Source organism: Lycium barbarum, chromosome 12, assembly GCF_019175385.1.
Source record: "Lycium barbarum isolate Lr01 chromosome 12, ASM1917538v2, whole genome shotgun sequence".
Classification (NCBI taxonomy): Eukaryota; Viridiplantae; Streptophyta; class Magnoliopsida; order Solanales; family Solanaceae; genus Lycium; species Lycium barbarum.
This window is the reverse complement of record NC_083348.1, coordinates 38,826,496-38,898,584: the sequence shown is the minus strand read 5'-3', so window position 1 is coordinate 38,898,584 and position 72,089 is coordinate 38,826,496. Positions and strand designations below refer to the sequence as shown.

General features: G+C 38.5%; 3 protein-coding genes and 1 long non-coding RNA gene across 8 annotated transcripts; 3 read left to right on the top strand and 1 right to left on the bottom strand.

Annotated features, from left to right (window-relative positions):
- Nucleotides 1–26,904: 26,904 nt before the first annotated feature.
- LOC132623824 (uncharacterized) lies at nt 26,905–31,028 on the bottom strand. Of its 5 annotated transcripts, none has more exons than XR_009576437.1 (5): nt 30,408–30,880; nt 29,598–29,682; nt 28,039–28,117; nt 27,528–27,666; nt 26,905–27,268 (listed from the first exon to the last, which is right to left on the bottom strand). XR_009576437.1 is itself a non-coding variant. In XM_060338639.1 (5 exons), exons 1-5 carry the CDS (start codon nt 30,896–30,898, stop codon nt 27,176–27,178), a joined length of 375 nt encoding a protein of 124 aa, XP_060194622.1. In that variant the 5' UTR covers nt 30,899–31,028; the 3' UTR covers nt 26,905–27,175. The 5 variants fall into 5 exon arrangements, 4 of the variants coding, with proteins under 4 accessions (XP_060194622.1, XP_060194621.1, XP_060194623.1 ...); XM_060338639.1 differs by lacking the exon at nt 30,408–30,880 and adding an exon at nt 30,896–31,028 and having other exon boundaries at nt 28,063–28,117; XM_060338638.1 differs by having other exon boundaries at nt 28,063–28,117; nt 29,598–29,695; nt 30,408–30,879.
- Nucleotides 31,029–40,983: 9,955 nt separating this feature from the next.
- Nucleotides 40,984–45,849, top strand: LOC132623312 (protein GET1-like). The gene is made up of 7 exons (XM_060338049.1): nt 40,984–41,352; nt 41,798–41,877; nt 42,594–42,664; nt 44,394–44,464; nt 44,545–44,626; nt 44,851–44,900; nt 45,609–45,849. The coding sequence occupies exons 1-7, from the start codon at nt 41,245–41,247 to the stop codon at nt 45,678–45,680; spliced, it is 534 nt and encodes a 177-aa protein (XP_060194032.1). The 5' UTR covers nt 40,984–41,244; the 3' UTR covers nt 45,681–45,849.
- A 2,326-nt stretch (nt 45,850–48,175) lies between these two features.
- LOC132623343 (uncharacterized) lies at nt 48,176–57,730 on the top strand. The gene is made up of 2 exons (XM_060338085.1): nt 48,176–48,329; nt 56,659–57,730. The coding sequence occupies exons 1-2, from the start codon at nt 48,313–48,315 to the stop codon at nt 57,440–57,442; spliced, it is 801 nt and encodes a 266-aa protein (XP_060194068.1). The 5' UTR covers nt 48,176–48,312; the 3' UTR covers nt 57,443–57,730.
- Nucleotides 48,336–54,501, top strand: LOC132623344 (uncharacterized). Its single transcript, XR_009576205.1, has 2 exons — nt 48,336–49,786; nt 49,943–54,501. It is a non-coding gene; the product is annotated as an uncharacterized LOC132623344 (long non-coding RNA).
- Nucleotides 57,731–72,089: the final 14,359 nt, after the last annotated feature.

Sequence of the window (72,089 nt, the reverse complement as noted above, 5' to 3'; positions counted from 1 at the left end):
CATCATACATCCACCTAGCAAAAGCATCTACAACACGGTCTCTCATTTTCTTCCTGCAAGAATATAGAGTAGAAGCTTCACCTTTTCCCTTTTCATTTTGAGAGGAATAAAGATTGAGAGGACCTTTCACATTGCTAGCGGTGGATGATCCACTTCCACTAGTTGAAATCTTTCTTTGACATTTTGCGAGAGGCGGCCTCATTGACATATCAACATCATCCTCATCCATTTGAGTATCTTCATCAACAAGATTAACCATAGATGCTCCATAGCTCATTGGATTTTTTAACTCATTTTTTTTCGCAGCATACTCTCTCATTTCTTCCTTAACAGAATCCGGAACACTTGGACATACTTTGACATCTCTATAACCACCAATTAGATGTTTCTTGTAACGATGTATTCCACCGTTATATATAGCTTTACAAAAGATACATTGGACTTTTGTGTTACTGCCCATTGCAACTCCATACGCCCAAGCTGGATCTTTTTTTTTTTTGGCTTGATGCCATTGAATCAAAAAACAGAATTTACTACAAGCACAACAAAATAATAAATTTCAGAATAGTCTACAGAGATGAAAAAAACAGAGCAGAAAAAAAATTGAAGAACAAAGACAAAAACAAGGCAGAACAGTGAAAGAAATTACAAAACAGAGATAAAAAAATTGCAGCCCAGTCGAAGAACTGAAAAAAAAAAATAGAAAAGAAGAAGAGAAAAAAGAGCAACCCAATGAAGAACTGAAAAAATAAAAGAAAAGAAGAGAAACTGGCAGTCGTAGCAGCAAGTAAAAGAGAGAAAATAAGAAGAGGAAGAGAAGAGAAGGAAGAGAAGAGAAGAGAAAACTAACCTTGAGACTTGAAAGAGGCGTAAAGAGTTGAGGAGAAGTAGCTGTAAGAGTCCCAATGCCTCGCTTCAGAGCAGAAAAGCATAAGGGTTGCGCTGCGCCTCGCTTCTCGCTTTAAGCGCAGAAGCGCTTGCATTTCACAACCTTGGTGTGCACAATAGGTGCCGTACCCAGCCGACTATAGCGCGGCTCGGTGTGAGAAAATACATACATATATATAAAGCATACATGAGAGCCCAAATAAAAGCTATAACTTAATCGCAGTGACATAAGGTCAGTAAACCTCTGATTATCATTATGGAACTATCATCATCATCACATCTCACCTTGAAGGAACAATAACCATAAGATGAGATCAACATCAATGAATAAAATCAATAACCATATGATAAAGATCAATAATCATGAGACAAATGTCAACAATATCATAAGAACATCAAGAACCATGAGCTACTAGTATTTCTAGGAATAAGGACATTACGGATATCATTTGTGTGGGTTTGTATCAATCAGATCATGCCGTAGAAAGAAAGGAGCAGCCTAACATACCTTGCCGTCTTACTTAAACACTCAACGTCTATTCTCCCGAGCTTGCAAATCTACATTCAAGATGATTCACACTAAGGTTAAGTCATCGAAACGTTTATAAGATCAAACTAAACTATTAAGTAAGCTAACGAAATTTGGGCAGCATTTTCCCTGTATCACCTACTTCCATCAAACTCCAAAACAACTCCCAAACATCAACAATATCATACCCAAGAAATTACATTCGAACTAGGCTCAAATCCATCCAAAACTTCTTTTCAAATTCAATCCATAGCCATCAACTACAACACAACACTTTATGACTTTTCTCCATGACTCCTTTTACTTATAAGACTTGTTTAACCTTCAAATCAACTCAACATAAGAAACAAGATGAAGAACATACCTTATTCTTGAAGATCTTTAGCGACACCAACTTACTCCAAAGCTTATTCACCACAACTTCATCTAGAAGCAATAACCAACACTTTCTATGAACTAGTTGAGGATTTATGGCTTGCTCTTCTCTTGATTTAATTTGGGGTGTTTATGGATGTTTGAGAGAGATTATAAGGTCACTAGGGATTTATTTTAGTGAATAAATGAGGCCTAGGTCGTGAAAATCAATTTATAGGCCAAAAACAAAATTTTCCACCAACTTTAAATTTTCTGAAAATTTCGAGCAGAGTACAGCAAAAAAGTACTGGACGTACTTCAAAGTACGTCCAATACTTCTAGCCCGTACTTGAAAATTCAAAATTTCCAACTTTCTGGAAAATTCGGGAAAAGTACGTACATTGCACATTTTTGTACGGGCCGTACTTTATTCCGTACTTCTCAGAATTGCGATCTGTCAGTTGCATTGGAAAGAAGACTCGCTGAACTTGAATTTACATAGGTTATGCATTTCATAACTCCTCATATTCTAGGATATATATCTCTCTCAAATTTGACCAAAAATTTCTGTTCAAAATTCTGCCAAGTTTTCCCAAAATATCGACAAACTTAATTCCTTCAATTTGCTTGATCCCGGAACCTTTAGAACTTGCTGAATACTTGTTAAAAGTATTCCTTAACCTTATAAGAGTCCCATAACCTTTTAGAGCTTATGTTAGTTTACCTACGACACAAATGACGTGAAAATTTTTGAGGTATAACATCCTTCCCTCCTTAGGAACATTCGTCCTCGAATATTAGCTCTTAGGGGTCTTTCAAAAAATAATCCGGAAGGGTTTCCTCTACAACTGCACCACTACCAATCTGTTACAACAACCCAAAATACACAACGCCACACTGGGCCACAACAAGCAATAACAATAATGATCTCACACGACCAGTAATCATAAGAAATGAAACAATACGCACCTGAAAGCAATGGTGTCTCTGTCTGGACTTCCTCTGGAAGTGGAAATAAGTGTGGATACCTGGATCTCACATCTTCTTCAGCTTTCTAAGTCATCTCCTCCATATTCTTATTGTTATATCCCGTGTTTTCGCACATTTGAAAAATTAGAAATAATCTTGACTTGCATGAAATAAAGTCATAATTGATTACATTTAGCTCATGAGTTGTTTGTGAAAGAATATTAATGTGGAAGTGTCGAGGGAGACTAAGGGCAACTTTGGAATTTTGAAAATTAGTTTCGGGAATTATAAAAATTTGATTCACAAGTCTTTGGGCTTGTAAAATGAGAAACAAATTAGGCCCATTATTTTGAAGGGTGGCCGGCCAACTATGGCCCAAACCCATGGCCCTAATTAACTTTCCATGTGTTAAAATTATATGAGTCATACCCTTAAGAAAGTTCAAGAAATTAGAAAGAACAAAGCAAGGCAAAGCAAGAGCAAAAAAACAAAGGGGTTTCGGGTTTGGCCATAGAAATTAGCCACCAAAAATCTTGCTCCAAAATTTTTTCTCTTGTTGAATTCCTACTAATTCAAGGTCCCTTCTCAACTTGGTGTAGTTGTCTTGGAGAAAGGAGCCCTTGGTTCATCAACTTGATCATATAGTCAAGAGAAGAAGATTGAGTAAGAAGGTAAGAATTCATCCTTTATTATTGTGTTATGGAGTCTTGTTTGTGTTGTAGTATGTAGAAATGTGTTGATTGTATAGAGAAATGGAGGTTTGCAAAGTGGGTGTGTGTTATTAGTGTATGGCCGTGTGTATGTATATGTTGTATAGCCATAATGTGTTGAATTTGTGTTATATTCTAGTTGTGATTGTGATGAAATACATATTGGAAATGAAAGTGGAATGAATTGAGTTGGAGTGATAAAAAGAGCACATGGCCGTGTGGTGTGTTGGAGTGGAATGGAAATGAATTAAGTTTGCTTAGTGTATTAGTGTGTTATTGTGATGTTTGCAATGTAAATGAAAGTAAAACAATATGAGTTTGCTTTGAAATGGAATGTAGAAACTTATGTCGCTTAAGTATGATTTTACGACATTATGAAAATGAAGTTATTAGGTTGCAAATTATGATGGGTATTGATGAATTTGGAAGATGGAATCATGTTATGAATATGTAAGTCAAAGATTAGAAGTTTCGAATGCGTTATGACTTTGGCGGAAAGTTTGTATATTATGTATATCGTGTGTATAATGTAAGGAAACGATATGAAATGCTTCTAAACTATGTTGTGGTGATCTAGATTGATAATGAATGTGAAATCATTGAGATTAGTTGGAAAGTTAAGGTTAAAGTGAAGGTTATGTCATTGTATTGAAAAGATGGCTAAATAAGTTATATTGCGTTTATAGTGATTGTTGTTGTTGTTGATGTTTGTTTTTGGGTTGTGGTTGATGGTTTTGAACCGAGTTGAATTCTCGGGGGTGCTATATGTATAGGGGAGGTGCTGCCGAAATTTCGGTAGACAAATACGAGTTAAGTTGCATTCGTAGCATCAATAACTCACAATTGGTAAATGTGACCATTTGCAGATTTTCGACGAAACGGGGAGTGAGCTTGGATAGGCGTGCAAAGCTCAAAAGGTATGTAAAGCTACCCGATCCTTCTTTTGGCATGCCTAAGTGTATTAGAACCGGATTCGGGCCTCGAAAGACTTTCTGCCCATCGGAATCCGCAATTGAAAATCTCGCTTTTTCCTTCAGTAAGATTGAGCCCTTTTGGTTTGTATTCTTGAAAATCATGCAAACTTTCCCTAAACTACTTGGAAAGCCATAGAACGTCCGTAGAACCTTTGTAGGTGACCCCATATGTTTAAAATATGTAATTTGAGCCCACCGCCTTGCTTGTCCCGAGGTGGGCCCACTATTCCCGGTTTTGCCCGTATTGTACTTAAGTCCTATTTTCGAACGGTATTTGACCAAAATGTTTTGACTACCATTCTCATTACCTAACAAGCATGGTTTTAAATATTCCATTAAGTCTGATAAATTGTTTTGACACTCGAAACTCATTTACTATGATCCCTTCCGACTTCATTGGATCGGTTTGTCTTTGATATGCCTCATCGAGTCTATGGAAACATTTATGATATTTTAATTGCATCAGTCTCTCACTACTCCATTCGTGGATGCCCCAATGTTCCCACACTGAGCCCGGGCCAGGATATGTTGTCAAGCGTGATCCTTTGCATTGTTCGCCGTGCCTCGATGTGAGGGGGCAGGTATACGCGTACATGGGTTTGTGGAGTATGCTGTGCCATGTACGCTTGTTCTGATATGATTTACTATGGCCATCTGATATGACATATTATGATGCGGGGTTATGCCCCCTTTTCTGATTCTTCTGTGTTGTGGCACCAGCGTCGGGAGGGTGGCCACGTTCTGTCTGCCGAGTCCCTTGGTAGGGGCCGGATTTGATTTGACATATGTTTCTGTATACATTCTGCATGTTTTGAAAATATTTATCTGATACTTTGGGTCTTCTGTTTACTTTATGTACGTTCTGTACCAGTTATGATTTTGTTTCTGTAATTCAGGCTTTACATATTCAGTACATATTTCGTACTGACCCCCTTTCTTCGGGGGCTGCGTTTTCATGCCGCGCAGGTACCGACGACAGGTTTGCTGATCCGTCCGCTTAGGATCTTATTCTGCTATTTGGAGTGCTCTCTTATCCAGAGCCCATCTTTTGGTATAGTCCGTCACTACTGTATATATATATTCTCGTTCGTGTGTACGGCGAGGCCCTGTCCCGTCATATGATTCTGTCGGTCTGTTTAGAGGTCTGTGGACATGTTTGTGGGTTGGGGTTTTTCTGTACAGATGTGTGCTTATGTTGTGTTTGGGCGATCCCATTCGCCGCGGCGGCCGGTCCGCATATGTTTAAATATTGCTTCGTTGGCCCTGTGTGGTCTTCTGTTGGTATTTTCTGTGCGCAGGGTTATTTTGGAGAGTCTGTAAAACAAAGGAAACTCTGCCGAAATTTTTCTGGAAATTATCTAACTTCGAAATACAGCCTTGTCGGCTTCTGCTATATATTTGAATGCGTGTAGATAAAATTTGAGATAGCTTTTGATAAATGTGTTTGGGTGCCCAGATCGGGCACTAGTCACGGCCTACGGGGTTGGGTCGTGACAAAAGTGGTATCAGAGCGGTTCGTCCTCGGAATGTCTACAGACCGTGTCTAGTAGAGTCTTGTTTATCGGTGTGTTGTGCGCCACTCCTATAAACAGGAGACTACAGGGCATTTAGGATACTACCCTTCTTTCTGTCTTAGATCGTGCGATAGAGCTGTGTTATCATGATGACTCCTCCCTAACGAATTGTTACATTTGCAGTTATGCCTCCAAAAAAGGCGACATCGGCCCAAAAGGCCAAGGCAGCAGCTGTGGGAGAGACTAGTCGGGCCCAGAGGGTTACCAGGGCCCATGCACATATTGCTCCTGATATTTTGCCCCCGGCAGAGGGCTCTTCCACACCGCCACACGTAGAGGAGGTTGGAGCAGCAGCAGCTGCAGGTCGAGGAGCGGCTCTACCGCCAGCTCCCGAGATTCCAGTACCTGAGCCTCCAGCTCCACGGCCAGGGACTGAGGATCAGACTATGAGAGAGGCAGTCCAGCTATTGACAAGACTTGTAGCAGGACAGGTTCAGGGGCACGGACTGGGAGGTGATCGGGCTTACAGGCGTGACAGTTCGAGAGCCCGTGAGTTCTTGACTTGTGGCCCTCCAGAGTTCTTCGGGACAAAGCCCGAGGAGGACCCTGAGGAGTTTATCAGGAAGATGTGGCACACCTTACATTTGATTAATGCTTCTGCGACAGAGTCAGTCACATTGGCTTCGTACCGGTTGTATGATGTAGCGGCTAATTGGTACGAGTCATGGGAGTTATCCAGAGGCGACGGCGCTCCCCCAGCAGTTTGGGATGATTTTTCTCCGGCTTTTCTTAGCCATTTTCTGCCTCCGGAGTTACGGCGGGCCAAGGCTGACAGATTCTTGTTGCTGAGACAGAGGGGTCGCAGTGTTCGAGAGTACAGTATGGAGTTCGACTCATTGGCCCGATACGCACCTGCTGTGGTAGCTACTATGGCTGACAGGATGCACAGGTACATTATGGGGCTGGACCGTTATTTTGTCGACAGCTGTTTGGTATTGGCTGCTCAGCCCGGCATGGATATTGCCCGGATTCAGGCGCACGCCCAAGGCATGGAGGACCGGCATAGGGAGCGTCAGCCTGATAGGAGTCAGGATCAGAGACAGCCCAAGAGGGCCAGATCATCTGGGTATTCTGGAGATTTTCGGGGCAGACAGCCTCAGCAGCCGCAGCAGCCTAGCAGACATCTATCCCAGCCGGCACAGAGCGCACCTCCACAGCCTACAGGTCGCAGATTTGATGGCCCAGGGTATTCAGGAGCAGGTCAGAGCTCCAGGGCTTTAGGTTCGCGGACAGATAGGGGTTCTGGTCAGACGAGGCCACCTAGGCCTCAGTGTTCTTATTGTGGAAGATACCATCCTGGGGAGTGCTACAGAGCCACCGGTGCATGTTTTTCTTGTGGCCGTCAGGGCCATTCTGTGAGAGATTGCCCGTATAAGGGTAGTTCGGGTGGTGCAGCGCAGCCTACCGGATCAGCCGACGGGTCTTCATCTTCATCAGTGGCTATGCGCCCTACGGGGCCAGGTACTTCAGCACCAGCGGGTCGCGGCAGAGACCGTGGTGGAGCTTCTGGTACTAGCGGTCCTTCGAACAGCATTTATGCTTTGTCCAGCCGCCAGGACCAGGAGGCATCGCCTAATGTCGTTACAGGTACATTATTGGTCTTCTCTCGGTCTGTGTATGCATTGATTGATCCAGGTTCGACTTTGTCATATATTTCGCCCCTTGTTGCTAGTAAAATTGGTATAACGTCCGAGCCTATAGAGCCATTTGAGGTAGCTACACCGATCGGGGACTTTATTGTAACGAAACAGGTATATAAAGACTGTTATGTAATTATATGCGGCCGAGATACTAAGGCAGATCTGGTGGAGTTAGATATGATTGAATTTGATGTTATTATGGGAATGGACTGGCTAGCCTCCTGTTATGCTAATGTTGACTGCCAAAATAAGGTAGTTCGTTTCCAGTTTCCTGGGGAGCCAGTTATAGAATGGGCAGGTAATACTGCATCGCCGAAAGGTAAGTTTATTTCATACCTTAAGGCGAAGAAAATGATCAGAAAGGGTTATTTTTATCATCTGGTTCGGGTACAAGACTTGACAGCAGAAACGCCGACTCTTCAGTCAGTTCCCGTGGTTAATGAATTTCCAGATGTATTCCCAGATGAGCTCCCAGGCCTTCCTCCAGAGCGGGAGATAGATTTTACTATTGATTTGCTTCCAGATACTCAGCCGATATCTATTCCCCCGTACAGAATGGCACCGGCAGAATTGAAAGAACTGAAAGAGCAGTTGAAGGATCTGTTAGAAAAAGGCTTCATCAGACCCAGTACTTCGCCTTGGGGATCCCCGATATTATTTGTGCGTAAGAAATATGGGTCGCTGCGTATGTGTATCGATTATCGGCAGCTGAATAAGGTAACTATAAAGAATAAATACCCCCTCCCCAGAATTGATGATTTGTTTGATCAGTTGCAGGGCGCCAAATATTTTTCGAAGATAGACCTTCGGTCAGGCTATCATCAGGTACGGGTACGAGAGGCTGATATTCCTAAGACAGCATTCCGGACCAGATATGGGCATTATGAATTCAGAGTTATGTCTTTTGGGCTGACTAATGCTCCTGCGGTATTCATGGATTTAATGAACCGGGTATTCAGGCCGTTCTTAGACATGTTCGTAATTGTATTTATCGATGATATCCTGGTTTATTCTCGGTCCGAGGCAGAGCACGCAGATCATCTGAGAGCGGTACTTGGGGTACTTCGGCATCGGAAATTATATGCAAAATTTTCTAAATGTGAATTCTGGCTGGCTTCAGTGGCATTCTTGGGACATATTATTGCAGCTGATGGTGTCCGGGTGGACACACAAAAGATTGAAGCCGTGAAGAATTGGCCTAGACCCACGACGCCCACAGAGGTACGTAGTTTTCTGGGATTAGCAGGCTATTACAGAAGATTTGTGGAAAAGTTTGCTTCGATTTCAGCGCCTTTGACAAGCCTAACTCAGAAGGGAGCCAAGTTCCAGTGGACTGATGCTTGTGAACGAAGCTTCCAGTTGATGAAAGAGAAGCTGACTACAGCCCCAGTTCTGACTCTTCCAGAGGGACCCGATGGATATGTTATTTATTGTGACGCTTCTGGCATGGGATTAGGCTGTGTATTGATGCAGCACGGCAGAGTTATAGCTTATGCTTCCCGGCAGCTCAAAAAGCATGAAAAGAATTATCCTACCCACGATCTGGAGCTTGCAGCGGTGATTCATGCTCTGAAGATATGGAGACATTATTTATATGGCGTTCATGTTGATATCTATACAGATCATAAGAGTCTCCAGTATATTTTTAAGCAGAAAGAACTAAATTTGCGGCAGCGGAGGTGGCTGGAGCTCTTGAAAGACTACGATGTGGATATTCTGTATCATCCGGGTAAGGCTAATGTTGTTGCAGATGCACTCAGCCGGAAATATATGGGCAGTTTAGCAGATTTACAGCCAGACAGGAAAGAGATAGTACGTGATATTCATCAGTTGGCTAATCTTGGGGTTCGTCTGGCCGATTTTGGAGGTACGCGGATTTCTGTCCGAGGGGCTTCTGAATCATCCATTAAGGAAGATATTAAGCGACACCAATATGAAGATCTTATTTTAGCTCGGTACAGAGACACAGCCCATGAAAAGGAGAAGACTCCATTCGAGTTTACACCAGACGGAACCTTACTATACAGAGGCAGGTTGTGTGTACCTGATATTGCAGGGTTGCGGCAGCAGGTTATGGACGAGGCACACTATGCTCGCTATTCTGTTCATCCTGGGTCTACGAAGATGTACCATGATCTTAGATGCCTATACTGGTGGGATGGTATGAAACGGGATATCGCAGAGTTCGTCGCTCAGTGCCCAAATTGTCAGCAGGTCAAGATTGAACATCAGAAACCGGGTGGACTGTTGCAGGAAATGGAAATTCTGACGTGGAAGTGGGAGATCATTAATATGGACTTCATTACAGGTTTGCCTCGCACTCCACGGAAGTATGATTCCATCTGGGTTATTGTTGATAGGCTGACTAAATCAGCCCATTTTCTCCCCGTCAGAACTACTTACTCCGCTGAAGATTATGCCAGGCTTTATATTAAAGAAATTGTGCGACTTCATGGAGTTCCTATATCTATTATCACTGACAGAGGTGCTCAGTTCACAGCGAACTTCTGGAGATCTTTTCAGGAAGGATTAGGGACTCAGCTGAGCCTGAGCACAGCTTTCCATCCTCAGAGTGACGGACAGGCCGAGCGCACTATCCAGACGCTTGAAGATATGTTGCGGGCCTGTGTTATTGATTTCAGAGGTAGCTGGGAGGATCACTTGCCATTGATTGAATTTTCTTATAATAACAGCTACCATTCCAGCATCCAGATGGCTCCGTACGAGGCTTTATATGGTAGGAAATGCAGGTCACCTATCGGCTGGTTTGATATTGGCGAGATAGAGTTAATCGGCCCGGATATGATCCAGCAGGCCGTTGATAAGGTGAAACTTATCCGGGAATGACTATTGGCAGCCCAGAGTCGACAGAAATCATACGCTGATAAACGGCGTCGTCATTTGGAATTCCAGGTTGGTGATTGGGTATTTCTGAAGGTATCACCTATGAAAGGCGTAATGCGGTTCGGCAGAAAGGGCAAACTTAGTCCGCGTTATATTGGGCCTTATTTGATTGTGCGGAAAATTGGGAATGTCGCCTATGAGTTAGATCTGCCATCTGATTTGGAAGCGGTACATCCGGTATTCCATGTATCTATGCTCCGCAAATGCATTGGTGATCCCTCCAGAATATTTCTTACGGATGATATTCAGGTGACGGAGCAGTTATCTTATGAGAAGCAGCCCGTAGCTATTTTGGACCGCCAGGTAAGAAAGCTCCGGAACAAAGATGTAGCCTCTGTTAAGGTGCTGTGGCGGAACGATAATAGGGAGGAAATGACCTGGGAGGCCGAAGAGGAGATGAAGAAGAAATACCCTCATTTGTTCCCTATGCCCTCAGGTAATCTCGAATCTTTGTTAAATTCTATTTCAATAACGAATGTGTTGTCTATAAACAGAAACTCCCCCGGAGCCTTTTCAAATCCTATAAGATTAATTTAACATTCGAGGACGAATGTTCTAAAGGGGGGGAGGATGTTATATCCCGTGTTTTCGCACATTTGGAAAATTAGAAATAATCTTGACTTGCATGAAATAAAGTCATAATTGATTACATTTAGCTCATGAGTTGTTTGTGAAAGAATATTAATGTGGAAGTGTCGAGGGAGACTAAGGGCAACTTTGGAATTTTGAAAATTAGTTTCGGGAATTACAAAAATTTGATTCACATGTCTTTGGGCTTGTAAAATGAGAAACAAATTAGGCCCATTATTTTGAAGGGTGGCCGGCCAACTATGGCCCAAACCCATGGCCCTAATTAACTTTCCATGTGTTAAAATTATATGAGTCATACCCTTAAGAAGGTTCAAGAAATTAGAAAGAACAAAGCAAGGCAAAGCAAGAGCAAAAAAACAAAGGGGTTTCGGGTTTGGCCATAGAAATTAGCCACCAAAAATCTTGCTCCAAAATTTTTTCTCTTGTTGAATTCCTACTAATTCAAGGTCCCTTCTCAACTTGGTGTAGTTGTCTTGGAGAAAGGAGCCCTTGGTTCATCAACTTGATCATATAGTCAAGAGAAGAAGATTGAGTAAGAAGGTAAGAATTCATCCTTTATTATTGTGTTATGGAGTCTTGTTTGTGTTGTAGTATGTAGAAATGTGTTGATTGTATAGAGAAATGGAGGTTTGCAAAGTGGGTGTGTGTTATTAGTGTATGGCCGTGTGTATGTATATGTTGTATAGCCATAATGTGTTGAATTTGTGTTATATTCTAGTTGTGATTGTGATGAAATACATATTGGAAATGAAAGTGGAATGAATTGAGTTGGAGTGATAAAAAGAGCACATGGCCGTGTGGTGTGTTGGAGTGGAATGGAAATGAATTAAGTTTGCTTAGTGTATTAGTGTGTTATTGTGATGTTTGCAATGTAAATGAAAGTAAAACAATATGAGTTTGCTTTGAAATGGAATGTAGAAACTTATGTCGCTTAAGTATGATTTTACGACATTATGAAAATGAAGTTATTAGGTTGCAAATTATGATGGGTATTGATGAATTTGGAAGATGGAATCATGTTATGAATATGTAAGTCAAAGATTAGAAGTTTCGAATGCGTTATGACTTTGGCGGAAAGTTTGTATATTATGTATATCGTGTGTATAATTTAAGGAAACGATATGAAATGCTTCTAAACTATGTTGTGGTGATCTAGATTGATAATGAATGTGAAATCATTGAGATTAGTTGGAAAGTTAAGGTTAAAGTGAAGGTTATGTCATTGTATTGAAAAGATGGCTAAATAAGTTATATTGCGTTTATAGTGATTGTTGTTGTTGTTGATGTTTGTTTTTGGGTTGTGGTTGATGGTTTTGAACCGAGTTGAATTCTCGGGGGTGCTATATGTATAGGGGAGGTGCTGCCGAAATTTCGGTAGACAAATACGAGTTAAGTTGCATTCGTAGCATCAATAACTCACAATTGGTAAATGTGACCATTTGCAGATTTTCGACGAAACGGGGAGTGAGCTTGGATAGGCGTGCAAAGCTCAAAAGGTATGTAAAGCTACCCGATCCTTCTTTTGGCATGCCTAAGTGTATTAGAACCGGATTCGGGCCTCGAAAGACTTTCTGCCCATCGGAATCCGCAATTGAAAATCTCGCTTTTTCCTTCAGTAAGATTGAGCCCTTTTGGTTTGTATTCTTGAAAATCATGCAAACTTTCCCTAAACTACTTGGAAAGCCATAGAACGTCCGTAGAACCTTTGTAGGTGACCCCATATGTTTAAAATATGTAATTTGAGCCCACCGCCTTGCTTGTCCCGAGGTGGGCCCACTATTCCCGGTTTTGCCCGTATTGTACTTAAGTCCTATTTTCGAACGGTATTTGACCAAAATGTTTTGACTACCATTCTCATTACCTAACAAGCATGGTTTTAAATATTCCATTAAGTCTGATAAATTGTTTTGACACTCGAAACTCATTTACTATGATCCCTTCCGACTTCATTGGATCGGTTTGTCTTTGATATGCCTCATCGAGTCTATGGAAACATTTATGATATTTTAATTGCATCAGTCTCTCACTACTCCATTCGTGGATGCCCCAATGTTCCCACACTGAGCCCGGGCCAGGATATGTTGTCAAGCGTGATCCTTTGCATTGTTCGCCGTGCCTCGATGTGAGGGGGCAGGTATACGCGTACATGGGTTTGTGGAGTATGCTGTGCCATGTACGCTTGTTCTGATATGATTTACTATGGCCATCTGATATGACATATTATGATGCGGGGTTATGCCCCCTTTTCTGATTCTTCTGTGTTGTGGCACCAGCGTCGGGAGGGTGGCCACGTTCTGTCTGCCGAGTCCCTTGGTAGGGGCCGGATTTGATTTGACATATGTTTCTGTATACATTCTGCATGTTTTGAAAATATTTATCTGATACTTTGGGTCTTCTGTTTACTTTATGTACGTTCTGTACCAGTTATGATTTTGTTTCTGTAATTCAGGCTTTACATATTCAGTACATATTTCGTACTGACCCCCTTTCTTCGGGGGCTGCGTTTTCATGCCGCGCAGGTACCGACGACAGGTTTGCTGATCCGTCCACTTAGGATCTTATTTTGCTATTTGGAGTGCTCTCTTATCCAGAGCCCATCTTTTAGTATAGTCTGTCACTACTGTATATATATATTCTCGTTCGTGGGTACGGCGGGGCCCTTTCCCGTCATATGATTCTGTCGGTCTGTTTAGAGGTCTGTGGACATGTTTGTGGGTTGGGGTTTTTCTGTACAGATGTGTGCTTATGTTGTGTTTGGGCGATCCCATTCGCCGCGGCGGCCGGTCCGCATATGTTTAAATATTGCTTCGTTGGCCCTGTGTGGTCTTCTGTTGGTATTTTCTGTGCGCAGGGTTATTTTGGAGAGTCTGTAAAACAAAGGAAACTCTGCCGAAATTTTTCTGGAAATTATCTAACTTCGAAATACAGCCTTGTCGGCTTCTGCTATATATTTGAATGCGTGTAGATAAAATTTGAGATAGCTTTTGATAAATGTGTTTGGGTGCCCAGATCGGGCACTAGTCACGGCCTACGGGGTTGGGTCGTGACACTTATTCCTCCAAAGGACTTTAACTGAAGCTACATCCTTAGTCCTCAATCTTCGAACCCGCCTATCTAGTATAGCAATGGGAACCTCTTCATACGATAGCTACTCAATGACCTGAACATCATAAACAAGTACGATTCTAGAAGGGTCTTCAATACACTTAGCATCGATACATGAAAAACCGGATGGACTGACTCTAAGTCCGATGGTAGGTCTAATTCATAGGGCACCTGGCCCACTCTACGTGCAATCCTGTAAGGTCCAATGTACCGACGACTAAGTTTACCATTCTTACCAAATCTCATAGCGCCTATCATAGGCGACACCTTAAAAAATACCCAGTCATCAACGTGGAACTCTAAGTCTCGTCAGCAATTATCTGCATAAGACTTCTGACGACTCTGAGCTGCCAACAATCGATTCTGAATAAACTCGACTTTTTCCACTGCTTGCTGAATCAGATCTGGCCCTACTGACTTAGTCTCCCGCACTTCGAACCATCCAATAGGTGACCTATACTTTCGCCCATATAAAGCTTCATACGGGTTATCTGAATACTGGAATGATAATTGTTATTGTACGCAAACTCAATAAGCGGCAAGTGATCATCCTAACTACCTCCAAAGTCTATCACACATGCCCGTAACATATCCTCAAGGGTCCGAATAGTACGCTTAGCCTGCCTGTCTGTCTGGGGGTGAAATGCGGTGCTAAGACTTACCTGAGTCCCTAAACCCTTTTGAAAGGACTTCCAGAAGTTAGTTGTAAACTGCGCACCCCTGTCGGAGATGATAGATATCGAAACACCATGGAGTGGTACTATCTCCTTGATATAAAGCTTCGCATAATCCTCGGTTGAGTAAGTAGTCCTGACACGCAAAAACTAGGTTGATTTTGTAAGTCTATCAATAATCACCCATATGGAATCAAACTTACGCTGAGAACGGGGCAAGCCTGTGATGAAATCCATATTTATTGCTTTCCATTTCCACGTCAGAATCTCGATAGTCTGCAATAATTCACCGGGCTTCTGATGCTCAATCTTCACCTGCTGACAATTTAGACACTGGACTACGAACTCTGCTATGTCTTTCTTCCTTCCATCCCACTAATAAACTTCTTTAATATCATGATACATCTTCGTCGTCCCCGGATGAACAGAATAACAGGAGTAATGAGCCTCTCCCCTAATCTGACAACGTAGCCCATGCAACATCAGGAACACACAGTCTTCCTCGATATCTGAGAACTCCATCTTCAGCAATCTCAAATGGTAACTTTTTCTTCTGATGAGATGTCTCTATAATGAACTAGCATAGGATCCTCGTACTGATGCTCCTTAATCTCAGCTACTAAAGATGAGACCGCTGAGTCCTGAATAGTAACCCTTGTATCTCCCGAGTCCAACAATCGAACTCATAGGCTAGCTACCTGCCGAAGCTCATGAACTAACTCCCTTTTCTCCTGCCAAACATAAGACAAGCTACCCACATATTTGTGGCTAAGGGCATCGGCTACTACGTTTTCCTTCCCAGGATGATTCAAGATATTGTCATCATAATCCTTCAGTAACTCTAACCATTGCCTCTGCCGCAAATTTAACTCCTTTTGCTTAAAGATATGCTGAAGACTCTTATGGTCCGTATAGATATCGACATGGACACCATATAAGTAGTGCCTCTACATCTTCAATGTATGAATCACTGCGGCTAACTCTAGATCATGTGTTGGATAGTTCTTCTCGTGCTTCCGCAACTGCCTTGAAGCATAACTTATAACTTTACTGTGCTGCATCAACACACATCATAACCCAACACCTGAAGCATCACAAAAAATAACATAACCTTCCGATCCATCCGGAAGTGTTAGAACCGGGGCCGAAGTCAATCTGTTCTTCAATTCCTGAAAACTACGCTTACAAGCTTTTGTCGACTGGAACTTAGCTGATTTCTGAGTCAGCTTCGTCAGTGGTGCCGAAATGGAAGAAAACCCCTCTACGAACCTCCTGTAATAACTTGCCAGGCCCAGAAAACTACCAACCTTCGTGGGTGTTGTGGGTCTCGGCCAAGTCTTTACGGCTTCAATCTTCTGTGTATCCACCCTAATACTATCATCTGAAATAATATGCCCCAGAAAAGTCACAAAATTCAACCAGAACTCATATTTGGAGAGTTTTGCATATAACTTCCGGGCCTAAAGAACTCTAAGGACAACACGTAAATGATTTGCATGCTCTGCCTCTGATCGAGAGTATACCAAGATATCGTCGATAAACACAATCACAAACAGATCTAATAATGGTCTAAATACGCTATTCATCAGATCCATAAATACCGCCGGTGCATTCGTCAGCCCAAACAACATTACACGAAACTCGAAATGACCATATCTGGTTCTAAAAGTTGTCTTCAAAATATCTCTCTCTAACCCTCACCTGGTGATACCCTGATCTTAAATCTATCTTTGAGAACCATTTAGCACCCTGCAACTGATCAAATAAATCATCAATTCTTGGAAGTGGATATTTGTTCTTCATCGTCACCTTATTCAGCTACCTATAATCAATGCACATCCGCAAGGAGCCGTCTTTGTTTCTCACAAATAACACTGGTGCTCCCCACGGTGACGTGCTAGGCCTAATAAAACCTTTCTCAAGCAAGTCCTTTAACTGCTCCTTCAATTCTCTCAACTCAGCAGGTGCCATTCTATAAGGAGGAATAGATATTGGCTTAGTATCTGGTAGTACGTCAATGGAAAAATCTATCTCCCGCTCTGGTGAAAGACCTGGAAGCTCATCCAGGAATACATCTGGAAATTCATTAACTACTGGAACAGACTGAAGAGTCGGCGCCTTCGCTTCTGTTCCTGAACTCGGACTAGATGATAAATACAACCTTTAGCAATCATCTTCCTTGCTTTGAGATAGGAAATAAACCTACCTATCAGAGATGTTATATTACCCTTCGACTCTAGAACTGGTTCTCCTAGAAACTGAAATCGTACCATCTTCGTTCTACAAGCATCAGTTTCAACCACAAATGTGATATTAAAGTTAGGCAAAACAAGTACTGGTGCACTGGTCAAAGCTAACTTCAATCTTTGAAAAGCCCCTTCAGCCTTATCACTCCATTTAAACCCTTCCTTTTTTAGAAAATCAATGAGGGGTTTGCTGATCTGGCCATAATTCCTTATAAAACTTCTATAGTACCCAGTAAGACCTAAGAAACCTTTTAATTGCTTAAGGGTAACTGGCACTGGCCATTGCTGAACAGCGTGTATCTTTTTGGGATCAGTTGATACTCCTAAAGCAAAGATAAAATGCCCCAGATACTCCACACAAGACACAACAAATTGACACTTAGATCTTTTTGCAACTAGGTGGTGTTTAGTTAATAACTGAAATACAACTCTCAGATATTCCACATGATCCTCTAATGATTTACTGAATATAAGTATATCATCAAAGAAGACCAGAATAAATTTTCTTAACTGTTCTCTGAATACATGATTCATTAAACTTTGAAAACTAGAGGGTGCATTAGTAAGACCAAAGGGCATTACCAGGTATTCATAATGCCCAGAGTGTGTCCTGAAGGCAGTTTAGTGGATATCCTCAGATGTCATCTTGATTTGATGATAACCTGCTCTCAGATCAATTTTTGAGTATATCTGGCAACCTCCCAGCCCATCTAGCAACTCTTCAATGATAGGGATGAGATGTTTGTCTTTGATGGTGATCTTATTCAACGCTCTATAATCCACAGACGGCCTCCAACTACCATTCTTGTTTCCTACTAACACTACAGGGAAGGCAAAGGGACTGCAACTATGTTGGATTAATCCTTGTTCTAGTAACTCTTTTACCATGCTTTTAATTACATCCTTTTGAACTGGAGAGTACATATAGGGCCTAGTATTAACTGTATTGGCTCCTTCTTTCAGGGGAATGTGGTGATCAAATTGATTTATAGAGGGAGGTAACTCTGTAGGTTCCTAAAAAACAGTAACATAATCTTGCAAAACTGTCTGGATGGCAAGTGGTTCAGGTTCTTGCTGCAGATCTGCTTGTTTTCCTATATGCACTTCCTCTTTAGGTGTTACCTTGATCATGAGTGGTTGAACTGAGTCATCAGGGGACTTTTGCATAGCTGAAGAATCAACAAAAAACATCTTAAGGGTGACGCCTTTAAGAGAGAACAGTTTCCCATCATAGTTAAACTTCATAGTTAGCTGCCTGAAATTGACTATGATATCTCCCAAATCACTGAGCCATTGCAACTCAAGATCATATCACAATTTCCTAGTGGTGACAAGAGAAAGTCAGCCTTGAAAACTGAATTGTGCAATAACCATTCTACCCCTCTACACATCCTTGAGATAGGAATGCATTTCCTATCAGCCAAATTAGCATCTTGATGAGCACAACTTTCTACCTTCCATCCTAATTTAGCAACTAGAGTACTGTCCAGGGAGTTGTGAGTTGATCCAGTATCAACTTAAAAGCTCTGACGATATGTGCTCTGACTTGGGAAATGTGCCCCTTATTTTCTCTCTCTAAAATCTTTTTTTTCCGGTGAGCCTTCTCTCCCCTCATGGGAGGGAAGATACATTTCTCTTCAGGGGACAAATTCTTTGAGATCTACGAAGATTGTGGGGACCAAGACAGGTGGTTTGTTTGGGTGGAGCGAGGCAGAAGGTTTACCAGCCAGATCAAACTAGACGAGGAGAATCTTAGATGGGTTTGCTCACAGTTATACTAAGCTTCATACGGACAAGGGAATCTCTATAGAAGATGGGGAAGGAAAATACAAGCATACATTTATAGGGTATATCAGAATTACAACACTCATGGAAGATTCGTAAGAGTCGAAAAAATAGCAGGGGAGAGGAGAAAGGCGATTATTATTCCAGAAATTGTGTACAATGGGGGATGGGGAGACATAGCAGGGAAGATCCTTCAATATTTGGGTGAAGCAACAAATCACAAATACAAAGTAATCACTGATATTAATAAGAGATCCTTCCTAAAAGCAGCAGAAATCTCTCAATGGCCAACTCAGAGGAGGGCAGGCGACCTTGAAGACCAGGATGAAAGCTTCAATTTCCTTTCCAAATGCTTGATCGGAAGTTTCAATGACCCATTCCACTACGGCCCAAAAGCAAAAATCATCCAGCCTTGGTTTCTTAAGAGATGGCAGGTGACAGCAGGTCTGAGAGTCATACCGATATCACACAATAAATTTTTATTTGAACTGCCTTCAAGACAAGAAGCAGCCAGGATCAAAGCTGGAGATTGGTTCTGGAATGGTCGTCATCTAAATCTTGAGTGGTGGTCAATAGAATCTGAGTATTATCCAGCAAAATCAGAGATTGGGCACAAATAGGTCAAGGCTTTTGGGGTACCGCTAAATGGTTGGAACATGGAATCTTTCTGATGTATCGGAGAGAAGTGCGGAGGTTTCATAGGTGCAGATGCAGACACGAAGGCAAGATCTCATTTTTTCTGGGCACGCATCTGTGTTAAAATCACTATAGAAGAAATCCCAAAGGAGATAGACTTGTATATTGGTGGTTTGAGATATCTGGTGGTGATTGTGGAAGACCAGATTACTCGAATCATCCCTGACAGACGGAGAGAGATGGAGAAGATGGAGGCTGCTACTCCAAACCCTAGAAAGGTCTCGCATGTTTATCCTTTGGACAATAAGAAGAAGCTCAGTTATCTGAGCAACTCTAATTCAAAATCCCTGGGTTTGACAGAGAAGAATAGAGGTCACGTGCCATGGTATAAGGGGAAGGAAAAAGTATGGGCTAATGGGGCTAGCAACATTCTGGGCCACAATTATACTCATTATTTCCAAGGCCCAAAGAATAAGAAGCAAAAGAAGAGAAATAATTATAAAAAGATCTGGAAGGCTACTGGGCCTGGTTTTGATCCTTATCAGAATAGAAGTAGCCCATATTCTCACATTAATTATTTCGACCCTCTTTCAGTCGAAATAGAAGCTGCAGAAACCAGAACAAGGGAGCAGTTGCCTGTGGTTTTTGCATGCGATTCAGAATCAGAAGCAGATGATGAAGCAGAGACAGCAAGACCTTTAATTCTAAGAGCCCTTGCTTTGAATGAGTTCGAATCAGTAAGTTGCTCGGAACTTGATCTCTCCTCTTGCGATGCTCTCTCTCTTCCATGGCACGATGAGAACCATATTGGATCGACGCACATAAGCACTCCGAATGTAATCGATACGTCGAGGTGGGCTAAGACCGTCATGTTTAAAGCGTGCAAGGCTTTTGGGATTCATGCGGCAGGGTTTGAGCACGAAATTCTTGGAATGGTCTTAAGGATGGAACAAAAAAGGCAAGAGCAGATTGAAAAGCAACAACAATCATCACCCTCGGCATTGAGAAAGGGGAAGAAGAAGCAAATATTGGAATTGGGAAGGCTTAAATGGGAGATGAACTCAGATGGGAAGATAACAGGTGATAGGGGCAGGTACTACAAAGCTTCCTCTACATGAAAATAAAAATTCTGAGTTGGAATGTGCGGGGTCTCAATGAGGCAGAGAAAAGAACAACAATCAAGTCATTTATCAACAAATGGAGGGCAGACATAGTTTGCTTACAGGAAACTAAAGTTGAGGAATGGTCATCAAGCTGGATTAATCAATTACGGGTTAACAGATGGATTGAATGGGCTAATTTAAAATCAAATGGAAGAAGTGGGGGGAATCTTAATCCTTTGGGATAAGAGACAGTGGACAGTCAGAGATATTCATAGGGGCAGCTACACCATTTCTTGTCTGATGGAGAGTACACAGGAGGATTTCAGATGGGGATTTACAGGTGTTTATGGGCCTCACAGCAATCCAGAAAGAGAACTACTATGGCATGAATTGGCAACAGTAAGGGGCTTATGGAATGAACAATGGGTAGTTGGAGGAGATTTTAATGTGTGCAGATATGAAAGTGAAAAATACAACTGCCATGGAAGATCCAGTGCAATGATCAACTTTAATGAATTCATTCTTGATCTGGACATTATTGATCTGCCTTTACAAGGAGCAAATTTCACATGGTTCAGGGGTGAGAATTCTTTGCAAGCGTCCAGAATAGATAGGTTTCTAATCTCTCCGGAGTGGAATGATACTTTCAACGCTATAAAACAGCTAGCTATGCCAAGAGTTGTCTCAGATCACAGACCTCTGCTTCTGGAAAGTGGTGATTGGGCTACTAATTGCTCTTACTTCAAGTTTGAAAATATGTGGCTTCAAACAGAAGGTTTCTCTGAAATGATCAAAGGCTGCTGGCAAAACTACAACATCGCAGGTAGTCCAGACTTTGTCCTATCTCAGAAGCTTAGAATTTTGAAGAAAGATATCACTAACTGGAACAGAGAGACCTTTGGAAAACTAGAAACTCAAAGGGAAAGTATGCTGGAGGAATTAACTATCATTGAACAAGCTACTGAAGGTAGACTTATGTCACATGGGGAGAAGGAGAGATCAGCTCACCTAAAGCTAAAACTGGAAGAAATAGCAAAGATTGAAGAGGTATCTTGGAGGCAGAATTCTAGATGTTTGTGGCTTAAAGAAGGAGATAGGAATACCAAATTCTTCCAAAGAGTAGCCAATTCTCACAGGAGGAACAATCAAATTGACAAGCTTATGATTAATGGGGAGATCTGTGAAGACAAGGGAAAATCAAAGCTGAAATTTTATGATTTTACCAAGCTTTGTATAAGGAGGATGAGCAGTGGAGACCCAAAGCCAGCTTTGAAAATCTCAGCAGTATCACTCAGGTAGAAAAGATTTGGCTAGAAAGAAGCTTTGAAGAAGAAGAGGTAAGAGCAGCCATCAACTCTTGTGCTCCAGACAAGAGCCCAGGGCCCGATGGGTACACAATGGCCTTTTATCAGAGTGCTTGGGATTTCATCAAGGATGATATCATGGGAGCTCTCAACCATTTTCATCAGCATTGCCACATGGTCAAATCCAACATTATAGCTCTTATCTGAAAAAGAAAGGGAGCCTTACACCTTAGGGACTTCAGACCTATAAGTCTCATAGGGAGTGTTTATAAGATCTTGGCCAAATTTTTAGCTGAGAGGCTCAAAGCAGTGATCTGGAAGCTGGTGTCAGGGGAGCAAAATGCCTTCCTTAAGAACAGACAGATCACTGATCCCTCTTTGATTGCAAATGAAATGCTAGATGGTAGATTGAAAGCAGGAACACCTGGGATTTTATGCAAACTAGATGTGGAGAAAGCCTTTGACAAAGTGAGCTGGTCCTATCTGTTAGACATGCTGAAGCAAATGGGTTTTGGAGATAGATGGATTAAATGGATCAAATACAGTCTTTCAACTGTAAAATACTCCATTCTGGTGAACAGGGGGCCAGTGGGTTTTTTCTCTCCTAAAAAAGGAATAATACAAGGGGATCCTCTTTCTCCTTTCTTATTCATTCTAGCCATGGAGGGTCTGAGCAAGATGCTGGACAAAGCCAAAGAAAATCACTGGATTGAGGGCTTCAAGGTGGAAAGCAGGCCAAACAATTCTATCTCAATTTCCCACCTTTTATATGTTGATGATACCCTGATCTTTTGTGGGGCAGAGACACTTCAAGTTCTATATCTTAATCTTACTCTCATGCTATTTGAAGTTATTTCTGGACTTCACATTAACATGATGAAGAGCAAGATCTATCCTGTCAATGAAGTTCCAAACTTGAATATCTTGGCAGGGATCTTGGGGTGTGAAATAGGCTCCTTCCCGTCGACTTATCTGGGCCTTCCGTTCGGTGCAAATTACAAAGCAACTGAGGTTTGGAATAGAGTGGTGGAGAAGGTGGAGAAAACCCTGGTAAATTGGAATATGCAATATCTATCTATGGGAGGAAGGCTGACTTTAATCAATAGTGTATTGGACAGCATACCTACTTACATGATGTCCCTCATTCCAATGCCTTGTAAGGTAAAGGAGCAGCTGGATGGCCTAAGAAAGGCATTTCTATGGGAAGGAAACAGTGAAGATCATAAATTCCATCTTGTCAAATGGGATAAGGTCATAATGCCAAAGGAACAAGGAGGTCTGGGAGTCAGAGATCTCAGCAAGCACAACAAAAGCCTTCTTTTGAAATGGTGGTGGAGATATGGCCAAAGAGGCACACTCTTATGGAAGGAAGTGGTGAATGCAAAATATGGCAGGCTAGATGATTGGCGCACCAAAAAGAATACAGCCCCTCATGGTGTTGGCCCTTGGAAACATATCAACAATCTTCAGTATGACTTCTTCAGGGAAGTATCCTTTAAGGTTGGAAATGGTTCTAAAGTCAAGTTCTGGAAAGACAAGTGGGTGGCCAATCAACCCCTCAGAAACTCTCACCACAGAATATTCCTTTTAGCTGTAGAACCTGACTCATCTATCGCTGACAATAGAGATGGCAACATTTGGGATATTCACCTTAGAAGAAACTTGCAAGACTGGGAGTTGGAGGAACTAACTGATCTTTATAGGTTACTGGCAAACTACTCAATGAATCCTCAACTTCCAGACAGCTTAAGGTGGGGGTATTCAGAGAAAGGCATCTTCACAGTAAAAGCAAGCTACAACCAGTTGAATGCAGCAGAGGGAGTGACAACTTCATGGCCTTGGAAGCTGGTTTGGAAGACAAAGCTCCCCTCCAAAGTTAAATGTTTCACCTGGACAGCTCTTTACAATGCTATTTTAACCCAGGACAATCTCATGAAGAGAGACATTACAATGGTGAGCAGGTGTTTTATGTGTCACAACAACATAGAGACTGTAAACCATTTGTTACTGCATTGCCCTGTGGCAGCTGATCTTTGGACTATGTTTTTGGCTATTTCTAGAATTAGTTGGACAACCCCCATCAGTCTAAAGCAAGCAGTTGAAAGTTGGAGTTTGTGGAAAGTGGACAAGTCCATCAAGAAGATCTGGCAGATGATTCCAGCATGTATTTTTTGGTGTATATGGACAGAAAGGAACAAAAGATGTTTTGATGGGATCTCAGCTCCTAACTGCTCTCTTAGGCCCAAGTGTTTGATGAATCTTTTTAGTTGGAGCAATATTTCCCCTGTAAATGATGTCATTCCCCTTTTAGATTTTATCAGCTCACTCTCAGTGGCTTAACAGCCTTGAGTTTTTGCTTCTGGTTCTTAACTCCCGGCTCATACTAGTTTTTTTTTTGGCAGTATTTGGAGTTATAACCATATGATTTGTAATCATTCACGCATCTTCTTGATGCCTTTTTAATACAACAACTTACTTCATAAAAAAAAAAAAAACACATTCAAAGCTCTCTTCTGACAATACCCCAAAAGTCTCAGTGTTTTATACCTCCTTGTTCCTTGAAGAGCATGAATTGAAATTTCACAAGTTTCAGCATGTTCAGTTCCTTGAAATAACTCTTCTTCCACCTCTTCTATTGCTTCTTCTTCTTCCAGTTCTAGTAGATAGAGTTGTGCTTTAGCCTTGCACACATGCCCAGGTTGAAACAATTCATCATATAGGAAACACAAACCCTTAGCTCTCTTTGCAGCCAACTCTGCAGGTGTGAGTCTCCTCCTCTTAAACCTATCATTTAAAGGTTGAACAACACCCCTAGGCAAATGATTCGTAGGCTTAGATAGAGGTTTGGAATAAGTAGAGTTGTTAACTGGGAACCTGTTGCTTCCCTGAGTGGTTTGAGATAATGTGCTCTTTATAGTCTTAGCCTGCTCAAAAAAATTTGACTCTTATAACCTAGCTAAATGGTAAGCTTGGGGAAGAGAGTATGGTTTCAAAATCCTAACAACATCACCCAGCGCAGGCTTCAAATTCTCCAAAAAGATACTGAGAACATAGCTAGGATCTAAATTCAGCCTAGTCATAGCTCTATCAAATGCTTCCTAAAATTCCACTACCCCACCAGTTTGTTTTAACCTGACCAACTCACTCATAGGATCATCAAATTCAGTACCAAACCTATCTGTTAAGGCCCAAACATATTCTTCCCAACTAGGATGAGGCAATTGAGCCTGCATCTTACTCCTCATGTAAGCCCTATGCCATTGCAGAGCCAAATCATCCAAGTGCATAGATGCCACCTTCACCTTTTGATGGCGTGGAATTTCATCCATAAAGAAAAATTGTTCCACCTGGTACCACCAGTATTGGAACCCAGTGCCATTGAACCTAGGAAAGGTGACCTTGTACTGCCTCAAAAGGGATGGGGTTTGGTGATTATAGTGGGTAGGTGTGTTATACATCTGAGGATAAGGAGAAAAAACAACATTAGCAATTGGGTTTGGATTCCTATTAGGCCCCACAGTTTATGGAAAACCATGACTCATGAAATTAGGGGTTTGGGGCTGATTATTTGGGTTCTGAGCAGGGTTGTTTAGAGATCAAGGAATTTTCCCAATGAGTATGGATGTTGGGGCAAAACTATAGGTGGGAGAAGCTTGTGTTAATGGTGTTGACAGAGAATTGAATGGAAAATCAAACTGGGTCGGAGCAGTAGAGTTTTGTGGTATATAAATTGGTGAGCTAGATGGTTGTGATCCTATTGTCCTGTTACTCCAATCACTAGAACTTGACTATTGTAAATGGATCTGATTACCCATACCTGAAATGTTGATAGGCCCTTCCGTTGGGGAATACAGGTCCTGTTTGTCAAATTCCTTCTCCTTCCCTCTGAATGTTGCTTGGTTAGCTGTAATTGTTTCTTTCAGTTCCCGAAAAGCCTTCTCGTTGTTAGATTCCAACTGATTCTGCCTCGCATTGAAGTTTGCTACTTCAATTGTCATGCGATCAAGGCTATTTAGCACCTCCTTGATCTCAACCGCCACTGCAATTCCCACAGAGCAGGAAATTACTCTGATACCACTGATGTAATTCGAGAATTGAAAAACAAGAAAAGGTAAATTAAGCTAAGAAGGAAACTAAATTGGTATTAATTTCATAGATAGTCTGGTTTCTTGCTCAATGAGCTACATCTAACCCTCTTCTTAGCTGAAGAGGGACTAACTTGCAAAACACAAAAATAAAGTAAATGCTCAGGTCAAAACATAATAAACGTAAATATGTAACTAACTTAACAGCAACAGGAAATGTACTAATGCGCAAGCCTCACGTACAACTTTCCCCAATTGCTCTTTATTCTACATTACTCTGGGTCATATCATTTTAGGACTCCTTACACCTTTCATTACGTGATAGCTGCCTCCTGCAATTCAAGCTACCGAAAAGTAGGAAGAATTAATAATCTATTGGTTTAACACAAATTGGTTGTTTAACCGAGAAATCTCTGGGACCAGTTAGGCCGGTTCAATGTCGGGTGTATGATAGATCTGTTTGTCTATGCTTTTCCACGTAAATATTAGAGTTTTTTTCTCCACAGGGTTCAAACTCGTTACATGTGTCTACGTCACACATCAAGCTCAATATTCTTATCACTGGATCAAAGCCCTGGGGATGGTTAATATAAATTACCTCATATCAGAACTGTACTTCAAACGATTGTTGAAGCTGCTGAAAGATGCAATAATTTGATCATCTCAGTCAACAGAAATTACCTTTGCAGAACTGTACTCTGCACTACTGTTGGCAACTATGTATACTAAATTGATTGTGAATTCCTATTGTGCTATTGTTTAAGGTTGACAACATACTGATTACAATTGATGAAACTAATACAGTAATATCTTCTCTTAAAATCACACTCATGTTAGATCTGAAAAAGAACTGGAACTAGAGATTTGGCATCTGCACCCGGTTTATTTACAAGGTAATTGAAAAGGACAACTAAAACTTCTGGAAGAAAGTATCCTGTATGAAAAGTGGTTTCAATGCAATAAGCAGCTCATATGATTAGCCTTTTGCAGGAAGCATGTGTGATGACAATATAGGGGACTATATCATGCCATTTACAACTTTAAATGTAGAGAATACAAATGCTGAACTAGAAATTGAATCAGCTGAGGTTATACTTGTACAATCTATGTAATAGCCTCCGTGCATTCTCCACATTCGATGGCAGCACATAAAGCCTTCCAGATGGGCGCTAACATTTTCATTGGTGGACGCAATTCCTGGAAATTATATTTGAATACAGCAAATTGTGTAAGCAAGAGAAAATAAACCGGAGTAATCTTCTCTACTAAGTCCTTTGTGTTGATTAGAAATCCTCCCCTCAATCTGCTCTATCGTAAATTCCAACAAAAAAGTAAACAAGTTTCGAACCTAGAGACTGGATATCTCATTTTGAAGGGCAACTATTTTTACTACCAAGATACAAGAATACATTGCTAAGGATTTGCCAGAGAAATATATCAGGGATATAAATTTCACCTTGAAAACTAGCATAAGTTCTTCCTCCCCTCGAATAATCAAAGATAGACTCCAATAACAGGTAACTGGTGTGACACATTCTGTCAGCACTGGTTTCAAAATCCTGCTAATATGGACAAACTGGCGAACTGTTTTCCCACTGTATACAAAGGGCTGATTAGAATTCTATTTAGAAGTTTCTCAGATCAGATACAAATTTAAAATGGACAAGGTATCATCAAAATGTATTTAAGCGGTTCTAAGAAATTAATCACTTTCACTTGTATCCAAAAAGAACTTTATCTGTCATCTCTATACTAAATACTTCTGCTTGTTTACGTAACGGTAGCCGCCGATCTCAGGAAAGAGATAAATAAACAAGTGGCTGTATGCACAACAATCTTTAAGGAAGCAGAAACAAACTGATAGATCCATGCAGAATATCTGACAAGTTTTCAGTTAAAAGCATCTTTTAACGGTGTTGAAAATTATTGTTTGACAATTAACTTTAAGCAAATAGCAAAGCATTCACCTCTATAACAGGAGCAGTAAGTACCTTCCATACTGAGTCTCAAGTTGAACTCCAAATGCTGGCAGAATTAGAACAGACTCTGTCATAAGCAAACACAAAATGCGGAATAAAATATATGTCTGATGAAAGAAGCTAAAATCAATAAAGTATCCACAAAATATGTGAGCATTATCTTAAGAGACAGTCCTTAATTTAATACTCCAATAGAGTATTGGAGTTAAGAAGCCGAGATACATGAACTATACTGTGAGACGAATATTCCTAACAGAGTAGAAAGCAAGTTTTATAGGACAATTGTGAGACCAGCAATGTGATACATTGGGAAACATATCCACGAGAAGAGCACGGTAGAAATAAGGTTCTAGATAAATGTGGGGCCATATACGATTGAGTAATGATCACATTAGATACAGAACGCAAATGCACATATAGAAAACAAAACAGAATATTGTTTGAGATAGTTTAGGCATGTCTGCGCCAACCCCAAATGCACTTGTCCATAGGTGCAACACTATGTTGCTTGAAGATGCTAAGAAGGACAAGGTAGACCTAAATCTACATGGAGAGAAGCTGTCACAAAAAAAAACTACAATCCTAGGACTAGTTCAAACTTAACAAACAAGAACACAATTACAGTAACGGATCTACATACGCAATTACAACAAGTAAGGATTAAGGTATAGTTGCTCTTATTGCACTTACATTATGTCCTGGCAGGGGTAAGGGTGATTTGAAAAACCTATAGTTTCAAGAGAACCTGTAATCTGCCTTAGAAGAAAATTATCTTTACCAGATTTGAATAAAATTGTCAAAAATAGAGCAAAATGATTCATAAGCCAACTAAATTGTGACCGAGACGTAGTTAATTCATTAATTGCACATGAACCACAAACGAATCTCCTATCATCTTGGTTCCCAGTAAAATTTCCTTTTAGTATAGATTTTCTGTATTCAAGCAGACATATTGGAAGCTGGAAACAAGCAACAATTTCGTGCACAAACACACTCATACTCACACTCACATATATTTATATTTTCCCCACTCCTTTTGGTGGCTTTGGAAATTAAGATCCGAAATCCTAGTAGAGGGGAAGTATGATTCCCAGATTATCAGACATATGATTCCCATATTGTCAGACATTGATTATTGAACTTTGATCAATGGTTTGCAAGAAATTAGAACATTTTTACTTCAAAAAATACAGCAAATTTAGGCATTTCTGTGATACCATACAACATCAATTTTGTGCACTGCATTTGTTGGGTTTGAACCTGATTAAAGATTAAATTATACCCATTACTATATTGATAACTTTGTCAAAAACTTTTACCTTCTATACTAGATAATACTTCAATTCCTATGGACAAACAATTCTAAAGTCTATGGTTCTATATCCAACGTACTAACTTAAGTTACTGAGAGAGAAGTACATAGAATAGTTAATGTGGTTTGGTCTCAGATTTAGCTCAACAAACAATGGATGTGATTAAATCTGGAAAATGCACCTTATAAGCAAGCGGTACATTAAGTAAATTCACATAAGTTTAAACGTCCTCACCTTTCTTAACTGGCGTCTGTAGAAATAACCTAATGAGCAACGCCATGATAACTAAGCTCCAAATATGAAGAGTATCTAGCTTTCCCTGCAATGAAAGACTGAGCTTCATCAAATTAAACACAATGTTCTTACTACAAATTAAAGTTTTGAGCACAAATACATGTTTGTATGGTTATTTAACGGCCTTTTAAAGCCCACAAACTACACACTATTGTCATTGCTAAAGCTACTGAGGTTGGAAAAACTTATTATCCTTATACCCTCTTCCTTTCTCTTTCCTTCTAATTACAGAGGAAAAAACTCCTAATAGCAATTTGCAAGCCAGATTATAAATTCTTGAGAACTAGCAAGAGAGACAATAAATTGGAAAGGAAAAAAATGCACTTTACAGAAGATACCCATAAAATAAAGGGAAATTTTCAAAAATATACAGCTTTTGAAAATTATTACGACACGTAGTCTATTATACAACATTATACCTGGGGGGAAAGATTTAATTTTACATAATGTGTCAACCTTGTATAATAGTGTAAAAAGGTGTTTATGGGCTAAATCGGGTAACAAACTCAAAAGTAATATTATTTTCAAAAATAGACATAGAGCCTAATTTTCCCTAAAATAAATTGGTACTACTAGGTGAACTAAGACTTACTCTCCATTAGGTCACTGTAGAACTAAGTGTTAAATATAGGGATTTTCTTTTATAGGCCTAAAGAAGTCTAATTTGACGCCAAAGAAGAAGTATTTCGTAATGAAATGAAAATGAACCTTAGAAAAACTATAATATAGCTAAGAATAAATATAGTTTACCTGGTGGAATAAGAGAAAGTATGGATAAGCAAAAAGGAGAAGAGTAAAGAGGCATAAATTGAAACCCTTTGAACAACAATATGGTGAGCATCAATAGCTTGAGGTGGAGCTTTACCCAATTGGTGTAGGTATGTGTATTTTCCTACCCTATTCCCAATGCCTCCCCCATCCCCCACTCTTACTCCCAACTTCCACATTTCTCCTCACAATAACACTCTCAACAGCAACATCCGGATCCATCAAACAAAATACTTTTATGTTGTTTAACTCAATATAACTATTATTAGTAGGCAAGTTGGACAATATGTGAGTGAAGTTTTCATAAAAAAGGAATTTGGAAGTTAGAAATTGTATTTGGACTTTTTCCTTTTAGGTCTTTTTTTTAAACCCCTCCAAGAACATTTTCTTTTTATTTTTAGATTCTTTTGTAACCCCTTCCCCAGGAAGCTCCCGACTCGAACTCACAATCTTTGGCGGAGGGTGCTTACCATGCTTGTCTGTATTTGAACATCAATTTCAATTGAAAAAAAAAGAAATCAAATTGGCAACAAAAAATTATTGTTTCACTTTTCAAATTCTTTATTTCCTTTTTTTTTTTTTGATAATGCAGACACATATTTATATTACAAAACAACTGCTTAGGAGCATGTTGTTCTGGTCCAGCCACAATATCACAAACATTAGAAGCAGTAGGTGAACGGCTCCGGAACCAAAATGCCCCAAAAAAAATATTTTGAACCAAAAACCCCAACAAAAAAAATGTTACCAAAATGCCTTTAGCGCAGTGATTTACTGCGCTAAAGCAGTTAACGGGGACGGCTCCGTTAACTACTATAGCGCAATAAATTACTGCGCTATAGTGTCCCTCCCATTTTTTTTTCGGCCCTTTTGGTTAACCCTTCTTCCATTACACTTTTTAACGTACTTTGACCATAGATTAATCATGCTTCGGGACCCCGAAACTTTAATATTTTATATAGAGCCCTACTTATTTTTGTGCGATTAATAAGGTAGGATCAATACATCAAGGATACACAAAAGTTCGGATGGCCGTTTTAGTGGTTGAAAAGTGCTCGAACGCCATTTTCGTTTGAAGGCTCGGTGACATTAGCTTGAAGTTCTTTACGAATACTTAAACTTGTTCATTAATAATTAATCAAAAGTTAGTCAAAATGGCAGCATTCATACAAAAAAAATAAACTTAATTAAATTGCATCATTCATAACCTTGAGTAGATGAAAATACTTAACATACTAATATTCTTCAAAATAACAGCATAATCATAAATTAAACTTAAAACTAAAATCACAACATTCTTAATCATCATCAGAGTACAAGTCCTCAATATCGTCCTCAGAAAAATATTGGCGGTTTCTTAAGACACATCTTTTTTCAGTAGCAGTTAGTTCTCTACCGGTTGATGATGCTTGTTCTTCGGCCAACTTTAGCATGTAAAATCTACATCGTCTTACCAGCATTCTGTTGTTTTCTTTTCTAATCCTTTGCACGGCAAGCTCACACGTTTCTGGACCTACTTGAGGCATGGTTAAAGAGTACCTTGTTGGGATTGGAGCGTTCTAATTTTCCAAGTCACGAACAAAATGTTCTGATTCGGCAAGCCGATGTGACCATTCTCGGCGTAAACCGCAATAATATTCCCGCGGATCTGAATATTTCACACTGCAGAAATCATCATTACGCTCTATAAGAAGGTGGGGATTTAGCTCATCTAGTTTGAAATCACTGGTATCGCTCAAAAAACTGCTATGATTTGAACTCTCATCATCACTGCTATTTGGTTCTTTTGGAAGGAGTAAATGTCACGACCCAGCTAGGGGCCGTGACGGGTACCCGGGGCTAGCCACCGAGCACCGCTCGTGCTATCACTCATCTTGCTCATTTAATGCTCTCTTATTACTTATATAATCAAAGCATGAGAAAATAATCATATTTCATATGAAAACATAAATACTTTTATATACATGTGCCTCTCGGCCATCAAAATACAATATGCATAGTCCTGAGAAATATGAGACCATACTACCCACACTGCGCATTTACGAGCCTCTACTGACATATTGTGCATCTAGACGGGACAGGACTCCGTCGTGCCTAAAATACACATGTGTACCAAAAGAATGATCATAAGCACCTCCTAACGATGGAGTGCTCTCAATCAGCTGACAACTACTAAGAATCTGGATCGAGCTCACCTCCCTGTCTACCTGTGGGCATGAACACAGCGTCCAAAGAAAACGGACGTCAGTACGAATATTGTACTGAGTATGAGAGGCATAAACAATGAAGAAAGACAATAATAGTATAATGAGAACATCAATATGAAACATCTGGATCTGACTGACATTCATAAGAGAAATAATGCATGCTGTCTTTGTCACACCCTAATCTTGCTAGGGTGTGATGGGCACCCGACCCTTACGTAGGGCCGAGCGAACCCTCTGACTCTCATTACACACATGATCTCTTTGGACTCTTATATCAAATAAAATGAAATACATAGTAAGACTTTCAGAGACTTTCTTTTCATCGTGCTCAAATCAAACAAAATCCGTAATCATAATTTATAACAAAACACAAAATGACACATCGGCTGACGGAGCCGCTTACAAAACTGACATCCTATACCCACGACTCTGTCTGCAAAGTGTCTAACCTCGAACAAGACATCATAGCATAATACTCTGACCCGGCAACACTCCAGGGGCAAATGGAGCTTGCCAACTTCGCTGGAACATCCTCTATAATGGCTTCTATTCATCTGGGTGTACCTGCGCGGCATGAAACGCAGCCCCCGAAGAAAGGGGGTCAGTACGGAATATGTACTGAGCATGTAAGGCAAGAATCACAGTAAAAGAATCATAACTGATATAAGGGGTGCAGAAACATATACAATGTCCAGAATACCAAAACTCTTGCCTTTAAAGCATTGATCATGCATATCATTATCACATAGCGTACCCGGCCCGTTATGGGACTCGGTGGATAAAATCATGTCATCATACTTTCATATCATCATACATGCATATGCATATACATATATATATACCGTACCCGGCCCTCTAGTGAGGGACTCGGTGAATGAAATCATATCGTACCCGGCCCATTCAGGGACTCAGTGGATAAAATCATGCATGTGAACATCATATATCATATACATACCGTACCCGGTCCTCTAGTGAGGGACTCGGTGAATCAAATCATCATATGCCCTCCTGGCCGCCATAACACATCATCATCTCATCATATCATCATATACATATACCGTACCCGGCCCTCTAATGAGGGACTCGATGAACAATGCAGTGGAGTGCGCACGATAACATACCCGGCCCGGGACTCGGTGAAAGATACATTGAGGCATGCACGAGCAGACTAGTGAGAAACCATATGCATATAAAACAAATTTTAAGACTCGATGGATACGTACAAAAATCGACACTTGAGGGTCATAAGCACGTTTCAAGTCAATCCGAGTTAGTATGAAAAAGTTATGGACGTTTTAGTACAGAACCTTCTACGAACGTTTCAGAAGCCATTTTTGGAAAATCAAAGCAACAATCATGTTAGGTACCTTTCAAATATCGTTATGGATCAAATCAAATAGAGCTTTTGGAACCATATGTACGTATCAAAGTATATCAAAGACTCAATGGAATAATCAAACGTGCTATCATTTGAAAATCAAGACATTAGTCATATCAATTATCTCTCGAATGCCATTCGGAAACAAATCAAATAGATCTTCGGACATCATAGATACGCATCAAAACCATATGAAATAGCTTATGGAAGTCAAGAATATTAGCCATCCTAGTGGCTCTAAGAATAGAAATTTCTTTGAAATCATACATATACGTCATCTGCTCGTTTCATAAGGATCATGCCAAAAGAAAGAAAGGGTAAGCCTTACATACCTTGCCCGCTTCCTAAGCTAATCCGAACTTAAGTCTTTGGCTTTCGCAAGATCTACAACAATATTAATAGATACCAACATTAGCTATAGATACTTAGAAGTCCAATCCTAAACTAGCACTTCATTTACAGAAATTTCGGCAGCATTTCCCCTATAAATACAACCAACCCCGAGAATCCAACTCGGCCAAATTATCAACAACAATCCGAGAATTTAACTCGGCCAAATTATCAACAACAATACGAACAACCACACTAACAACTTCAACAATTAATTCAAAGCGCATTCTAACGTTAGTAACTCCTTTTACATAATCCGACGACATTTCATTTACATTCAATTTAGTCACATACAATCCCAAGTTTCAATTTAAACTCTTTTATATTCTACCGAAAATCGAGCAGCATCTCCCTTGTTTATATGTCTAGCCCGAGATTCCAACTCAACAACCAACAACATCAACAACAATACCAATAATATTAACATCATTTCCAATACCGACGTATGCCATAAAACAGCCCGCACACTGTTTTCTAAATTTCTCAACCAACCAAATTTGCGATATAGCTATTTCATAATTTTATTTCCGCAAAGACGTCGAAGTTAATACCAATAACATCAATACTTACATCCTACAAGATAAATACATAAATATACATTTTATCCAAAATTCTCCTCACGCCTCAAACCATAATCCAACCACACCGATAAACAAATTTATCACACTATTTTCTCCGTTCTAGTTCGTTAAAACTCTAAATAAACTTGCTAGCAATGAAAAGGAACCTTAATATTACCTCAAGTGTGCAGCCACCACGTCCAACCTCTTATTTTTGGTTGATTTTTAGTTCAAATTGAAGACAACGCGACGTACAACACTTTTCTCTTCATGAGCTTCGGGATTCGGGGCTCAGATTTCGATCAAAATTGGTTTTTCTTCTCCAAGACTCTTTTTCTCTCTCTCTCTCTCTCCAGAATTTTATGGGTGTTTTGGTCTGAAAAATGAGGAGAAAGGGCTGAAATCTCATTTAAATAGGCATGGGTCATGGGCCTAACCCGGTTGGGCCCGGATTGGACCTAGCCCACTGACATTTCTGCCTTAAAAAGTCCATATCTCCTTATCCTGATGTCACCTGTGGACCCACGACCTATGGTTGGAAAGATAATTCAATTATCTACAACTTTAATTCTGGGATATTTCCCAAATTCCCAAACACTGATAAGGTTATGGCCTCCCAAAGTCAGATCACCCAAAAACGTAACTTAAAAATATTTGTTTGGAGGGTTTCCACTTTGATTTGGCTCATGGGTTCTTCTTGAGTTGTGTTTAACTTCACATATGTGGTTCATATAACTTGTCACGTGTTCCAAAAAAAAAAATCTCGATGTGTGGGCCCCACCTCCGCTTACGACTAATCCGACGTGCAAAAATACGAAATATAATACTATCAACGTGAGTTTAAATTATGTAGTAACAACGTGATTGTCAATGTCTGAGGAAGCACGTGTCACGCTCAGGCTCTGAAAATGCGGGGTATAATAGTCTTACTCATACTCATCATCATATCATATATGCATAATATGTAAGTTGCCCGTCCATATCGGAACGGTGTGAAAATCAATAACATTAGCCCGCGTCCAGGCCTCCCGCGTTCGGCGTACCATCTCATGCCGCCCACTAGTGGTGTCTGCCCATGCCAAAAGGGCATGGTGTATCCGTATAGCTGCCCGCCTTGGCGGTGACTGCCCGGCCAACTAGGCCCGGTGTGATGCAATTATGACATGCTCATCATAAAATACTTATAATAATATGCTTATCAAAATGTACTTGTCATCATACATGGATGAGACTCAAGATCAACTATACTTTATCGGGGTGACGTAAGGTCGAGATCCCCGATTTCATTATGGAGCAATTGTTAACATTCTGCCTCACCTGGAAGGAAATAATGCATAAGGTGAGTGTGAGCAACAAATAACATCATCATCAACATGGCATCATCATATCATATCTCTTTATCCTATATGGGCACTTATGGATGTAGGCTTTCAGCTTTCCGGAATATAGGAATTCATGAAAAGGAAAGGAATTCATGCTATAGGATTCATGCCATTAGAAAGAAGGGACTAGCCTCACATACCTTGGTCGTTTAGCTAATCTATCGTTCACTTGATCTCCTTCGATATCACGCTGTTACCTTCGCGAGAGAATTTGGACTAACGTTAGTTAATCGACTATAAGGACGCATTGTTATTCTTAGGGAAAATTGGGTAGCGTTTCCTTTGCTTTTACTACTTTTCCCATATTCTATTCCCACTCCCAAACATTCGTAACAACACTCACAATATTACAACCAACATTCATCATTGATGCACGTTAAGCAAAATCCACCATTTTCCTCCAATTTCCTCACATTTATGGTTATAACTTGTTATCGCGTTTTCTTGTATATAATACTTATTTCATGGTCTAAACATTATTTTCAACGTATTCATAATCATAGCATGTCAACATTCATGATTCCATTCAACTACCATTCAATTGTGACACTATTCACCCATGCAAGACCCATTTTCTATGGCTTTCTACAATTCACGTGTCTTAGCCTTCTAATACCTTAAATAACATGAAGTGGTCATGAAACTCACCTTAGATGATGGTTGAACAAGTCTTAAGTAGTAATGCCTCCCTTGTACAAAAACCCTACTTCACCTCTTTTGGGATTTCTTGGTTTGGATGACTTTTACTTGAGTTTCATAGGCTTTGATTCATGAGTTTGATGTTGTTGATCTTGGATTTCCTTGATGTTCTTATGGTTAAAGTGTTTGGAGAATATTCTAGAGTGTTCTTGAGTTGTATGGATGAGAAATGAAATAAAATAAGGTTAGGGTCCCTTTTAATAATCCAAAATCTGATTTTTAATGAACAACAATCGGGGTGTACAGTGGTCGTAAACCACACTTTACGGGTCGTATACTGGTTTACGGTCCGTCCTCCATGGTCGTATTTAAGCATGTCAAAACAGAAAGGTTGGCTAATGAGCATGGCAGTTTACGACTCAGTTTACGGGCCGTATTTCGATTTACGGTCCGTATTCTGGGTCGTATTTTACCATTTCAACATTTGACAGAAAGTTGAGATTTTTGAAAGGTTGAAAGACGATGGCAGTTTACGGTCCGTAAATCACTTTACGGGCCGTAAATCACTTTACGACCACTGGCTGAAACGAAATTCTACGACTTTCTTATTTACAAAATTCTTGAGTAGTCATTCCCTACTTAGTAAAACATCGCACACTCATACCCTTCATTGTTCTACTCGTTGTAGGCTCGCGGAAAATTTTCGAGGTGTAACAGTAAAGACTAAGCTGAGTTTCTATTACTCGACATTGAATATGGTGTAGTCTAATAACAAAAGAAAGGGATACTTATATAGTTGCAAACCCCCAAGTACCCTCGGGAGAGGGGGGGGGGGTCTTTATGACCCTACCTACTTACCTTATTGTAAGAAAAATATTAATCTTCATCGGACATTTCATAGTCCGAATTCCACTTGGATCTAAATCTTGTGCTACCATGTATACCATATTCTACCCTATGGTAACGTATTTGCATCCGATTGTTCTCTTCGCGAAAACGATTAAGAGCCAAATTAAACTCTTGTGGAGTTCCGCGAGGCATTGACATAGCACGTTTTTTTTTTGCGTTTAAGCCCTACTGACGCTAACTTGTGCTCCAGTATTGCAGCCTCCCTAACACGTCAATCCCACTCCTCTCTCATTTTATTATTGTATTCTCGATTGAATCTGTCGTTAGGGTTATTTGAATAATGAAAATCATCATCACCTATTTCCCAGGTCCTACCCATTGCTTCAAAGATGTTTGCTAGAGTGAACGATATAACACGATTAATATCTCTAAATTGGTCAAAAAATGACATAGTAACTCAATTTTGTGTGGAATGTTGTGTGGTTGGTAACAATTATTCGTCAAATTACGTTATATAAAGTTTGATTCGAATCATGACTTGTTCGTGACTTGGAAAATCAGAACGCTCCAATCCCAACAAGGTACTCCTTAACCATGCCTCAAGTAGGTCCAGAAACTTGCGAGCTTGCCGTGCAAAGGATTAGAAAAGAAAACAACAGAATGCTGGCAAGACGATGTAGATTTTACATGCTAAAGTTGGCCGAAGAACAAGCATCATCAACCGGTAGAGAACTAACTGCCACTGAAAAAAGATGTGTCTTAAGAAACCGCCAATATTTTTCTGAGGACGATATTGAGGACTTGTACTCTGATGATGATTAAGAATGTTGTGATTTTAGTTTTAAGTTTAATTTATGATTATGCTGTTATTTTGAAGAATATTAGTATGTTAAGTATTTTCATCTACTCAAGGTTATAAATGATGCAATTTAATTAAGTTTTTTTTTTTTTGTATGAATGCTGCCATTTTGACTAACTTTTGATTAATTATTAATGAACAAGTTTAAGTATTCGTAAAGAACTTCAAGCTAATGTCACCGAGCCTTCAAACGAAAATGGCGTTCGAGCACTTTTCAACCACTAAAACGGTCATCCGAACTTTTGTGTATCCTTGATGTATTGATCCTACCTTATTAATCGCACAAAAATAAGTAGGGATCTATATAAAATATTAAAGTTTCGGGGTCCTGAAGCATGATTAATCTATGGTCAAAGTACGTTAAAAAGTGTAATGGAAGAAGGGTTAACTAAAAGGGCCGAAAAAAAATGGGAGGGACACTATAGCGCAGTAAATTACTGCGCTATAATAGTTAACAGAGCCATCCCCGTTAACTGCTTTAGCGCAGTAAATTACTGCGCTAAAAGCATTTTGGTAACATTTTTTTTTGTTGGGGTATTTTGGTTCAAAATGTTTTTTTGGGGGCATTTTGGTTCCGGAGCCTAGGTGAACTAGGCATATTTACAACAGTAGAACTATTATTAAGCAACACTCGTTGATTGCAGTTGGTGTGGGCCGGACGGGGTGTCAATGGTACGGTTTGGGCGGTTATTTTATAAAATTTATACCGTACCAATTTTTCAGTTATTTCATTTTGTGGAACCAATATTAGACTTTTCGAAACCGTCCCATCATGTCGGTTTCTCTTTGGTATCGGTACGGTTCAGTTAATTTTCATTTTTCTTAAAAAAAAAAAAAAAACATCATGTTATAGTCACTAGTAAAAGTTAAAGACATAATATCATACATACTTCTATAGGACTTTGACAAACACTCTCTAAATATTTTTACACATTAAAAGGTGATGAATCAAGAAAACATGAAAGACAACGAGAAGAGATTGATCCTACTATTCTATGGTTGCGTAAAATAATGTTAAGCAAAAATATAAAAATATATTTTAGATAGCACGAGAGGGAAAAATCAATCGAGATGAGACTCAAGAACTAAGACTACTAAGATTGAGTATCCAACAAGAGAAGTTAAAATCATACGAAGGGAAAGATATCTAATACTTTCTAGCTTTCTATCCAAGATCGTTGTAATACCTTGTAGCTTACTATTTACTACTCGAGATGCTAGAACTAATTTAATTTCAATAGGAGTAATATAATAGGTTTCAGAGTTAGAACTTTAGGTGTTAATTACGTTGCCGGCTTGTAGTCATTTTCATCATTCCAAACCTAAGTCGAACATTTTAATATTTTATTATATTTAAATTTACTATGTAAAATATATTTTGCATATATAAACTTATTCGGTTCGGTTCGGTTCGGTATTTTTTCGGTTTATTTTTATAAAATTAAAAACCTACCTAATTATTCGGTACGGTTATAAATTTATACAAAAACCGTCGATTTTATTAAAAGAAATCTAAAAATCGGTTCGATACGGTACGGTTCGGTCAGTTTTTTGAAAACCATTAACTGCGCATTGTTAGTTCGCCCCGTTGATTCTTAGACAAATATGTACAACTGCGGGTGGAGGATCCCCAAAAAAAGTCGAAACTTGAAATAATAGAACAAATTTTACGTAGAAACAATGTCTTTGTTATTTTTATTTATTGACTTTATATGCCGTTAATAATGAAAGTCTCATAAATAATCATATTTAAAACAAGATGAAGTTACACGTGTTCGAATGGATAAGTGAATCTTTCTAGAGAAGGTCGAGCTTTCTTTTTTTGGGGGGAAGAAACTAGTTATATTATATAGGCGTTTAGCCATAGAAATCAAAAAAAAATTCACCTTTTTTGAAATTTTTTAAATTGGAGTTTGAGTTGAAGTTGTGTTTGGCCATAGTTTTTGCAAATAATAATTTATTGTTGAAATGTATTACTTTTCAACAAGGTTTTGATTGTAAAAATTAAAGTTTTGGCAGTTTGTCAAATTCCAAATAGCCAAACACTAATTTTTGAAAAAAATAAAAAAATTTAGAATTTTTTTTTGAATAATTCTTATGGCCAAACGGGTCCTAAGTTAAAGTGACATATGTACGTACAAGAAGCTGAAAATTACATCTTACATTCATCTTTGGCCGATGAATTAAGATTGTCCTCCATTTGAATGAAAGTCTGAGAGAATATAAAAGCTATCCACCAGACTTAATGAGAATATATTAAACCACGATATAAACTTTTATAAATTCTATTAAAGTTTAGATAATAGTCGAATATATTGTGTATAAAGTTGAGAAATATATTAGCAATATTAAATCCAAAATTTTCAAGGATTATATCTGTAGACTAAACAAAAAAAAGATAATGGGGCAAGGGAGTGCAATAAAAGAAAAATAATGAGGAATTCAAAACAAACAAAAGAGAGAAAGGAGAAAAAACAGAAAGATCTGCGAATCATATTGGTTCGTGAGGGAACGAAGATGAAGCAGATATGAATCCATAAAGCTAAGCTAAGAAAATGGAGGAATCAATGGAGAAACTTGATGGATCCCTTGCCGCGCCAATGATATTCCTTATCGTCGTCTCCGTTCAGTACCTCTCCCGTCATGTCGAACTCAATACGAGTGTATTTTCTCAACCTCTTTTTATTAAATTTTTATATCATTCATGTTATAATTTCACAATGATATGATATTTAGATCCATGTGTGTGTATTTCTCCTTGAATGAGAGAGAGTGTGTACGTACATATTTACAACAACTTATACATGCATATCATATCATGTACGACCAATATATATACGTATACACACACACACACACATCCTTTGTTGAATATTGATTTTCTATTACGAAAGTAGATTTTAAATGTTTGGCTATCGAGATTGATCATTCTTTGTTATTTGAATGGTGGATTTGTCAAGAGTTAACACAAATAAAGTTGATTGCTGGTAGGTCAAAGTTTATTTTTCTTCCTGTTAAGAAAAATCATGAATCTTCTAATCTTTTTTCTTAAACAATGTAATTGTTTTGGTTTTATCTTATGTCTAATATAACAATCTTTGTTTTCAGAGGGTTTCTGTAAATGCTGAGGAGTTGAAGTTGCGTGCAGAAATTAAGCAACTGCTAAAAGATGCTAATGCCATGTCACAGTAAGTGATTCCAATTGTTCAAGTAATTAATCTTTACGTGATCTTGTATATGAATTCCAAATCTTCTACTGTAATTCGTGGTATAAGGAGTTCTACACGTGAGTGTTATATTTTCTCTTTATCTCACAGCTATCTTGACCAATATTTAATTTTAGTTATTTCTCGATGAATATGAATATGAAAAGCTACATCCTTCTATGAATCCTCTGTCACCTTCTACATGTTGTATTCTACTGGAGATGGAGTTTAAGATGTTAATTTGAGATTTACCTTACTTGATCAAATAAATATGTTAGTTTGATACCTGAAGGTTGTGAAAATTGTAATAAAATGAAACATATTTGAACGTTACAAAAAGGAAAGGGTGTCATATTGGAGATTGGAGAGGGTGGAGTATTATTTATCTTTCATAGCCATACTGAATGGAAAACTATATGTAGATAGTTAATGGTAGATGGTGAAAACCAAAGTTGGATTGTTGCGTAAACACATGATATCAATAGTTTTCCTGTTATGATGTACAAAACTTATGATTTCTTTAGGAACGTGTAGTTTTCCAACCAAAATACTAGTATTTCTTCTGTTCCTTGTGGGCTTTTATCTAAGAAAGGGAGATTTGCCATGTGCTGATAATTCACTTTGTAGATGATAATAATATAATTTTGTATAGTATCTAAGATATGTAAACATTTATGTTGTTTCAATATTGATTTCAGGCCTTCAACGTTTGCACAAGCTGCCAAACTAAGAAGGATGGCAGCAGCCAAGGAGCAAGAACTTGCAAAAAGTATGGCATATAATACCATGCTAAGAATAGAGGAGTATTGTTTATTCATAATTCTTATAGATTTGATTTATGAGAATGTTGCTGCATAGGTTCGTAGTTTCACATCAAATTACAGCTGGAAAAGTAAAATAGCGCGAAAAAGAACTCAATGGTATCCTAAGTAGAAAGCACTGTAGTAAGAAATAGCAGTCAGAGTCCCAAATACTCTATTTTGTCTGGTGTACTTAGGGATACCATAGCACGCAAGCTGATAGAAGAATGCTTGGAAATACTTATCAAATTAGCTATCCCAGTACTAATTAGGCTTCTACCAAATTTCCTAAAGTATTTTGATGGTGAAACAGCCAGACTGAGATGAATTCGAGAGCAGAACATTTGTCTTTTTAGGTTCAGTAATACAGAAACAAGGTATGAAATGCTAACAATTTCACCTTAAGATTTTGTCTTTTTCATACTGATCCATGCCATTCTCTCTGCACATCACATTTAGTGTGCACACAGCTAGTAATTTCTTCCCAATTTTCTAGAGAACCTGAGGGACATGGGTTCCCAATGACTGTCATAGTCATCTCAGAGCAGAGTGTCAGTTCCATTAACCATTTATTGTACTACATGAAGAATTAGCTAGGAATATTGAAGGACCAAGAAGCCATACCTATGTTTAGGACTTAAAAACTATTTGACCGACAAACGATCATCCTTTTAAGAAGCAAGTTTTTATTATTCTCTAATTATTGACACTTTGTTCCTGCCAGTTAGAGCATAAATAGTTAGAAACCGAGTCCACGTCCTTCTTATGGTTAAAGACTAATGACAGTTTGCCGTGGTTTTCTATTAAGACGATTTATGAAATCATTTAGGAAGGTGAAGAAAGATCTCACCTGATAACCATTCACTTAGAGAGAGCATTGATAGAGTGCCAAAAAATGTTGTTTGGTGGGTGTTTGAGAAAAAAGGAATTCATATCAAAATATAAATGGCATAAAGGATATGTGCGAATGAGTGGTTGCTAGTGTGAGAACAGCCAGAGGAAATGTAGACGAGTTTCTTATATATGGTTAAAGACTAGTCAAAAATATACACATATGATACATGTTATTTACAAATTATATTGTGTTTATTGATGAAACTAGTGAAGGAGTCAACAAGAAAGTTGGAATTGAAGATAGGTAATGAAATAAGTATATTAGAATGTATAGAAGTAAAACTGAATCTGTGTGCTTCAAGTATAGTTCCTCATAAGAAGAACAAAGGTGGTGTAAGACTAAACGGGATTGTGGCTCCTATATGCAGACAAATTTATATGTCTTGGTTCAGTTTTTTCAGAAGAGTGGCATGATGGATGATGATATGATACATTGAATACATGCAGACTTAGCAAAGAGTAGAATATGATTGATGCATAAGAACCAAATAGGTGGTATTAGTTACTTTGGAGTATAGATTAGTAACGTTGGTATGCTTACATTTCGTCTCATTTTTGCCAAAAGTACTGTTCTAGTTTGATATGTTCTGGTTTGATTTTTAGATTTATATGTCAGTGAAAGAATAGAGAGATTCTCTAGTGTTAGGAAGCCCTTAATTTGTCGTAAAAGACAAATTATTGGGGTACATGAATCCAAATTGATATCAAGGATTCATATAACCTATTTCAACTAGTATGAGATTGAGGTATATTTGGCGTTCTTGTTGTTTTTTACTCCTAACAACTACATTTGGTGCCATGCAGATCATGAAAAGCTCCTAAAAGAGATGAAATCGTCATATGATACACACAAAAAAGCCCTCACGGTTATAAAGGTAGTGCAAGCTTTGATAGACATGACATTTACAACCTTTGTTAAAATTGTAAGATAATTAATCAACTGCTAATCACACAGGTCTTGACTTACTTCTTGCTGATTATCTGGTTTTGGCGTATTCCTGTGGCTTCCATACCTAAGCAGCTCGTGCAACCTTTCGGTAATGTGTTATCCCCTAGTATTTTTGTTTTCCTGAACACCTGCATGTCATTTTTCCAATACGACTTTTATGATATATGCTTGTAAATTGTAGTTTTGGTTTTATATTTCACTAATCTGCCAACATGCCTTTCAATGGGATAGATGATAAATATATATTTTATCTGTTTTCACCATCATTGTGTGACTATGTCATGCTGATGTGCTATAACTTTCGTGTTGCAGGTAGGATTTTGTCTTGGCGAGCTGGAGGTCCAGCTAATGAAAATGTCATGGTAACTACTGTCAGGATTTAGAGTAATTGAAATTCTCCTTTTAGGAAAACTGTGACTGTAAGAACAAAAATGAGCTTAGATCTTGGCATTGAGTCTTTGATGGTTGGGGAGTTGTACTCTATCGATTGAAATTCTCCTTTTAGGAAAACTGTGACTGTAAGAACTATTAATGAGCTTAGATCTTGGGATTGAGTCTTTGATGGTTGGGGAGTTGTACTCTATCGATAGGTTGACTACTCTCTTAGGCTTGAAACTCATAATTTCCCTTTTATAAGGACTCCAAGAGAAGGATCTACTCACTTAATTTCTGGGTAGGGTGTAATTTCTGATAGTTTGCCTAGAGACAGGTTTAGGATGTTTGGAAAAGGTAATATGTTTATGTGGGTGGTGTAGCGAGTGCTTATTCTCTCGTATTAAAATCAATCCTCGTTTCCTATAGAAGCCTAAGTTCATTATTAGCTAAGTATTAAATTGCCTTGATTATTTTGGTGTCTGTTCACTTAACAAAAATGAGACTGAGAATCTGAAGATCTCAATCTTACTTCTTTACTTTTTTCTTCCTTTCTGTTGATTCATTTGAAACGTTCTCTTGTCCTTCTGTTGGTGGCGTTTTTAGTGTGCCAATGTGCTCTTGATCAATCATGTCACTGCCAAGGCTGCCTGTTTTTATTGGACAATGTTTGACTAACTCATGTAATGCAACTGCAGGTGGGAGTCATTCCATGGTTAATATTGTCCACTAGAGTCAGCAAACTTATCTGCCGAAAAATATTCAAATAGGAGAGCAAGACTAACTGATGTGTATTTATTTGATTGCGATTAATATTCACATTTGTAGATGGAATTTTGTCCAGTGTTTGATTTATCACCTCCCATTACTGTATCATTTTTGTAAGGATAATTAAGTGTGAGCAGGAGTAAAACGTAAACCTTTTTATGGTAGCACCAACACAGTCATTGCCACAGAAAGCACAAAGGTCGTGTTAACTGTAGCTATAAAGGTGTGGAATTATGAATAGTAACTGAAATAAACATAGTTATAGGCAACACCTATATATATGTTAGGAGAATTAAATTAAACGTTTTGGCACAAGTTTAAGTTTTATTTCTCGACACTTCGTTTTGTTTTGTGAAAAGAGACAAGCATAAGTGATCATGCCTGCATTCAGGAACATTATTATTTTAATTTCTTTTATAATTAAAAACAACTAAACAATGACAATTATAAGTGCCTATATGTAGCCAAAATGGTATCCCTATAAATGTATAGAAGTGTTTCGAAGAGATTTTTTTTTTAATGACATGGGAACCCGTTATCCTTCGGTGCGCACAGGGTAAACTCAGCTCTTGTACAATACCTCGCAAACCACACAAGAGAGCTAACCCGCACTAGGCAAACCCCGTGCAACGAGCTCTACCCAGAAGGCAAATCCCCTGCTGTCGTAGGCAGGGGGTTTCGAACCTGAGACCTCCATTATGCAAGCCCCATGCTCAATCAACTAAGCCACCCTTGCGGGTTAGAAGTGTTTCGAAGAGATTGTAGTTAGTATATCTCTAAGTTGTATGAATTATAGTGGTAACAATTTTTTTTATCAAGATGTTTGGGTGAAAAACTTATGAGTTATATAATGAAACTTTAAGAAAGTACAAGAAGATTTATATTTAGGACGCTACAATGACGTTAAAATAACTAGTTTGGACTTATGCCTCGTAAACTTACAATAAAAGCTATATTTGCTCAAAGGATTGATGAGATGTTATATAACGATGAAAAATGATCTAAACATGATATTAATTAACGTAAAGAAATCAGATGAAAAAACGTCAAGAACGGTCTTTTAATTGGTGACGAAGAAGAAAGTAATTCATATCAAATATATAAAAGTCATAAAGAATATGTACGAATGAGCAGTCACCAGGTGTGAGTAGTAATAAGAGATGTATTCATTTGATACGATCTGCAGATGTTAATATTCATTTTTTTTACAATTTAAAATTATCCTATAGAGACTAGGATTTTCATTTATTTAAGAGGGCTTAAATATTGATTTTGAAATATATGATGTAACTACAACTAATAAATTAAAAATAAGTTGAAATTAAAAAGGCAATTGAAATTAAAACATTTAAACCAATGTGATAAAGAAGAATAACAGGTCTAAAAAATATAATTTTTTGAAATATCAAAAAAGATACTAAGGTTGAGAGTATTTTTAGACCAAAAGATAAAGGAAGGGGTATTCTTGAGTCAAACATAGTTAAAATATAACGGCTAAAATAAAGGAGTACTATGAGAGTTATGTTAAAAGAGTATATGGATTAAAGTGAAAAACAAGTTCATTGAAATACGAGAATCAATATATTGTGTGAATTTATATATAATTTCAATTTTATACCTTTTCTGGAATAAAGTATTATTTAAAAGTTACAAGGAAGTAATGTAAACTACAAATTTTCAAATTTAAACTTCTAGAAAATAAAAAATCATAGTAAAAACTTTAACTGATTCACCAAATAATAACGATATATATAAAATGTACTTGAAGGTATTAAGAATAGATTGATGAGATCAACTGCTCAATATTCCACTTGGACATTATTTAAGCTCGGGGGGATAAAGACCTAATTGTTGGAGGTTTTAAATGCTGAAGAAGCCTATTGTCGTATAATAATGACATTATTGTTCAAAGTTTAAGAACAAATTTGAACCATTTCGCATAGTTCAAGGGTTAATTTGGCCGTTTCGGTTGTAAAAATGTTCATGTGGTAGAAAGCCTATGTCATCAGTCAATAAGGACAAATCTAACCAACTTTTTTAAATAACGAGGGTAGATTTGAGAATAAGTATTAACGAAGGAAAAATTTGAACTATTTCATAAAATTTGGACCTTTGCCATATCTTTAACAAGAGGTATAAATATTCATTTTCATTTTGGAAAAGGCTCAAAAATATTTTGGGTTCGAGTTAATGAAGGGAACTGAGTTGGATTTGGGCGGGTTTAACTAAATCAGGTAAATTAAATTGGAGATGAGTTATTTTATTCTGATGCTGCCACGTAGCAGTCCGTCTAAATTAGGGGCAAATCAGAGTCATAGTATAACGGTAGTGGCACAATTGGACGAAAAGTGTAACGGATGGTAGGAGTAAACAATATTTTAAAGTATAGGGGTATTTTAGACCCTTTCCCGTTTTCATTATTGTATAAGCATTAAAGACGACGCCGTTTAGGTTTAGCTGGCTTAAGTAATTTCTGGTGGGTCTAAATAATCCACTTATTTTTTTGTCATTTCGTGTTCTATATAAGCTCTTCATAAAACAATCAGCAACTTTGTGCGCCTTGATACCCTAGGGTTTCTCAACATAATAATCGATTTTACTTTCATCTCAATCCCAGGGCCAACTTCCGGAGCTATGTACGGACCAAGAGGGTATGTTTACCATATCTCATTACTTCATTCATTAAATTGATTCATTATTCCTTTTGGGGTTTTTTTCTTGTTCTATCTATTGATGTGGATTACAAATTTTCCTATTTTCTTCTGATTTCCTGTGTATGTTTCGTTATTAATTATCGATTTTTCACTTATTTCTTAAGAATAATGCGGGACATGAATAAAGTAGAATGGATAGAGAGTATTCATATGGCTGGCTGCCCCAACTAATTTGGATTGATTGATATACGGGGGTGCTGCTTTGTGTTTATATACTAACAAATTATTGAATTAAGTCGCTTAACTGTTGACCCAAATAATCTTTTTCTAGTGCTTGAAAGGGTTGAATTTTCCTTTAGATTGTAAAACAAACGCATTCTTCTGCTACAATCTGACCTCTAGAAGATTTGAAAGTTCCGGGTTCCATACCTACTTTGAACAGTAGGTGTGTAGCATTTTTGCATCAACCATGTTAATAGTTACAGAGGGTAAAAAATAAATAACATATACTCTATCATCTATCGTTTAAATAAGAAAGTCTTGGCTCGGTGTCTTGGATTAGAGTTAGAGGAGGTCCAGGGTTCAAACCGACTTAACCACAAATATTTAAAAACTGCTTGCTTAAAAAGTTTACCCAAAGGAAAGTGGTAATTTGGGTTGGAACCTCTGACCACAATAGTCAAAGTTAAGCTGCTAACCAGCTCGCCAAAAAGAACTGATTATCAAGTTGTTGTGTGTATCCTAGCTGGAGTACCCTAAGGTTCTATATGAAGCAAGCTAAAATGGTTTTAAAAAGTGTATAAAAAATAATTCAAACTTGCGACCCTAGAAAGTAAAATCCAACTTTTCACCGGCGGCACCATGCACTCACTCGGTACTCCCAGGTGGCAGGATTAGTATTTAGAGTATTTCACTATTTCTTATACATATATACAGGATTTCACCCGAGACGTCCTGGTGGTGTGGCACCCCCACTCTTCTACATAGATCCGCCCCTGTATAATACCATTTCACTATAACAACCAAGTTTTCTTTAGAGCCCATCTTGTATGTTATATTCTATAACAGTTTTTTGCCTATGACAATAATATCCGTCAATAGAAACCCTCAGGGGTTGGCCTGGTGGCAATTGACTTGAGCCTTGGGGTGCTCCCTTTCAAGGTCTCAAGTTCGAAACCCACTGGGTGCAAACAATTTCTGAGGGCCATCGGACTGGGTAAAACCCTGAATTACCCGTGGTGCACTTGCGGGAAACTCCTTGCCGAGGGCCTGTGCACCTCCGGGATTAGTCGGGGCTCAAAGAGCCTCGGACACCCGGTGCTTAATCAAAAAATAATATCCGTCAATAGAACAGTACACTCCTTGTAAAGTTAACTTTTTATAAAAATATAGTACTATTTGTTGTCATAAAGCCACATAAAGTATAGGATATTTTATGTGGATTTACATTTAGTGTAGGATATTTTACTTCCTTTCCTCTCTTATTTCTCTTGTATATAAATACCAATGTATTTTGATGTAAGGGAATCAAGTAATTGAAGAATGACTATCTCAATTACTTGATTCCCTTACATCAGAATACATTGGTATTTATATACACGAGAAATAAGAGAGGAAAGGAAGTAAAATATTCTTCCACTAATGTTACATAATATTCTACATTAAATGTAGAATATCCTTAATAATATTTCATATATTCATAGTATCTCTTCATATTCACCATATCGAGAATATCTTAATGTAGATATTCTACAATCTGTCCATTATGCTAACATCCCCCCTCAAATTGATGCCGGTGGATCAACAAGCATCAATTTGCCTACTAGAACCGATGACGTTGTCGTGCCATTGATTTTGTTAACACATCAGCTATCTGAAGATCACTGGATACATGTGGAAGAGTAATAACTCTTCTATCTACAACTTCTCTGATAAAATGACAGTCCACTTCAATATGCTTGGTTCTTTCGTGATACACTGGATTGGTTGCAATCTAAATGGCACTTGTGTTGTCAGCATGGAGAGGAGTAGGACTAGATTGAGGAAATCCTATTTCTGCAAGTGAACCACGAAGCCAAATAATCTCGGAACAAGCAGTAGACATTGCTCAATATTCAGCCTCCGTTGAAGATTTTGAAACACGATCTTGCTTCTTGCTCTTCCAAGATATCAAAGAATCTCCGAGAAACATGCACCATCCCGTGACGGAGCGGCTAGTATCAGAACATCCAGCCCAATCAGAATCACTAAACACTTTAAGCTGAATAGGAGAGCCACTAGGAAAAAATAATCCACGAGTAGATGTTCCTGAGAGATATCGAATGATGCGACGAACAGCCACTAAATGTAGATGACGGGGAGTCTGCATAAATTGACTGACTTGTTGAACTGCAAAAGAGATATCATGCCTAGTAATAGTAAGATAATTTAGGCTCCCAACTAATTGTCGAAACAAAGTTGGATCAGGAATAAGATCTCCTTCATCACGGCGATACTTTACATTCAATTCCAATGGAGTATCAACAGAGGGTGATTCTTGAAGACCAGCCAAAGCAATCAAATCCTGAGTATATTTGTGCTGGTTTAAGAAAACACCTAAAGAATTATAATGAACTTCCAACCCCAAGAAATATGTTACCAAGATCTTTCATATGAAAAGAATCCTTAAATTTCTGCTGGAGGCTAGTGATTGATGAAGAATCAGTATCTGTGATAATGATGTCATCTACATATACCAAAAGAAGAACACAACCTGTAGATGTTTTCCGAAGAAACAAAGATAGAGTCATATTTACTTTGTTCAAAAGAGAATTGAAGCAATGTAGATCGAAACTTGTCAAACCAAGCTCTGGGAGCTTGTTTTAATCCATACAAAGATCGCTTCAACTTGCAAACGTCTGATGTGGGTGATGAAAACAAACCAGGTGGAGGTTTCATATAAATATCTTCTTTCAGATCACCATGGAGAAGCATTTTTTACGTCCATTTGATGAAGAGGCCAGGTCTGTGATGCAGCAATGGCAATAATAGTTCGCACCGTAGTCATTTTTGCTACTGGTGCAAAAGTCTCCTCATAATCCACACCATACTCTTTGTTTGTTACCAAGGACAACCAAGCGAGCTTTGTACCTATCAAGAGTTCCATCAGAATGAAGTTTAATTGAATAAACCCATTTACATCCAATTGGCCGGACATTTGAAGGACATGAAACAATGTCCCATGTGTCATTTTCTTTAAGAGCCAAAAGTTCTTCCTCTATTGCTTTCTGCCAACATTCATGCTTGGAAGCTTGTGAGTAACAAGTTGGAACAGAAATGGTGGATAAAGTAGAGGAAAAACCATATCAATTAGGAGTACTTCGCAGTCTAGTAGATCGCCGAGTAGGCTCAAGAGAAGTAGGCCTTGAAGAAATCTCAGATTCTAGTTGTGGAGCAGTCTCAGGTGGCGGATCAGTATCGGGAGGGGGTAAAGCTGGCCGACGTCGTTCATACACAAATCCAGGTTTGAACCACTTAGAAGAAGATGACAAATCCTCAAAAGTAGGAAGAATAGGAGAAACAGAAGATGACTCAACATGAGTAGGAAAGAAATACTGATTCTCAAAGAAAACAACATTTCTAGAAATATGAAATTTGTTAGAACTTGGATCATAGCAAATAAACCCTTTCTGAGAAGTACTATAACCCATAAAAGCACATTTAGTAGACTGAGCAGAAAGTTTATTGCGTTGAGAAGGAGGCAGATGTACAAAACAAACACAACCAAATGTATGAAAATTATGATAGCTAGAATTATGATGATAAAGGTGATAATATGGAGACTCAAGATTTAACACTTTAGATGGCAACCTATTAATTAAATAGACAGCAGTAGACAAAGCTACCACCCAGTATTTGGATGGGACAGAGGACTCAATCAATAAAGTACGAGTGACATCTAAGAGATGACGATTTTTATGCTCAGCAACCCCATTTTGTTGTGGCGTATATGGGCAAGAGCGTTGTGAGACAATTCCTTTCTCAAGTAAGAAATTATTGAATTCATGAGACATATATTCTCCACCAGAATCAGATCTTAATATTTTGATGCATGTAGAAAATTGATTCTCAATATAAGCCAAAAATGTCTTGAATATGGAAAATACCTCAAATTTGAAACGGAGAAATATACCCATGTAAATCGACTATAATCATCTATAAATGTCACAAAGTATTTGAAATGAGCATGAGAAGTAATTGGTGAAATGCCCCAAACATCACTATGAATGACATCAAAACATTTTGTAGCACGACTACCAAAATTAGGAAAAGGAAGAGTTTTACTTTTGCCTAATTTACAAGTTGAACAATCAAAGGAAGCAGCTGAAAATTGATTTTTATTTCCCAATAAACCAGAATTCGATAAATGAGACAACACAATAGAATTTGAATGTCCTAGACGCTTATGCCAAACCTCAATCTTACTAGCAGTAGAAATACAAGCAAAAGATAGAGCAGGAGGAATGGAAAAATGTATAGGAAACAATCTTCCAACTTTAGGCCCCTTCGCGATTATCGTCCCCGACACCTGATCCTGCACAAGACAACCATTACGAGAAAAATTCACATCACAATTATTTTCTACCAATTGTTCAACTGAAATAAGACTAGTTGAGAGTTTTGGTGAAACAAAAACATTCTTGAAAGTTGGAGTAATGTCCCCAACCTTGGTAATGGGTAAATTACTAGCATTGGCAACCTGAATCTGTGATGGACCGTGATACTTACGAACATTTTTTAGTATACTTGTTGAGTTGGTCATATGATTGGAAGCACCAGAATCAACAAGCCAAAAATTAGATGCAGCATCATTACCTTGTAATCCCAAAGCCGAAAAGGCTGACACGATCATTTGTTGGACCATTTCAGGAGTAAGAATTTGTCCTGTAGAAGATGAGTTGTCAGTTGTGGAACCATTTACCTCAGCTTGAAAAGCATTGACCCTACGATTTTGAGGGTGTGTGGGACACTCTTTGATAATATGTCCATGTTGTTTACAGTAGTTACAAAACTTCTTGCCACAATTGCTAGCAATATGACCATATTGCTTGCAGTTATAGCATTGAGTTCTAGTCATAGCCCTGCCCTTTCCTTTTCCTTGAGCAGCAAATGCAACAGTGACATCATTTGCTTGCTTGAAAGCATTTTGTGTGACAAGACGCTGCTCTTGACAAAGTAATTCCCTAAAACAAACATCCAAAAAGGGAGATGGGTCACGATTCATCAAGTTAGAGCGAACACTCTCAAAATCGTATCGCAATTTCATCAAAAATTGGTCTCGCTTGCTTTGCTCATGAACTGCTTGAATTATAGAGAGAGATTCAGCAGGTATGTTACCATAAACAATATCAGTAAATTCAGCCCATAAATTCTGAAATCCAGAATAATAATCCTGAATAGAGAGACCTCCTTGAGAGTAATTAGCAATTTCATGCTCTAGCTGAAATCTTTTAGCGCTATTGTCTTGATTGTAAACCTTTTGTAAATAATCCCACATGGCCTTTGCAGTCTTGTACGACCTGAGATTAAGAACCAATAAGAGGGTCAATTGACTCTAAAATCCATGTCATCACCCGAGCATCCTTGACCTTCCACTGACCTAGCTTTGTAAGATCATTAGGAGCAGGATCACTTCCATCTATATGGCCCCATAATTCTTTTCCCGTGACAAAAAGTTGAAATTGAAATTCCCAAGCTGAATAATTTTTTCCAGTGAAACGAACACTGAAAGACTCAAATTGATGTGAAGTTATGTTTCTGAATAGAGAAAATCAAAAACACAATGACACAAAAAAATAGCTAGAATAACCAAGACCAAAACCAAAACCAAAAGCCCTAGATTCTTAGGACTGCTTGTTGACGAACAGTCAAGAGAACTAAACTTTCAATTTTTTTTTTTTTTTGAAAGAACCACAAATGAAAGACACTATGAATCAAAATAATGAGAAGAAGGCTCTAATACCATGTCAAGAATAGAGAAAACACAAGAGAAATTGAAGAATGACTATCTCAATTACTTGATTCCCTTACATCAGAATACATTGGTATTTATATACAAGAGAAATAAGAGAGGAAAGGAAGTAAAATATCCTACACTAAATGTAAATCCTACAAAATATTCTTCCACTAATGTTACATAATATTCTACACTAAATGTAGAATATCCTTAATAATATTTCATATATTCATAGTATCTCTTCATATTCACCATATCGAGAATATCTTAATGTAGATATTCTACAATCTGTCCATTATGCTAACAATATAATCTCTAAGATAACTAATAACAAGTCTAGTATTTTGACAAGATATTTTCAATCGTTAATAAAGAACTTTCGATAAGGAATATAAAATCAACGGAAAAGGGCCTAAAATACCCTCGAACTATTGAAATTGGTGCAAAAATACCCTCCATCCACCTTTGAGCCCTCAAATACCCCTGCAGTCTACCTATGGGGTCTAATATACCCTTATTGCTAACAACCCCTTTTCATTAAACACGTGGCAGCTTTTAATTGCTTACCCATATTATTAACTAATCTAATTAATTTTTAAGTATGTTAACCAGATCAACCCACCAACCCCACAACCCGACCCGCCTCCATCAACTAAAACCCATTTGATCGAACAGGAGCTGATGAAATGCATTTACGAGAGGGTAATGTCAATTCTATATTTGGAAATATGACTGTACTATGTATCTATTTTGTAACACTACCATTTGAGTTGAGACATTACTGGCTAGATGGATAATCTGCTATTAAACATAAAATGTTCATATCCATTATTCATCATTTGAGCATTCTTGTGTAGGCATTCATATCAACAAGGGATTGTTTGGTCTATCTGAGGCTTTTGCTGCCGCAATGTTTGCAAGTATATTTGGTTTGACTATTGTTATAATCAATTTTCAGTGTTAAGAAACCGCTTGTGCAAGATGCTGACGCTATAGCTATCAATATGGTTCAACTAAGTAATAGTAGGAATAAAAAGATTAGAACTCTTCTTTTCAACTAAGTAATGGCATCACTTGTGCATCTTGTTCCAATTCCATAGAATCAGCACTAGGAACCAATTAATTTCTAAGCTGGATGAACCAATTACTTTCATTTGGCCCATCTGTCAAAGCATATAGCTGCAATTCGATGGATGAGGAAAATTTGAGTGATTAATGGGTTTTAGTTGATGGGGGCGGGTCGGATTGTGGGGTTGGTGGGTTGGTCCGGTCAACATACTTAAAAATGAATTAGATTAGTTAATAATATGAGTAACCAATTAAAAGTTGCCACGTGTTTAATGAAAAGGGATTGTTAGCAATAAGGGTATATTAGACCCCATAGGTAGACGGCAGGGGTATTTGGGGGCTCAAATTGCATTGAAAAATCTGCACATATTTGTATTCCATTTAGACAAGTTGTCCATCTTGTTAGTGTCGTATTAGCTTTCTTTAATTTTTAATTAGCGAAATTTAAATATTTTTCTTATCATGTTTTTACAACAGTTCGCTATAAAAGCCAAAACAATGTCTGACCAAACAAGGTTGTTATAGGGAGGTTTGAATGTATATGTGGGAAGAGGAATTTGATTGCATGGAGACATTCTGGATCTTTCTTTTCCTTTTTTTTTCTTCTGCTTTTGGTAGTCTAATTTGGGATTGAAAAAACAAGTTTAGGGCATGCTTGTGTCTCAACTTGTTGCTTTTTCCACGTCCGCCATTATAGAGAGGTTTGTCTGTAGACCTTTTTAGGGTGCTGTGGATTTTTGGTTCAAAAATAAAGTTACTACTGACACTGACCTCTAGGGAGTTTCACTAGCCATAAACTTGACCTATACATTTGCTTGAGCATTAACTTATCGAGACTAGCCTGGCCTGGAACACTCAGGTGATTTTCCCCTCTTTTGTATAATGGTAGAACTTTTGGGTCATGATGGTCTTTCAACTTGATTATTTGCCTTATCTAGCTGACTTTATTTGTGTTGCTAGTCTGCTAGATATGTTAAGCACATATTAAAGGTCAAGAGGTCACCCCTTTAACTTGCACTTTATGTTTCAGTTTTATGCTTAGGTATTGATTTCTCGTAATGTCTCCAATTTTGTGGTGTTTCATTTTCTTGTAATTTTGCTTGTTGGTTGGAAGCATGCATGAAATTTTGTCGTTTTCTTTGGAGAAAAGTAGTATGTGAAACTAGGTTGTAGGAGAAAATATGGGTTGGGTTTGGTTTTTTATTAACAAGGTTGAGTGGGGGATTTTTTTTTTTTTTTTTTTTTTGGGTATCAATAATGAAGGGCAATGTTGGGGAGCGGGGGGTTTTCAGACGGGTACGACATCGGCTCAAAGAGACCAAGAATGATGGAACCAAATCCTTACCTCGCAGTGAGCAGCAGTGCAAGTGGCTATCAGCAGGCTTACGACTATGACAGCAGATTTGAGCCCTCTGTATTTCCTGTTGTTCGTTTAAGGGGTCTTCCGTTTGATTGCACTGAGATTGACATTTACAAGTTCTTTGCTGGCCTGGACATTGTGGATATTTTCCTGGTTAACAAGGATGGTAGGTTCTCTGGAGAAGCATTTGTTGTCTTCGCTGGTCATATGCAAGTGGATTTTGCTCTTCAGAGGGATCGACAGAACATAGGGAGGAGATATGTGGAGGTTTTCAGTTGCAAGAAGCAAGACTATTACCAAGCTATAGCTGCTGAGATGAAGGAAGGAGGAGGTTATGACTCTGACTACCATCCTTCCCCGCCACCTCCTCGACCAAAGAGGGGGTCCCAGAACAAAGATCAAATGGAATACACCGAGATATTGAAAATGCGCGGTCTCCCGTACAGGTGCACGAAAGCTGACATTGTCAAGTTTTTTGGTAGGGAATTTAACCTTGCAGATGACAAGATAAACATTACCTACCGGCGTGATGGAAAAGCTACTGGAGATGCTTTTGTGGAATTTGCATCGGCTGAGGAGGCTAAGAGAGCTATGTGCAAGGATAATGTGGTGATTGGATCTAGGTACATCGAGCTATTTCCTTCAAATACAGATGAAGCAAGGCGTGGGTCAAGGTCACGGCAATGATAGAGGAGATTTTCTATTATGGAGCTGTTAAACTGTCAGCTGTTTCCTCTGTTTATTAGTCCCGTTGTTAAAGACTTTCTCCACCCGTTCCCTCATTACGTTTTCTAGACAATATATGAATCTGTGAAAGTTATGGGACTGTCAATCTCGGATGTCTTAGTTGTGGTATTGGCTAACTTACTTTAAACGCTTAGCCATCAATTGATCGTTTACTTATACTGTAGTTCTGTTATGCTGAGGATTCTTGTTTTGCAGAGTCACTAAGAAGTTTATATGATTTTCCTAGAATACTGTAGTTCCTAGTATTCTTCTTAGCCTTTCTGAATTTGTTGCAGAAAGGGATGGGAAGGTCCAGATTACTAATTTCCTTATCGGGTTCTTCCGTTTGCTCATTTTTATGACACAAAGCTTCGGGCTGAAGTAGATATCCCCTCTTGCTTTTTATTATCATTTAGCTCGATTGAGGTGAGGTCTTCGATTTCAACTTTCAAGTGTCAGTTATAGTAATTATATATAAGAACAACATGATGAATGATGGGTAAGATTTGGTGGTTTAAGATCGCTGGACGTGATAAATATAATTAGTCTTCTGTTAACATACAGGATAATTTTAAAATGAATGGGATCTTTTAAAAATGGTATGAATATAGTGATCATCTCATCTTTGGGTCAAAGAAGTTAGTGTTAACCTCCTAGAATTTGATAGCTGTTCTCCAGTTTTTTTTTCTTTTATTATTAATTTTCCCAGCCGATACCTGGGGGTGTTGTATTTCATACCAGAGTTATAAATTACAACACAAGGAAGAGACTATCCAGCAAAAGAATGAGCTCCAGCAAAAAACACCTTATTGCTCAATCAACTCCTATACATGAGGTTAGCCTAACTAACAAAAAAATTTGCCTTAGTCAAATTTTGATCTCATGGAAGGCACTTGTCTCTTATCTAAGAGGAAGGATCCTTTTGCACCATTGGAGTGTTCTTGATCTGATAAGTAGATGTTGCTGTCGTGAGAGTTCATTGCCATTTTAGCCAGCCAATCTGCAAGTTGATTAGCTTCCCTATAGCAATGTGTGAACTTGACAGTAGCATGATTGAGCTTATCTGATGTCTCCTCAATTATCCTGTTGAGTCTGAAGTTGCCTGCCTTCTTGTCCTTGAGCATCTCCGTGATCACCATTGAATCCAATTCAATAACGAGATTAGTATGCCCATTTTGAATGGACCAGTTAACTCCATACAAGGCTGCTCTAGCTTCTGCAATGTTGTGATTTGTACACTGAATTGGTATGGAGGAAGCCATGACCAGCTGTCCATTCTCATCTCTGAGTGCTCCTCCTAGTCCTGCTTTGCCATTACTTTTGTTGAAGTATTAAGCTTGAGATGGCCTGATTCTGGTTTGTTCCAACAGACCACCAAAATCCTTGAGACTGGTTGAAGCTTCACCAAGTTGTGGCAAAAATCTTTCCATGGGAAAGTGAGCTGGCATCCAGGAAAGTTCTTCAATGTAGCTGCTTGTATTATCCATCCCCGCCTGCTGCTCTATCTTGTACCTACTAATTTTGTTTTGATTTCCATACCTGTAAGCATAAGTTTCCTTCCACACAACCCAATAAATAATAATAGGGGTGATTTGTAAAATTAGTTTATGACATCATTTTTGGCTCTCACTAGCCACCAGGAATTAATAACATGTCTAATGGGCCGATGAGAGTGTTTAATCCCTAGAGGGGCTCCAAATTGATTCCAAATGTTACTAGCAGCTGCTCCTTGACTGAACACACGGTTCAAAGTCTGGTCACAAGCAGTAGAGCAACAGTAACATTTAGAATCCAAATCTTTACCAAATTTACTAATTACATCCTCAAAAGGAAGCTTTTCTTTCCATATCCTCCAAGGAAGAAATGAAATTTTAAAAGGAATAGAAGAGTGCCATACCTTGTTGATGAGTGGTTGTTTAGCTCTAATGGATCTTACCAGGTTCCAGGCTGTTTTATTGGAGTAATTGCCATTCTCAGTTAGATCCGAGGACACTTGATCCTCTTTCTCAGGGTTGCCAATTTCTATTTTGAGAATAATCTCACAAAGATGATTAGGCAATGTCCTTCTCAGTTTGTCCAAATCCCCTCTGCCCTGCTTGATGAATTGCTTAACTAAGAGTTTAGAACTCTTAGCTAATTCTGGAGCTTGATGTGCTAGAGGGCCCTTACAAGTCCAATTGTCCCACCAGAAGAAACTAGTACCAAAATTGACCTGCCAGAGCATATGTTTTTCTGCTTCCTCTCTCACCTGGAGCATATGCTTCCAGGCATGAGAATCACCTAAAGCCCACTTTTTGCCAACAACATGGGATCTAATGCAGTATTTGTTTCTAACAATGTTGGCCCAAAGAGAATTGGAGGTTCTAAACCTCCGCCATCTTTTCATTGCTAGAGTATTACTGAAATCAATCATATTTCTGGTTCCTATTCCCTCTTCATCACATGATCCTGGCTACTTCCCCAAAAGAAATTAGCAAGGTGCTTCTCAATTAACTTAAGAGTACCTTTGGGAAGCAGAGAGAGTATAAATAGGAAGCGATTGAAGAACACTGTTGATCAAAACAGTTTTACCACCAGAAGAGAGTATCTTACCATACCAGACAATAAGTCTTTTCACTACCTGACTAACCACGTAATCAAAGTATTCCAGCTTTTTTCTACCAACATACAACAGACAGCCAAGGTAAGTAAAAGGATTTTTTTTTTTTTACATAAAGCCAGTGCATCTCCTTATTCTATTAATCTTGTGTGCAGAAGTCTTAGGAGCAAGAAAAAAGAAACTTTTATCTCTATTAACCAGCTACCCGGAACTGTCCTCATAATCACTAATTTGTTTCATGATGAGTCTCAAAGAAGAGGATTTACCACTACTAAAAATAACTATGTCGTCAGCGTAGGCCAAATGATTAATAGCATGACATCTAGGAGGCATACTAAAAGGAATAAAGTTACTGTGATTAATAAGATTATTTAAAGATCTAGTTACCTCAGCGGCAAGAATAAATAATGTTGGGGAAAGAGGATCTCCCTATTTTAATCCTTGAGAAGAAGAGAAGAAATCATTTCTAGATCCATTAATAATCAGATAATACCAATTCTCAGAAATTAGACTAAATAAATCAAATCTGTAACAGGTTTTGAAAACCCAAATTTAGCCAAAACGTCCACCACAAAATGCCATGACATTCTATCATAAGCCTTGGCCATATCTAGTTTGATCACTAAATTGCCACCCTTACTAGTCTTAGAAAAATTCTGAATGATTAAAAGGACATTTTCAATAATAAGCCTTTCTTTCACAAAACCACTTTGATTTGGAGATACAAGATTTTTCAGTACGGGATTTAGTCTTATTGAAATAATTTTGGAAACAATCACGTTAGTGAAATTAGAGAGGCTTATTGGTCTGAATTCTCCAAACCTACTAGGGGTGTCAATTTTCGGGATCAAAACAAGACAAGTGTGAGAGAAGTACCCCTTAAGTTTTTTTTTTTTTTTCCTTTAAAGAAATCCTGAACAAATGCAGTGACAATATTTTTTATGATATCCCAGCAGCTTTGAAAGAAAGTACCATTATATCCATCCGAACCAGCAGCACTTGAGTCACTTAAACTGAAGACAGCCTATTTAACCTCTAGTTCATCTGGTATCTGGCACAACCTGTCATTTTCATCCAAGGAAATAATGTTAGGAATGCATTCAAGTATATTAGAATTAATAGCGGGATTGGGGAGATTGAACAATTTTTTAAAATGCTTGATAGCTTCCCTTGAGATCTTCTCATCTCCACAGATCCAGTTATCCCCACTATTCTTGATTCTGGAGACAACCAATTTTCTTCTTTTTTCCCTCAGAAGACTGTGAAAGTATCTGGTGTTATTATCGGCCTCTTCAAACCATTTACATTGAGATTTTTGAATGAGGATGGATTCTTGCATTTTCAGCCAGTGTATATATTCAGCATGGGCTTTATTAACCTCTAGCCTGCGAGATGTGAGAGGAGTTGGAATTCTGACACTTCATAAGCAAAGGCCTATGATCAGAACCAGTTCTGGCTAGATGCCTGAAGGAGCAGTTCTTGAATTGTTGATCCCATAGATCTTGATACAAACTCTATCCAATCTCTTCCAAATTCTCTTTCTAGGGCTTCTATTATGGCACCAGGTGAGGTGAGAACTAGTGAACCCAATGTCTGTCAAACCACAATTGTCTAAGCAGTTATGGAAATCCAAACTTTTGGACATTCTATGAGGTTTCCCTCCCAGCTTCTCAGAAGGATCCAATATCACATTGAAGTCCCCTTCAATGCACCAAGGACCGGTAACTTCAGGTTGTCTTCTTCAAGACTTTCCCAGAGATCTCTTCTTTCAGCTGTAGTACATTTAGCATAGATAGCAGAGATACAGATGTCCTGATTTCCAATAGCATTTTTCATGTTGAAAGTAATGTGTTTCTCATCCTCAGAAATAAGGTCAACTTGAGTGATGTTGCTCCAAAAACACCAATTTGCCCATTAGAGTTGGCAAGGCAATTATGGTATCCGAGGAACCTTCTGTAGCCATCTATTTTACCTCTTTTCATGAAAGGTTCAAAGATATCTATAAACTGAATCTTGTTGATGTGGACTAAGTTTTTGAGTCGGTGAATGACCTTTTTAGACCTAACACCCCTTATATTCCAAAAAAGAGCACTAATATTAATACTAGGGGTGTTACCATCCTTTTGTTTCCTCTTTTGAGAGGTCTGACTTTTGTGTTTATGTTTTTTATCACCTTTCCTTTATTTGCTTCTTCTGTTAGTAGTAGAAGGTTCATCAGAATCAGATTTCCCAACTTTATCCTTGATACTACTTTCACAATGTTGTTCAGACTTCCTTATGTTAGTAGAATAGTCAGAGGCTTCCATAAGCTTAGATTGATCTTCTGTTTGCTCTTCTACTCTTTTGCTTTCTTGTGCACTTTCATCAACCTCTTCCATCTGTATTATGTTCCCCAAGTCCACTACCAAGTTCAAACCTGGCAATTGTCTTATTTCAGTAGGGACAGTGGAAGATCCCGATTCACTATCTTGTATACTGGCATTCTTTTCTAGATTATTGACCGCCTTGCTGATCTGTTCTTCCTCAGTGGAGATGATGTTCACACTGACTGCCTCCGGACTGTGATCCGTTTGTTGCTCCATGGTTTGAATAGCTGGCTGCTCCTCATCTTTATTTTTAATTCTACTGGCCTGCTCTTCCTCCAAGTTATCTGCCCCAACTACTTTCTCTTTCTCTGAAATTGCAGCATCCTCTACTTCTTTTGTCATGTTATCCATCTTCCTTTTTTTTTTCTCCTGTTTTTGCTTGTTCTGAATGACCTTCTGGTGATCTTCTTTCTGAATAATATTGTCATCTCCCTTTGCTATAGATTGTTCCTGTTGCCTAGTACTAGATTTTGAGGCATTGTTTTTCCCTGGAGTTATAGGCTTGTAGATGACTTTACTTTTCTTTTGTGGCATCTTTTTTTTTTTTTTTTTTTTCTTCTTCTCAAGATTGCCTTTGACAGCTTTATCTACTTTGGCGGTGAATGTCATGATCTCCTTGCTGATGTTTCCATGCTCTTTGTTAGTTTCCAGAACTTCATTACTTTGCTCATTTTCTTCTACACCTTTCTCATTCAACACATTAGCTTCTTGTTCCACCTTCTTATCTTCATTTTTCTTTATTCTCTCCTCTTTAGTAGTTTGTTTCCTTTTAGCAACTGTCCTACATTGTGGCAGAGAATGACCCAAAATTTTGCAATCTCTGCAAAATTTTGGAACATTCTCATACTTGAATTTTTTATTGTAACCCTTTAATGGACAAGAGACATCCTCAGTTCCAACCCAAACAGAATTAAGCTTAAATCGACTTCAACTCTCACCTTGGCCATACTTTGTCTAGCCTTGTTATCCGTGGCTGAATCCATCGACAGAGGGGGTACTAATGGGGCTAACAATTTGTTTGACATAGTTCCACGTATGGCAATGGAAAGGGAGTTCCGGCAACAAAACCCATATAGGAACTATTGGAGAATCTTCCTCCAGTTTAAAATCCGGAGTCCATTTCTCCAACCACATAACCTGGTGAGCGTCTATACCAAACAGTTTTGAAGTCATCTTCATCATTAAAATTAAGAAAAACAGTTCGGAAATCATGAACTCCTATCGTAGCTTTTCCATTTAGAGAGATTTTTTCTGCAAACTTTGAACTGACTTTATCTATTTGAGGTCGAGTTCTGATGAACTTTCCCTCCAAGGTTAGCTTGCATTCTTCAGCCATCACTCCATAATAGTTGCTAGTTTTGAAGATTACCGCAGGTTTTCCGTTGTGAGTGGTGTACCGAGCTTTCACCTCCGGATCCCAAATCGATTGGATTTTGGGGAAATTGGTTCCATAGGAGCAGTCGCCGCACCTGGGAGAGGTGGAAATTCCCCCGGACGCGCGGGATTCCTGGTCGCCGGCGTGCCCATGGTGCGGTGCGTGAGCACCAGTCGCGGTGGAGCAGGGGAAAAAATATCTGTTAGCTCATAACGTTCATAAGTGCACGGAGATTTTTTTTTTTTTTTTTTAATATTACAGTTTACATTTGAATAGCCACTTTCTAAGAAATAAATCAACTTTTAGCATTTTTTACTGACGGTTTTTTCTATGTAACTAATAAATGCTTACTATTGAGAAATACTTTTTTTGTCTTCAAAAAGTGGGGCTAGGGGCTGGTGACAATTGGGAAATTGAATGAAAGTTCAGGTAGCCAACTAATTGAGAAATTAAAATTCTCCCTGTTGAAAATTATTTGAAATTGTCTTTAAGTGGTATAATTCCACATTTTTTTTAAGGATTTAAGTTGCATGCACTTTCAATATATAAAATTTATCTCATACTAGTTGATAGAAATGCATTTGATTGGACCAAGTGTATGCGGTAAAAATCGGTGTAAAGTGCCACGAGAGGTCGAAGTAAAATTTGAATGCCAAGAGATGTGGCGTTGGATTGAGTTCGGTGATTTGGATGAATTAATGTCCGAGGAGTCGATGCCCACAACCGAAGAGACACCAGAAGCCGAAGTGACACCAGAGACCGAAGAGAAGTCCTGATTTTACCCATTTCAGTGATCATAATTTTTCCCATGTTAATGGGTTTACGGGTCAGGATGGCGTAAATCAAGCACACCTTCTCCCCGGCAACGGCGCCAAAATTTGACGAGCATAAAACACAATATAAATTAAGCGCTTCGCTAGTCAAAAATACTATAGTTTAAGATTGTCTCCACAGGGATTGGTGTTACTATAAATCAAACAAAGTCTTGCTCAGTATTATTCAGGAAATCAAATCTTTAGAATTTTTGTGGTGTGAACTACGAGTAACAAAATTACTATTAAAAGAATACTGAAAACGTGAAATTGATCAAAGGTTACTATCAATAGGAGAATTAAGGGCAGATGACAAGACTGGTGCAAAAGAAATATTCAAGATTAATAAACATTCTAGGTTCTTTTTCGAAGATTTGTTGACTCTTTCGATTTCAACAAATGATTAGTCTACTTGCAATAGTCAAACTCTTGTTTCAAATGAACTAAATATCTTCAAAGTAGACTAATTTGAACTCAAGAACATATGCTAGAATTATCGAATGGATTTAATAGCAGGAAAACTTCTCCCGAATATCTAACCCTCAGGGGTTGGCCTGGTGGTAATTGGCTTGAGCCTTGGGGTGATCCCTTTCAAGGTCTCAAGTTCGAAACCCACTGGGTGCAAACAATTTCTGAGGGCCATCGGACTGGGGTAAAACCCTGAATTACCCGTGGTGCACTTGCGGGAAACTCCTTGCCGAGGGCCTGTGCACCCCTGGGATTAGTCGGGGCTCAAAGAGACCCGGACACCCGGTGCTTAATCAAAAAAAAAAAAAAAAAACTTCTCCCGAATATCTTCTTATCTAGATTCAGGAACAATTCAAGAAAACTCTTACGATTACTAACAAGAATTGTACTTCAATAGCAATATACTAGCATAAATACTCAATAAAGTAGTTCTCTTTCGATTAACTAAAATAAAGAAAATTTATGCATAAGGTTCAAAACCCCATTCGAATATTCTAACAAGAACGAAATCAATCTATAAATAAATCTCAAAACACCATGTCTGTCAAAATCCTATAAGAAAACTACTCCATAATAGTATAAAATAATATAGAAGAAATAGAAATTAAACTAGAAGTCATTACAACCAACTTTTGATCCAAACTTTCGTATTGAATCAATGGTAGAAAGTTGCAAAATCTTCAATCGAACTCCCAGCCGTCTCCCAGGGGCGGAGCCACCCTAAACCAAGGGTGGTCATCCGAACACCCTTCGCCGGAAAATTATATCAAATACATATGTGAAATTTTATAATATTTAATTATATAGTGGACAATGAACACCCTTGAGCAACTGCGTGTTGTAGCTCAGTGGATAAGGGTGTTCAATGATAGCATTGTGCAGCGGGTTCGATTCCAGCTAAAGCAATCGTTTGGCTTTTTTAAAATTTTAACAAACTTATCTCACAAGCACTGCATTTCTTTGTAATAGTACAACTCAAAACTTACGTTGCCAATAGGCCCTCCCTTTTTTACTTTCTATTGTTTTAAGTATTCTTTCTAAATGTTTGTCTTATAAAAATAATATATTAAAAAGATTTCACTCAAACCTTTTAAATATTTTCTCATATCCCTCCTTTACTTTCTATTGTTTTAAGTAACTTTTCTAAAATTTGTCTTATTTAAATAATAAATCAGAAAGATTTCAATCAAACCTTTTTAATTTATGTCTTATGAGAAAATTTGATAATGAAAATTACAGTTCAATAGAAACTTTAAATCTAAAAATAAATAAATTATATTTGCTCTATTATATTTAGAAAAATAATATTTTTAGATTTACTAATGTTTTTCACACCGCGAAACAAAATAAGTTTATTAGTTTTATTTAACGACTAGGTACATTTGGCTTGACTTTTAATTACTCAAGAAGTTTGTTTAAAACCTCATGTCTGAACTCGTCGAACGCCGTCAAAAGTTGGTTGCATGATTCACCGCTCTCTGATTCTTTTGTTACTTTTAAATTTTTATTTTTATTAGTGCCTGGTCATTATCTTTACTGGATTTCTTGAGTAATTTTCTTTGCTCAACTAAAACTTTAAGTGAAAATTCAAAAACACATTTCAAATTTTACTGCTCGGATAATACTCTGAGGACAAATTACGAAGGAAATGGCAAAACTAACAATATTATTTATTTTGATTTAAAAAAAATTTGTGCACCCACTCATTGAAAAAAATAAATTACTTTATAGTTTGAACACTCTTAGCCAAATTCTGGCTCCGCCACTGCCGTCTCCACTTGGTCACAGTAAAAAAGATGGCCTCAAAAACATGTGTTTTAGATATTTAAACCCTCCAAAAATAGGCTCGGACCGAAATACCCTTCAGAAAATTCGGAATAAAAAATTCTGCACAATTACATCACCGCGACGCGGGTTGCCCCGCCTTGTGCGTCACGGTAGGGTAAAACTTCAGAGCCTCTGATTTCTTTTCAATTTATTCGGATGCTATGTATTTCACCAACTGATCAAATTGGTGCTTCCATTTGAGCTTGCCTCGTACACGATTCACTTAGACAAACATTTAGTTTCCTTTGAAATTGTTCATCTTTGCTGGCAATGAATGCTACATAGACAAACTCTTGATTTCCATCCATTCTCACTTCTTTTTATTTTGTCTTCAATTAATTCTTCTCCCCTTTGTTCAGTCTTTGCATAGCTTTGTTTTCGGTCCTCAAACCCGAACTCTTCCCGATTTATTTGTTTGACTTCTACTTAGACTTCAAAGTCCTAAAACTACAATTTTTAGCACCAAACATACTTGTGCTAAAACTATGAACACGAGCCAAAAAATAGGCCCGGACCCAAGAAACACACGTAATGAGTACAAAATACTACATTATAGCTCAATTAGAATTAAAATATAGTCAATATAGATGTGAAATATAGCTAAAAAGATCATGTTCCTAGCCTGTCATCATCAACACATGCAAGAAATCTGTTACGGGCCAGATTTCTCGCCGCCCGTTACACCTTCCGTTACACGGACATCTGTGGTGGCGCCGTCTTTAGTATTAGGGTTTTATCAGGCTTTTAGGGTTTAAGAAGAAGCCCATTCTTGTAACTATAAAAGGGGGTGAAAACCTCTTCTTTTATTTATCTGATTTTTTATGCTTACACTTATATTTATTCTATAACATCTCTCCTAAAAAGCTCAAGATCTCTTTAATTTGGCTCGTGTTCATAGTTTTATACCCCGGGCCGAACCAATTTTCCAGTGAAGTTATACACGATACAGGCTATTACTCTCTTTATTTTCTATATTCAATTGATTGTTATTTCTTGTTTCATTAAGTTAACAACTAATCAAACCACGTATGCTTTAAATCGCATATAAATTCAATTGTTACCTTTTTAAGGGTAAACAGTTTGGTGCCCACTGTGGGGCTAAGGATAATAGTGGTGATTTATTTACAACCCTACTTTCACTTGTTCTATTGAAGTTTGTGATTTCAGGTTAACCTCAAAATGTCAAACAACAGCCAATCAATTCACTTGAACAATAATGGTGAACCAGGTCACCACGGCGAAAGCAACAACAACGGGGTGCTGATCGACGAGTTACCCCAAGACCCAAATGGCGTTCACCCCGCTGATCCAAATGTTGTCAACCTGAATGTCGTCGGGGGTCAGCCCATTGATCCATTCAACAGTAATAACCCTGTGATTTCACCACGGGCATCTATATAAAAGACACCGGGTGATACGAGAGAGGAAATTAACTTATGCTTAATTTTTGATATGTTGCAGGTTCAACGGGCGACTATAGCTCAACTCCAAAAGAAGAACAACGGCATAGGTACGGAGGAACCGAGCCAAGTCAGCGAACCGGTCAGTAGGGAAGTTCAGGTCGCTGACAGCGGTAACAGATCGAGCTCCAATGAGTTATCCGAAGTCCTGAAAATGCTTGAAACACTGGCCAAACGGATCGACACCAATGAGAAAAAGGTGGAAACTTATAATTCGTGAGTGGACCAGATCCCCTGGGCCCCACCGATCTTAAGAGGGCCAGATTCCAAACGGTACCGTCAAAGGTGTTACCCTCCGAGCGCGGCCCCAAAGTTGATCCTCAAAGGTGTTACCCTCCGGACATTCCTAAGTACGACGGATCCACAGGAACATGTGACTTCATATACTTGTGCCATAAAAGGCAATGATCTCTAAGAGGACGAAATTGAGTTGGTGCAGCTAAAGAAGTTCAGCGAGACATTGTCCAAAGGGGAAATGACATGGTATTCTATGCATCCTGAACATTCTGTTAAGTAGTTTGAAATGCTTGCAGATACTTTTATATAGGCTCATGCTGGAGCTCGGAAGGTTCAAGTAAGGAAGGCTGATATATTCAGGATCGCCCAAAAGGACAACGAATTACTACGAGAGTTCGTATCGAGATTCTTAAAAGGAACGGATGCTTTTGCCCCCGGTTCCGAAAGAAAGGCAGCGCAAGCTTTCACCAAGGGGTTAAACCCTCGGAGTTCCACCGCCACGTTTAAACTGAAGGAGAACTTGTTAGAGTACAAGGTGGTGACATGGGCTGAGTCCACAACAGGTACGAGTCTAAAATCCGAGCGGAGGATGATCAACTCGAGCTCCCACCAAGTTCGGCAACCCGAAGCAGAAATGCAGATAGACTAAAAAGGGTGGTCGAAACAGAGGTGAAGCCATCAAAGGATAGGTACCAGTCATACGGTCAGTCAGAAAGGCGCTGTTGACACCTAATATTTGACCTCCCGGAATTTATTTTAATCATTCGGAGTCCCTGGATTCCAAGCAGAGCAAAATACTTATTTTTGGAAATAAAATGATTTTATAAATATTATTCAGCTAATACTTTACCATTTAGAATGGTAAGATAATTTCTATAAATAATATAGATCATTTATAAATTAATTGTCACATTTTATAAGTTCATTACAATTATTTACTTAATTGCTTAAATGATAAAATTGCAGGTATTTTACTCCTTTAAATCCAAGGAATTTGATCAATTAAATAAATTAATCATCTGACCCCTCAATCCTCATCTAATCATTTTATTAGAGTTTGTCATAATTAATTGAGTGTTTAATTGTAATTTATTCTGAAAAATTTCCCATTAAAGTGGCTATAATTGAAATAATCAATTAATAACCCCATTATGGCCCAATTGAAAGACAATTTCCATATTTGAGGTCATTATTGTAAAATTAGCCCTTTAATTTGTTGTTTAATTTAAATATGACCTTGCATGAAAAGGCCAAATTCATGGGTTTGACTAATCAAGGTCATTTCTGCAAAGTCACTTTAAATGACTAATTTAGACCAAATGAGGCTATAAGTGAAATATCCTGGTCAGATAACTAATTCAATTAAAGGGAATTTTTGCAAGATTAGCCCCTTTTTACTTAATTAACCTTGTTTAATCATGATTAAGAGTCTAAATTAACTAGTCTTTTCTTAAATTTTGGTTACTAATTAAAACAAGTGTCAAGTCCTCATGTATATACACCTATATACACTGATATGCACGTGTATACATGTATATCAAGTATATATACTTGTATATAGGCCCCGTTCTATTTCCATTCAATCTGGACCGAGCCCAATCCATTTAAGGATTTGACCCGGCCCAGTTCAAAAAAATACAAAAGGCTCTAAGCCTTCAGCCAAACAGCCCTAAAGGGCCATTTCTCACTTTCTCTGCTAGGTTTCTTTGAAACCCTCATGCCGCCACAGAGGCGCCTCTCTCTCATCTCGTCATCTTCATTTTTTTGGGTAAAATTCCAGGCCACTAAGGCGTGTGTCACGACCTAATTCGGGACCGTGCGGGCACCTGCCTTTTCCCACCTCGGTAGGCGAACCCTTCTCATTTTATAATCACATCAATAAAACAACAATTCATTTAACTGACAAATAATTAGGAATAACAGCAGAACTTTGTAATATATTCATTAACTCCAATGTTTACATGATTACAACAATACAAGATTACAGACCCGATACAATTTCCCATGACCTGGTCTAGACTAATACAAGAGCGACTAAGTAATTCCGGAATCCCACTATGTTCTAAGACTCAACCTCCATTCCCGGAAGGAAATGTGAGGAGGCCTTCTAGACAAGCACCGTGTAATTTCGTATATACGTCGATTAACCACCTGAAACAATCTACACCCCAAAAGAGTGTAGCAAGTGTAATATCAGTACAAACCACACGTACTGAGTAAGTATCATAGGCCGACAATGGTTAGTAACACATATCAGTAAAGAATTCACAGACAAACATGATAACAACTCTACCAATTCATACATCTATCTACCCCACAATATACAACAATACCTCTTTTTATCATTAACCTCACTCCAATACTCACCAGTCAGACCCATAACAATCTCGCCACTGCCATATCATTTAATCATTCGTTTTAACCTAGTGGTCAACTCATCACTAGGACACCCATTATTCTACGACACATAAAGACTGAACACATAGATAAGATTCCGGACGACCTATAGCTACTTTATCAAGTACAACAACGAATCCAGACCCAAACACCCATCATTACCTAAGTAAAGCATCGAACCCGAATATGTCAAATTTGGGTATATCCGATCCAATCCAATCATCACATATCTCAAGCAAGTCATAATACAATGCAGTGCAATAATGGTATGAATGCAATGCAATGCCATGCCATGCAAATGAGGTGTACACATGTACTCCGGACGGAAATATCGACGTCTCGGTAGCACAACCCAGCGTGACTCGGGAATTCTAAGTGCCACCCATCTCGGATCTTTGCCCAATAGACAGACGGGACCCCGGATCTTTTCCCAACAGACAGATGGGACCCCAGATCTTTGCCCATAGGGGGAATCTCACCTGCACCACCCTGGGGGACCCGCGGAGTCCATGCACTAACAACGATTTCAGGATATCATCGGAATCGGCCATGCAACAACGATGCCAGAATAGATCATCCGACATCGGCCATCTCAGAGTCAGTCAAGTAAAAAAATATGTCAAATATCAGTTTCACACAATCAACGATTTCGAAATTGAACCTCGGACATCGGCCTTCTCACATTCACTAAAGTAAAAGAGTTTATCAACTATCAGTTTCATACAATCAACGATTCCAAAATGGATCTTTGGACATCGGCCATTTCACAATCACTCAAGTAAAGAGTATATCAAAATATCAGTTTCGCTTAATCAACGATACCGGATCATCATTGGGTCTCGGCCATGCATCATGAATATGAGAGAATGCATGCAATGCATATGTAACTCGATCAAGTTCAATATAACAAGTAAACCACAATGGGATACGCCAAAAACGTATCACATCACAATACCAACAACGGGTATGCCAACAATATATCGAAGTACAAATACCAACAACGGGTATGTCAATTCTATCCCAATCAAGACGATAAAAAAGAATTCAATATCTACCAATTACTCATG

What these genes read in the sequence shown, in the direction of transcription:
- LOC132623312 (XM_060338049.1), top strand. Translation starts at nt 41,245, where the DNA reads ATGGAGGAATCAATGGAGAAACTTGATGGATCCCTTGCCGCGCCAATG. An exon ending in ATGTCGAACTCAATACGAGT is followed by an intron (nt 41,353 to 41,797) that starts GTATTTTCTCAA and finishes CTTTGTTTTCAG; the next exon opens with AGGGTTTCTGTAAATGCTGA. An exon ending in AAGCCCTCACGGTTATAAAG is followed by an intron (nt 44,465 to 44,544) that starts GTAGTGCAAGCT and finishes CTAATCACACAG; the next exon opens with GTCTTGACTTACTTCTTGCT.
- LOC132623824 (XM_060338638.1), bottom strand. Translation starts at nt 30,604, where the DNA reads ATGTGGAAGTTGGGAGTAAGAGTGGGGGATGGGGGAGGCATTGGGAAT. An exon ending in ACTTTCTCTTATTCCACCAG is followed by an intron (nt 29,696 to 30,407) that starts GTAAACTATATT and finishes GATGAAGCTCAG; the next exon opens with TCTTTCATTGCAGGGAAAGC. An exon ending in AACTTATGCTAGTTTTCAAG is followed by an intron (nt 27,269 to 27,527) that starts GTGAAATTTATA and finishes TATAATTTCCAG; the next exon opens with GAATTGCGTCCACCAATGAA.